Genomic DNA, 71800 nt, shown 5'->3' with positions numbered 1-71800 from the left:
AAAGAAAATTACATCAAATCAGGGGTATATACTTTACAGCTAATCATATAAATAAAGGAGTGATATTTCTTTCCTTTCAATATTTTTTTCCTTCGATTTCTTTCAATTTAAATGATTACGATTACACTACGTTTACATTTTGTTTTGAATTTTTTATATAGGAAAAAAGACAAAAAAAAAATATGAGAGGAGAAGATCAAATGATATATAGTAGTAGGAGGGAAAAGAATCCTAATTCCTACCCTATAAATAAAACAAGACAATTCCAACAACAAAAATACCACGTACCGTAAGTTGCACAAACTAGACGGTCCTGTTCATAAAAATCAAGTAAATGATTTTGTCACATAAATACAAAGGGTGAGCTGTATGTATTTATGATAAACAGGGTCAATCCCTTCTCTTCCAAGGTTTAGATTATTTTTTAATATGTTCTGTTTATACCATATTTAAAGTCTCGTATTTAGATATCGTACAAATACTCGAATGACTTAAATGTAATTATGTGATAAATAAATGAGCAAATATGTAGTAAGTGAGGAGCTCTTATTCTATAAAAGGACCTCTCACCCTCATAATTAAAGGAGGCCAATTCCTAGGCCCTCTCACCCCCTCTCAAATCTCTCACTCACAGAGCTCTCTCTCCCTCAGATAAATACATAATCAGTGTAGACGTAGCCTAAATCTTGGGTGAATCACGATACATCTTGTGTTATTTACATTTCTTGCAGATTCACAGTCGGATTTACGTTGTTCCAAAACTTCTGATTTTGTGCATCAACATGTTCAAAATATCAATACATACGTCATATGTCATTATTCAAATAGAAAAACACTTAAATAAAAAATTTATCTCCACTTATATAATTATAGGCCTATCGTTCCCATGTTAGGGGAACATTAAAAGATCTCTCCAAGGTTTGATTGGGACCGTTAGACGAAATGTGGATAAATTCCTGTAGTGTAGCCACGTATCTTATATTTGATAATAAGCTACACATGTCCTGCAGAGGGCATGTTTGGCAGCACCAGGTGTCAAGTATCTCCTACCTCCCACGTTCAATATGTCTGAGAAACAAGCAACTTCTTCGTTCCTTTGGATTTGTTTCCTTTTCCCACCAGTTAGTAACATGATCAAATCCCCCAGAGTCAGCCACGACTTCACCTAATGCATGCATTTCAGATTCTGCACGGTGACACTTGTCATCGCACGATGGGATATTGTCAAAGCTCACCACCACCTTTGACATAAAACAATCCAATTATAAGTCGAGAAGCAATTTTTCCAACTGCCCACGTATCTATAAATATGCCTCCATCAACTATTTTAGTTCCAAATCATTCATCAAATCAATCTCTCCTCGAACAAAATTGAAGTTGTACGTTGACAACACCCCCTCGAGATTCTATCAGCAACAATTCGATTGTTCTCAAGCTGCCATGGAATGGTGTCCTCAAGCTGCCATGGAAGCTTACTTGCACACTCTTCAGCTGGTAATTTTCTAACACGACTTCATTTATGCAAAATATTTTCTCCTTAGTAAATTGTACCTGTTGGGCGTAAATAATCCCAACAACATATATATTCATAGCGAGTCCCAAAAGAGATGTCATGCACATACTTTTAGGGTTACGTGCAATTTACTAGTAGCTCGACAACATACCTCTCTTAAATCGACCACAGCACTCGTATCCAATTTTTTAATAAAGTTGTTCGTTTTCCTAAATTGTTTTAGTAGTTTAGGGTGCAATGTAAGAGTATGAATATGAATTGAAAGAGCCGAGTAGTATAAATCTTTTGAATGGAATAGTCCTGTTGATAAGCCTAGTGAAATCCTTTTTCTTGTAGGATTATAAGTACAAGTCCTTGTTGTTGAGGGACTTATCTCTGTACTTTATCTTTTAAGGGTCACTTGTAATATGGATTACTTGTTCGAGTTCTATAAGAATTCTAATAGGGGAATGATTAGAACGACCATATATATGTATATGATCATAATCACTGCTCTTGCAATGTCTGCTTCTTTTGTACCAAATACCTATTGTTTGGAAAGCACTTGTGTTTGCTAAAGAGGAGAAGGTTATTAGATCAACCAGCTGCGATGGCTTCGTCTTCCATATCGGGTTCCGCAGGTTAGTGTTTCTGCAAATACATCAGTTTTCCATAAACACGTTTAATGGTAATAATTAGTTTGTTCTTGATTTATGGTGATTCAATTGGCAAACTTGTGATTAGTAATTTAGGTATATATATATATATATTCCTGTTAATCTTACATGTGGTATCAGAGTCTGGTTTACATGTTTATGAATTTAGTCTTGAAATCAAATGGTTCGAAAGCATAATAATAATAATAATAATAATAATAATAATAATAATAAAATTCCTTAAGTTGCGACCCTGAGGATTCGAAGTCGGGTTCTGGTATGTGATCTTCAGATAATGACAAAACATATTTAAACTATTACCATTGGTTTTTCTGCAAAACTATTGGTTGAGGCTGTTTTCCCAATTTGGGGTTTTGATTAGCAACTTCATCGATCAAAACATGTTCTGGGTTTTGTGATTCTCTCAACTCTTAAATCAATTTTTTCAATTTGGATAATTATCTCCGCTGCGCTGTTCCAAATTGAAATCTGCAGGAGGTATGTTTAATAATTCGTATTGTTCTGTTAAGTTTTTTAATAAAAATTAAAATTACGATAACGAAACTCACGAAGAACTAATCCTATTGAAATTATCGAAAGTAATCTGGAGACCGTGAATGATCAATCATGAATGAGACTGCAATTGCTTTATACCTTGCGAAATATATGTATGCATATCTGTCTTAGTGCACGATTTAAAATCTGGGTTTTGTTTGATTTTGTCAAAATTTCAATAACAAAACATGAAGGTCTTAATTGAATGAACATAATTAGCATGCTGATATTTCTGATTAGAGCTTATAATCAAGGCTGTATTTTTCCATATATTCAGAAAAGTTTTGTAGTTTTGGATGGTGGACTTATTGTAGAGGAAATTGTGTTTGATGCTTTGGAAACAGTTTGGCTGTTTTAAGCTTATGATTAGTAAATCGTTTTAAGTCAATGTTATGTTGCCTTCCTATAAGATTGATTTCTGTTTTGGTCTTTATGAAAAGTGGGAGCATATTATGTGATTGACTGTTTAATATCAGTTTATGTTATGAGTCATATTTGCAGTCTGAATGTGTGTGAACTTATAATCAATACTGCATTTTGGTTGTGGTTTATGAATCTCTGTTTCCATGTTTTGAAGTGTAATAGAATGATGGTCATAACGATGGATTCTCAGGTGAGGCTCTGTGATCACTCTTATAAATTGGAGAAGTTCATGTCTGAAACTGATCTCATGTTCAAGTGGAGTTTCTAGGTCGCAACATGTTATTTCACTTAATGCAGTACTGTAAGCATCACAATGATCAAGACTTAATGGATGGAAACTCTAGTAGTGGTATTACAGAACCAAAATGCATGGAATTTATATCAGCTTTAGCAGCTGGAAAGCGAGCAAGATTAATGTTGCAAATCACATCTCAAGGTGTGACACCGCTGACGGTTTCGCTGGCGGTGGCTGCAAAGTAAAGTGGAGGCGACTGATCGTGTGCAGTAACAGCGACGACGATGATCATATGGGGAAGACTGGCAAAACCCAAATTGTGGAAAATGGTCCCCCAGTGACGTCGTTGAATATGTTTATGACATTGATCCTTGTAGAATAGTGAAGCATTTCAAGAATGTTGATTTTTCCAGTTGTTGACTGCAAGGTTGAAGATCACTTGAAACTTTTGAAGGTTATGAAACTCAACCCAAATCGGAGCACAGTGGTAGAAAACAAAAAACCAAAACTAAGGACATCAATTGCATGATCATAAAAGCACAAAACAGTAAATTTGACAGCAATTAATAATTCAAACAAAAAACCACCATGTATACAAGCTAGGATGTCAAAGAGAATTAGAAAACACCTCATTTAGTAATAGGTAAATCAAAGTCAAATTGCAGGTTGAGCAGACCAATAATGGAAACATTTGTACTTAATCATGTCAAGAGAACTTCACAACTTCATAACTTGAAAGCTGTAAAAATATTAATTGCTGATAACAAAACATGACATGAAATGAACTTCATTAATAATGGACGACGACAGAATGTAACAAGATGTACCTCTAATTGAACCGACTTTCTAGCATTTAAAGATTTTTACGCTAAATGTAACTTAATTGAGAATTGGCTAAGGAATATTAACTTCAAATGACAGTTCATTCAGATATAAGTGATTGAAAGTAACAAGATGTACCACTTGTTAATTGTTATCCTTCATCGTATGGCATCCACCTGTAGCAAACCAAAACATGAATACAAATCTAAAACATTATGAGTAGGATGACACGATGCTCATTAAAAACAAAGGATATCAAAAGAAGCGGAAACAAAGAACTTCTTCAAAAAGCCCTAAAAACAAATCAAATTATGACAGTTTAGCTGCTTTTCTTACATTGTCAACAAGCTTTCAGTTGAAAACTCTCTCTAAAATTGGTGTGGACCACCAATAGGCAATTTGGAAACGACTATTTGCACCTAACAACAAGTGATCCGGTCAATATATATTAAAAGGAATATACTATTTCCCACCTTTCTAGTATGAAAATCGCAGCTTAAACCCTTATAGAATAAACAAGAAACTCTGTCAAATAAAACACAGTAGTTAAATTACAACTTAAACTGAAAAAAAAATAAAAATAAAAAAACCCAAAACAGTAGACAGATAGAAATTGAGGTGTGTGTGATGTGTAGAAAATATTGAAATAATATTGTAAAAAAAAAATGTGGGAGAAGTAATTTAAGGTGTGTGAACATAATTTTTTTTTAATTTTTAAATAATTTTTTTCTTTTTATAAGAAAATTATAAAATATGTTTCCCCGTGCTTTTTTCCTTGTTAATAGCATTATGTGCTATAATAAACTTCCTAATATGCTATTAAATGATGTAAAGAGCTATTTAATAACATTTTCAGTGAAAACGCTATGAATAAGTGCAATGGAAGGTAAGTTTTGTTGTAGTGACGGGCAACTGCAAATCCCACAGATACAAGAGATTGCATGTAACATTTGAAAATTAAAAATCTTGTATATATTTTCCTTTTCTTTTTCCTTTATAAAGAAAAGAAACAAAAAGAAATTGGATACTAAGAGCAATTCCACCCCTAAAAAATGCGTTGGCTGGTAGCCCATTTAATCCACTCAAATGAATAGTAAATGACTCTGTTTGTGCCATACTTGACTAATCCCGGAACTAATGAGCACCGATCAACGTTATACCGTTAAGGACCCAGAAGAGTTTCCCTCCAACTAGGAGGCCAATCACAGCGCGACACGTGTCGACATCAGAAGCCAATCATAGCGCAACACGTGTCAACATCAGAAGCCAATCACAACACGACACGTGTCAATGTCAGAATGAAACTAGAAACTCTCTTCTATAAATAGAGATCATTCTCTCACAATATTTCCTAATGTCATTTGTACTAAATCATTCACTAGTATTCACAAAAAGAGAGCTTGAACCTATATACTTGTGTAAACCCTTCACAATTAATGAGAACTCCTCTACTTCGTGTACGTAGCCAATCTGGGTAAACCACGTACATCTTGTGTTTGCTTCCCTGTCCCTATCCATTTACATATTTATCCACACTAGTGACCTGAGCAATCTAGCGAAGGTCACAAACTTAACATTTTCTGTTGTACCAGAGTCCTCACTGATTTTGTGCATCAACATTTGGCGCTGTATGTGGGAATGACACTTATTCTCACTCTCTTCAGCTTTGTTAAGCTGGTTTCCACCATTCATACACTCTCTTTTGACCAGGCATCCCTCTCCAACATGGGGAGCGAAGGAAGCCACAGCACACAGAATGACACCCCTCTTGCACCTAGTGCAAAGCAACGAAAGAAGGAAGGAAAGAAGGTTGCTCTTCAAGCTAAAGTCGATGAGCTAGAATCTCAAAACAACAAGATAGCAATGAAGAATGAGGTCCTCCATGAGCAGTATGAGAAGCTTTTTAAGATGCTCCACGAAACTAGGCGTACTCAAACACGCGAACTCGTTACCCCTGTGGACATCAACCATCATCTGGATGCCTCCCAACAAGGAGGGTCACCTTCCTTCGACATGGGTATCCCCGATGAGTAGCGAGTTAATCATCAAAACATTGATCAACATGAGACTTCTCTCAACCCAGCTGCTTCGACACGAAGCAAGAGAAGTGGAGGAAGACATCTCCTTGCAGAAAGGTTGGAAGGATCGAAAGCCGTTTATTGTGACTGCTGAGACTTCCTAAAGCAACGTCAAGAGAATCCCATCCACATAAGCTCGAAGATCAATGACCCAAGGGTTTCTGAAAGACTCGGTCCCCTCTCATGTCCCAGGCCAGCTACCAATTTGGGGAAGGGGCAACAAGTCCTAGAGAAACATGAAGGTATAGGGGACTCAGAGATGTTTTGATAGACATACCTTGAAAGTCAGTACGGCGAGTCCAGGGAAAAATCACATGCTCCTGATCAAACCTTCCTACTTCCAAGAGGAGATGGAGATTTACGAAAGAAAGCTCTAGTGGTACATGACTCCACTCAGGACCCTCTTGTCCTACAGCTTCTTAAGGAAGTAAACAAGTTGAAGGCCAAACGACAAGCTGAGATACCTGATTGGAACCAACCTAGGCCTGGCCCTCTTACAAGGAGGATCCTCGACACCCCCTCCAAGCAAAGACAAAGCAGAAGCTTAGCTTGCGACTCTATATTGGAAAGGAGGACCCGATTGAACACCTTAACCTCTTCGAGTCCACCATGGCATACCGGATGCATATCGACGAAGAGCGATGTCTTCTCTTCCCCTCTACCCTTTCTGGCGGAGCTCTAAACTAGTATTGCAGTCTTCCACCTGAGACGGTAGACTCATTTGAGGAATTAAGGAAACTGTTTGTTTCTCAACACATTTTCCAGACCGATCGCTTGCATTCTGCAAATGACTTGTACATTATTCGCTAGAAGCCGAACAAGTCACTACGAGAGTATGCCGGTCGCTTCAGCCATGAGTATTCTCACTGCGCTGAGGCAGATGACAAAACCGCCCTCAAGGCCTTCACGGCAGGCCTACGTGATTGTTTCTTCAAGTACATGATCAATGCCAACACTTGGAAGACTTACTCTAAGATGATGGCACAGGCTTACAACCATGCCTTCGTCGAGGCAAGGACATATCAAGGGAAACCCCCCACAGCCACCTCTTATCAGCAAGTAGGGAGTGGAAACCAGATCCAACCAAATGAGAAGACCTCGACCTTCCAAACGGCAGCGGTGCCTCCCCCTGCCTTACTTAATACTTTGCCAAGTCAACAGACATATCAATCTCAGGGTAAAAGGAAAGATTTCCATCCTCACCAATCTCATTTTAGTAAAAGGAGTAAGGCACACTACCGTGATAACCAAGGGTATCACCACGATAATCCCCGACCCCAGGCAGTCAACACAGTGGGTCAAGCACGTGTCAGGACAGCCCCTACCCCGAGGTATGAGGCATACACACCTTTGAACGCCACATGTGTGGCCATTTACCCCAGCATAGCACACCTGATACCGAAGCCAAAGCTGAGGCACCCGGATTACAAGTCCACGAAGAACACGAGCACATTTTGCTGCTACCACGAGTATAACGGTCATGACGGCGAGAAGTGTATCACCTTTCGTGATCATATTGAAGCTTTGGCACGTGAAGGAAAAATTGATCAATTCCTCATTCACCCTCCAAGGGGTAACCGTAACCAACACCATGTGAATGTTATATATTCCATAAGTGGTAGCACAACCATATCTAAATCTTGCAACAGGGCCATGAAAAATAGTGAACGAGCTTTAAGGTCTGGCCACCTAGTGTTTCACGTGGAAGACATCAAAGAAGGCAAGCATCAAAAGCCTAACTGGGATCCAATATGTTTCTACCCTGAGAAAGAAAGAGGTATCATCTACCCTCACAACAACCCATAGATCGTGGAAGCTCACATAGCCAACTTTGAAGTACGACAAATCCTGGTAGACACGGGGGCTTCGATCAATATCATGTTTGCCGAAGCTTTCAGGGTACTTAATGTAGCTGAACACTTGCTCGATCGCTCGATTTCCCTTCTGATAAGCTTCTCCGGTGATATCGTGCAACCTTTGGGGAGCATACACTTACCTTTCACCATTGGTACAGGCCCTTACACAGCTACCATTACCACTAACTTCCTGGTGGTTGATTGCCCAACAACATACAATGTCATCTTGGGACGCACATGCATCAATGATCTCAAAGCCATGGTATCCACACATATGTTGTTGATGAAATTTCCAACCCCCTATGGCAATGGTTACATCAGAGGAGATCAACTTAGTGCACGATCATGTTACAACACTTCGGTCAAGCAACATCACCTGCATGTGCCCAAGGAAACCCTTTCTATACATGACCAAGTCATAAAGACCAGCCCAGACGAAGCCAACTTGGATCTTCACGGTGGCAACAGTCAACCCGATGATCCTCGAGATGACTCTTTCACCCAACAAGCACAACCTGTTGAAGAGTTGAAGAATGTCTCTATCTCAAAAGATTATCTGGATCGCATGGTGAAGATTGGCACCACCTTGTCACCACCCATTCGGTTGGCATTGATCTCTTTTTTGCAAGAGAACACTGAGATCTTCGCCTGGTCATACGAGGACATGCCAGGCATCTCTCCCAATATCATCTGTCATCGCTTAAGTATTGACCCCAAGACCAAGCCAGTGAGACAGAAGCGAAAATCCTATGACGCTGAACGGTACAAGGCAATGAAGGCAGAAGTTGAAAAACTCAAAGGCATAAGCTTCGTCCGCGAAGTCAATTATCCAACGTGGGTAGCAAATGTTGTCCTTGTTAAGAAGAATCCGACCAAGGAAAGTCTCCTGCTCCAAAAGGTCTTGTGGAGCATGTGTGTCGATTACACCGACCTAAACAAAGGATGCCCAAAGGATAGCTTTCCTCTTCCTCTCATAGATAAACTTATAGACTCTATAGCAGGGTGTGAACTCCTAAGCTTCATGGATGCTTACTCAGGATACAACCAAATCCTCATAAACCCTCCGGACCAATAACACACAGCCTTCACTACTGACAGGGGACTATATTGCTATAAAGTCATGCCCTTCGGCCTAAAGAATGCAGGAGCGACTTATCAGAGACTGGTCAATTCAATGTTCGCCGAATAGATTGGGAAGAGCATGGAAGTTTACGTTGATGATATGCTAGTCAAGAGCAAACATGCTTTCACCATTTTGAAGAGGTATCGAATGAGGTTGAACCCCAACAAATGTGACTTCGGCGTAGGCTCTGGCAAATTCTTAGGCTTCATGATAAGCCAACGAGGCATTGAGGCTAATCCTGAGAAGATCAAATCAATTCTCGACATGAAGGAATCGATAACTTCAAAAGACATCCAAAACCTTACTGGCAAGGTGGCAGCCTTAACTAGGTTCATCTCTAAGGCCACAGACAGATGTGCTCATTTCTTCAAAGCACTTATGGGAAGTAAGAAGTACATTAAATGGACTGATGAATGTGATGAGGTATTCAAGAACCTCAAAGACTACATGAGTAAAGCCCATCTGATCTCCAAACTTGAGGTTAGTGACACTCTCATTATCTATCTGTCGGTATTGGCTTCAGCAGTAAGTTACGTTCTCATTTGAAATTATGGTAATGTCGAACGGTCTGTCTACTACGCTAGTAAGGCCTCACAAGATGCGGAGACACGATACTCCAACATTGAGAAATTGGCTCTAGCATTGGTCATGTCTGCTAAAAAACTTCGCCCTTACTTCCAAGCACACTCCATCATCATGCTTACCAATCATCATCTTCGACAGATACTCCAAAGCTTCACTTGCAAAGCTTCACCTACAAAGCTTCACTTGCAAAGCTTCACCTACAAAGCTTCAATGCAGGGTATACAAATACCGCATCCGAACAACCGCCACTTCAACCCATACATGGATTCAATTTGAAGTCTCCAACCAACAGACTCTATTGACCGAAGACTTGAAGGACTACACTATACACCATATATTGGGCCTCAACTAGGCCTCATGAAAATACTTGGGGGACTTAGCCCATTATCTATGTACTGAGAAGCGAGCCCTTATTCTATAAAAGGGATTCCCTCACTTTCATTAGAGAGCACTCATGAAAAATATTTGAGGGACTTAGCTCATCATTTATGTATTGAGGAGCGAGCCCTTATTCTATAAAAGGGACTCCCTCACCATCATTAGAGAGCATCGCTGCCTACTGAGCAACCGCCTCGCCATGAGCATCAACTCTAGCCTATTATTCATGTACTGAGGAGCGAGCCCTTATTTTATAAAAGGGACTTCCTTACCTTCATTAGAGAGCAACGCCGCCAGCTGAGCAACCGCCTCGCTGCGAGCATCACTCTAGCCCATCATTTATGTATTGAGGAGCGAGCCCTTATTCTATAAAAGGGACTCCCTCACCTTCAACGCCACAAGCCGAGCCAACCAAGGCAACATAAGCCACGAGCCGAGTAGCCTCGCATCATATGCTACTTCTAGTTGAGCATCATTTCAGATTGAGCTGCCTCATATCGAACATTAGTTCAAGACAACATCTAGTTACTTCGGCCTACACATGGACTGAATTTCAAGTCTCTAGCCAAAAGACTCTCTTAACTAAAAACTTGGGGGACTACTATTTATACCATATTTAGGGCATCGTATTTAGATCTCGTACAAATACTCGGAGGACTTAAATGTAATTATGTGATAAAGGAATAGGCAAATATGTAATAAGTGATGAGTCCTTATTCTATAAAAGGACCCCTCACCCTCACAATTGGGAGAGGTCAATTCCTAGGCCTTCTCACCCTCTCTCAAAGCTCTCACTCTCAAAGCTCTCTCTCCGTCAAATAAATACATAATTAGTGTGGACGTAACCCAAACCTTGGGGTGAAACACAATACATCTTGTGTTATTTACATTTCTTGCAAATTCACGGTCGGATTTATGTTGTTCCAAGACCTCTGGTTTTGTGCATCAACATCTTCAATTTTGTATGATTTAGTTAACATAGATTGATTTGATGTGTTTTAACTTATATTTGATGTTGCAAACTTTGAGTTTTTGTTGCGTATTTGCATAATTGGTCCAATAGTCTGCTTATTTTCTCTGTTGCATATGTTCGATATTATCTTTTATAGAGAATTACAAAGAAACGACTATAATTGTAATAAAGCTTGATAACGGTGATATTCTTATTGTGTCTTATTCTAGTAGGACACGATGTGATGAATTGAATACTTATATAGGTAAGGGTTTTCTTGAACACTCTTTCTAATTTAGTATAACATTTCTTATTAGTGGTTTTGTAACATTGTTTCTTATTTAATTTAACATTGTTTCCAATTCATTTATTACTTTTCAAATCTGTCAAGTTACTGTATTTATATGTATTATTTTGTCTTTTTAGTATCGGACATTGTTTACAAACTATAATCTATAAATGTCAGAAAGGCCTTAATGTTTGCCAAGTTGGATTTGGTTGATGACATGATAAAAACGAACTTTCCTCCAACATTAAGCATCTTTATACCATAAGAGTTATAGGCAAACAAAAGATCTTTGTCTGGAACTTTATGTGCAATCTTCATAACAGAATCAATAGACTTTAATTCAACAAAGAGAACTAATTGACAATAGTAGCCACCATTCAAAGAAGTCGTTGGATGTCCAAAGAGTGATAATTTTGGACAATTTAAAATTGGTAATAAATGACAAATAAATTTGTAAATGATACTGAGTTTAATTTGCACAAAAAACAAGTAAAATGAGATTACTGAGATTCTCTGATTGATACGAGAGAGATGAGGTTCCGTTCCCTGCAAAGAAAAACCCTCCTCCTTCATCTCCAATATGGAGCTTCCGCTCCCTGCAATTTGGTCTCCAAAGTCAGGCCGAACTTTGCTTACTCGATCTCGCGTGAACCGATTGTTGTACCCGATTGCAAAACCACTCTCTTCCACGCGCATTTTGATTTCGGCGTCGGCGGTGATGAATGGCGTGACCAGGTGCAAAACCACTCTCTTCCACGCACATTTTGATTCCGGCGTCGACGAGGACGAACAGCGTGACCGGGTTCTGCAACGGATAAGAGTTTACTAACCGATTAGGCCCTTGGATCTCCCCGAATAAAAATTTGATTTCAGAATGGCTGTCGGTGTCAACGGTGAGATCACCGTTGAGATGGTGGAGAAGTTGGTTGAGACTTACAGCACTATGTTTGTGGACATTCAGGCTCTGATTCGAGCTTTCGACGGAGTCGACGGGACTGTGAAGCTTGTGGGTTTGAAGGAGATAGGCTTCACCTAGCTCCACAGAGATGAGGGAGAGTGAGAGAGAGAGTCCACGGTGGTGGTGGTGTGTCATCGGTGGTGTGTAGATGGGTGCGTTGGGTGTACTGTTGGGGAGAGAATCCGAGAGTGAAAGAGTGAGAAAGAAGAGTGACCTAAGAGAGTGAGGGAGTGAGAGACCCGAGAGAGACTTGGGAAAGGATTTCTGGGTTTGGGTTTTTCTGGTTTTTTTATTTTTATTTTTTAGGGTAAAAGACTGTTTACTACCCACATGTTTTGTGGTTTTCAACATTTAGTACATCAAGTTTTTTTTCATCTCAGATTCATACCTAAAGTGTAAATTTTGTGACAGTCTCATATATCCGTTAGTCAAACTATTAAATTTGCCGTTAATTATGATGTGGCGCCATGACTGGGCGCCACGTGTCATCCACGTTTTTTTTTCCTTTTCTTCTTCATCCTTCTCCTTCTTCCTTTCTCCTTCCTCCTTCTTCCTTTCTCCTTCCTTCTTCTTCCTTCCCTTTCTTCTCCTTCTTCCTTCTTCTTCCTTCTCCTTCTTCTTCTTCTTCTTCTTCTTCTTCCTCCGAATCTGGGGAAGTTTTTTTTTTTTTTTTTTTTTTTTTTTTTAAGGAAGATGAAGAAGAAGGAAGAAGGAAGAAGGAGAAGAAGGGGAAGGAGGAAGGAGGAAGGAGGAAGGAGAAGAAGAAGGAAGAAAAAAAAAGTTGCAGTCAGAGGAAGAAGAAGAAGAAGAAGAAGGAAGAAGAAGGAGGAAGGAGGAAAGAGGAAAAAGAAGAAAGAAGAAAGAAAAAAAAAACCTTCATCTTCCCCAAATTCGGATGAAGAAAAAGGAAGAAGAAGAAGAAAGGGAAGGAAGAAGAAGGAGAAAAATGAGGAAGAAAAAAAAAAAAAAACCTTCATCTTCCCCAAATTCGGAGGAAGAAGAAGAACTTCCTTCCCCTTCTTCTCCTTCTTCCTTCTCCTTCTCCTTCTTCTTCTTCTTCCTCCGAATCTGGGGAAGTTCTTTTTTTTTTTTTTTGAGGAAGATGAGGAAGATGAGGAAGAAGGAGAAGAAGGGGAAGGAAGAAGGAGGAAGAAAAAAGGAGAAGAAGAAGGAAGAAAAAAAATAAAAGTTGCAGTCGGAGGAAGAAGAAGAAGAAGGAAGAAGAAGGAGGAAGGAGGAAGGAGGAAGAAGAAGAAAGAAGAAAGAAAAAAAAACCTTCATCTTCCCCAGATTCGGATGAAGAAGAAGGAAGAAGAAGAAGAAGGGGAAGGAAGAAGAAGGAGAAGAAGGAGAAGAAGGAGGAAGAAAAAAAAAACTTTCATCTTCCACTGATTCGAAGAAGAAGAAGAAGAAGAAGAAGAAGAAGAAGGAGAAGAAAGGGAAGGAAGAAGGAGGAAGGAAGAAGGAGGAGGAAGAAAAAAAAAGTTGCAGAAGAAGGAAGAAGAAGAAAGAAGAAAAAAAACGTGGATGACAAGTGACACCCAATCATGGCGCCACGTCACAATTAACGGCAGATTTAACAGTTTGACTAACGGATGTATGAGACTGTCCTAAAATTTACACTTTAGGTATGAATCTGAGACGAAAAAAATTTGATGTACTAAATGTTGAAAATTACAAAACATGAGGGTAGTAAACAGTCTTTTACCCTATTATATATATATATATTTTTTTTTTAATAGGGTTAATATTATAATATTTTTAATATATAAAAAATTATTTTTTTTGCCACATGGTAGCCACATCAGCATTTAACAGACTAATAGATGAAAAATCTAACGGACGTATTATTTTGAAATAAAATAGTACGTAAGGTATGAAAGTAAAATGTTTTCAAATATGTTGTATGAAGTTGTAATAGACCTCAAACCTGATGGGTTATTATATAATTTACTCAAAAGAAAATTACATCAAATCAAGGGGCATAAACTTTACAGCTAATCATATAAATAAATAAGTAGAATTCTCTCTCATTTTAATCTCTTTTTCCTTCCATTCCTTCCTATTTAAACAGTTACGTGATAGGATTTTTACTACTCATGTGAACGGGCTTAAATCTCCTATTTTACTTGCAAGAATCACAAGGTTATTGTAGTATAAACGGATTTCGCAAGGTCGTCTCCACAGAGATTATTAAATAATTCGAACTAATCAGATTCCATTTAATTATTGTAAAGTAGAAATTGAAGTGATTGATTTTATAACCTAATTAAAATAAAAACGAAATTAATGAATTAAAATAAACAATCTGCAATATTAGAGCTAGAGAAAAGAAAACAGTTTTGGGAGAATAAAATTAAGAAAGCACTAGGGTTCCACCATCACCTAGCAATCCTATGAATTTTTACCCATTACTTATGATCTATACATGCCACTTTGAAGGTTAGATTTTCCTAATTCATATTCTACTTGGACCCTCCAACATAGAACGTATATCTAACATGCAACCCGTCCGGACGTTCGGATCAAATCTGAACATGAAAGACTCATTATGCTTTATGAAAATCCTTTGAAAAACCATGCAATCCTTAAGACGTGATATTCATCCTAAGTGAAATTACAATTATTAATCACAAGAAGCCAGTGTCAATTTCAGGGAACCTTCCGACCAAAATTGCATCAAATTACTTTTCTAAAGATCCTAATGGTGATCAGGCATTAAGACAATTAGATAGTTTTTATCTCGATGATTAACAATTCAAAATATGCATGCAATCAATCATAAGCAATTAAATAAAAATCACATATTCATGCTAAGGCTCAAGGTTTCGCCCTAGCAAAAGAAATTAGTTCTGCATATTCATAATTGGAATCGTAGAAAATATTATTAAGAAAAGGATTGAAAACACCTTCAAGTAGAAAATCTCCAAAACTCTAGCACTTCTCTCTATCTCCAAAATTGCATAAAAGAAAGCGTTCCCAAAAACTGTAGGTGGCCAAGCAATATATTTGCTAAGCCTCTAACACAAACCCTAGGAAACTAAAATTAATTTAAATCCCCCTAAAACTTAGGAAACATAACCCTAAATTAAATGATAAAATTCGTCTAAAAGCTGAACAGCCACGTTTTGACCCATAAGCTGCTCCAAAACTGGCCAAATATAGCTGGATTTAATGTCTGGAATATTCTGAACACTTTTCCAGAAGACCACGAACCCATCCGAGGTCATCTTGGGCTCCAAAAATGCAATTTAAGCCCAAAAACGTCATTTTCCAACACTGCGCACTGCTTCTTTATTTTATCGCCAGAAAATAACCGCTTGGTGGAAAAATCCCAAATTTTGATACGATCAAGCTAAGTGACTCACGAACGTCCTCCAACTAGAATTACTCCAAAATTCGTCAATTTGATCCTATTTTGCTCCAGAGGAAGTCGAAAGTCCTATATTGAAAATACAATTCAAAGTATCAAAATTCTTCCAATATATTAACAAAAATATACTAAGATTAGGGTAAAATATATAATATAAAATATACTCATCAAATACACCCAAACTTAGCTTTTTGCTTGTCCTCAAGCAAAACAAGACTCAAACAAAAATAAAAACTTAACAAACTAGACAACTAGCTAAAATTAAATGACAAAAATTTTCACCTTCAAAGTTGCAATCCATAGCAAATTTTAAAAACTAGAACATTTTTTCAAAAGTTCCAACCAATCCCACCACAGAGTCTAAACCATTTAGAATCAATTAGAAAAGAATTCACAAACTTCCTTTGGTGTAAAGTGAACCACATAGTTAAGGAGATTCGACTAAAACTCTTACCTCTCGTCCTTCTTTATTTCACACATACTAACTTTAAATATAACTATTTTTCATTTTCTTTTTTTTCTTTTCAATTTTTTTTTTTTAGTAACAGTAGTGGTCGTGCAATGTCGGTTTACTTAAGCTTTTGATCCAACCCATGTAACGAGCTTTAGGTCAATGACTCCCAAACCACTAGGGCTTTAGGGCACTAGGTGTAGAACACCCCTAAGGACTTATTAACCCGAGCTGAAAAGGCTACGAAACCAACTAACCACCCTGCCCCATGCCAAAACTCTACCGTTTGACGCGAGAATCACTGCTGATTAGGCAGGACTGGCCCGGTTACTAGGCAAAACCTCGGGTGAGACAATTATTACTTTATTCACAATAATAACTGACTTTACTTAAAACAAAAATTAAAAATAAACTTAGACTAAAAGCAAGTGTTTCAATCTCACTCCCCACAAACCATGTTGGTGTGATGTGCAAAGTTCAAAGTATAATTCATGAATTAGTGTCTAAGTAACGATAAATAGAAAAAACTCTACTGTGGGATTAATCTTTACCATGTCCATTTGTTCTAACGTTTAAAATAATCTATGGATATTAACTTAAAAAGAATGAAAATTTTTAATGTAAACTGACACAAAAATTAAAAACCTAAAATGTTATTTTCCTACCCCCAAACTTATTTTACACTTTGTCCTCAAGGTGTGGAAAATAAATAGAAACTAAAAAATAAAAAATAAAAAAAATAAAACAAAAAACAAAACTGGAAAAGATAAAACAAAAACGATTAAATAAACTAAAAGACAAAGGAAAACAGAAAAGAAACAAAGAAATTAAAATAAACAAATAATAGAACAAATAGAAAAAAAAGAAAAAGAAGCACCTGGATTCGAACTCAGGACCTAGGGCTGTGTGAAGACGCGCTGACCAACACGGACAGTGTCAAACTTGTGTCAACTTGCGCAACAGCTACTATAGAAACAGATGTAGCAGCTGCATTTGTCATTTGAAAACACGCATAGGATTCCCTGCTTTGAATGGCATGCAGCTGGCATGCAATTTGAAAAGTGGCGTGCAACTGGCATCAGTCTTCTGTCAGTCATCAAACACAGAGCCCAACGGCTCTCTCCCCTCTTAAATTCACACCGTGTCCTAGGGAAACAGAAAATTATATATATATATATATATATATTTTTTTTTTTGAGGCGCACCCGTGTGTCATGCATCAGGAAAGGGAGCTTCATAGGATTCCAAATCAAGGGTTAAGATCAACCCCATGTGCCCATCTTGCTCTTTCTAGAAAATCTTATTTTTATGGTGACAAACTTTGTTAAATTGGAGAATTAAATTTTGATAAAGAGGTTCTGTTTAAGACTTGAGAGTTGTGCGGTTTCTTTCTTGCAGGTCCTGCTCACACCAACTCATCTAGCCATTGTGATGGAGTACGCGGCTGGGTGATAACTTTTCGAGAGAATATGCAGTGCTGGCAGATTTAGTGAGGATGAGGTTAAGTAGTTTCAAAGGCAGAGAAAATTTCATTGTAAATGTTTTTGGCGTAGAGTCTGAAATATGGGATCTCTGAATGTCCCCTGAAATGGAATCCATTTCGATTTTCGTTTCAGATAGGGAAAGTTAGGTCTGAAGCATATTTTTACATAACAGTCGGTCATAATATAACTAAAACTTCCATACTTTTTCGATTTAATTGTTGTTTTGCATCGGGCAAGGTTTTTCTTCCGGCAGTTGATATCAGGAGTTAGTTACTGTCATTTGATGGTATGTAATGTGGCAGTTTTATGCTAATGCGTCGTATACTGTTATTTGTTTCTCTTTTGATATTGGAAGTGTTGGTTGTAGCATACGACTTAGTTTCAATAGCATACGACTTAGTTTCAATAGTATAGACTCAGTTTTTGAATAACACTCTGGTGGTTTTCGATTACAACTTAGTTTTCTAAATGCCAATTACAGCTCTAACGAGGATGGAGAAGCCATCTTGGAATTTGTCCCTGCATTCTTAGTATAGACTCACTTAATTATAAATAACACTTACGTGTGCTTATTTCACTTTATTAATTTTTGCATTCCAATTGGTCTTTATCTATGGCGATAACTGTCTGAGAACGAAACAAAGTAAAATTCCGTTCTTGGCTCTCTTTTTCTTTAATGTAGCATCTGTTTACCTGTTAATGTAAATTTGGGTTATGTTGGATTTTTCAATTTGATTCTTCAATATATTTTTATGGTGACAAACTTTGTTAAATTGGAGAATTAAATTTTTATAAAATAGGACTTGCTATGCCATAATACATTTATGTAAATGTAATTGAAGAGGAATGTATGCATTAGTATACCATTATATGCCATTAGGATGACGTGAAATGGCATTAGATACTATTTAGCTAGATTGTTCTGGGTTCAAGCTTATCCAGTGACTGACTATCACCTTCTTATTACTAATCTCCTTGGAGATTTTATCAAAATAGATAATTTTTCCAAGAAGGCTGACAAAATTATTATGTGTCACCTATCGACAGCCTTATAAATACTAAAATACTGCTTAAATATTCATCACATTAAGTTTCATGGTTATTCAAGAATATCATATTTAGATCACTAGAATTCTTTATATAGGACTGACTGGGCTCCTATTTTAAATGGCAGGTCAATCCCCAATTTTATGCATTTAAGTGGATCACCCTCCTCTTAACACAGGAGTTCAATTTTGCTGACAGCCTTCACACTTGGGATACACTTTCAAGTGATCTGAGGGTCCTTAGGTAGTATTATATCCTTTTGGACTGTCTAGACTGAAGAGTGTTTTCAAGGCATGAAATGAAAAAAATTTGGCTTTTGGTTTTTGCCTCCTGAATTATATGAGCGATTGATTACATTAATATGTGTAGTACATGGTATTTTTAAGCCCGAGAAGGACTAAATTATAAATGTATACAAATTTTCTTATAAGAAAACTTTCTACATGTTTTCTCACGCTTCTTGGTTCATGATTGAATTTTATACTCCTTTCATTCATTAATTTATGAATTGGGTTGTTTTTCTTTTGTGATTTCTGTAGTTTAGTGACTGCACAATTTCATGGTTTTTTACTATTTCAGAAGTAATTGATAGAGTTGGATGTGATTCTACTAAAGAATTCTACTAAAGTTGGATGTGATTCTGCAGATATCCATTTTGTTTTGATTGGGCACCTTCTACCAGACTATATAGGACATAAAAAAAATGATTTGATTCCGCTATTATGCATCTCTTAGATGGACATAAAGAACATCAATTGTTTGTCTCTTACCTTTTTTGGTTTAGCTTCAAGTTATGATTTCTGATACCATAATGAGTTTTTCCTAATGATGCATACGAAGACCTTTGACTCTGTTGGTTCTATGTTTGAAGCCGGAAAAACTCATATGTTGCTTTTTGATTAGTAGTTGTTGATTAGAATTGGCTAATTCTTTTACTAAGAATTTCTTTTTACTCACTTTGTTGGTTCTTCATATAAGTATATAGAAATTGCATCATGAAACTAATTAGAATTAGTCAGCTTATGGGTTTGTTAACATGTTTAAGTAATAGTACTTAAACTCAAAAGATGCTGGAGTATTTGTATTGTTAATAATTTATATCAAACACGGCATTTCATAAGAGTCGAACCTGAGAGCTTTGTGGAAATGAATAAAACTAGATCGTACCATTTTATGTATGTTTGATTTCATTGCCTATAATTAGTGATAATTACATTTTATGCACATTGTAGCTTTCATGCAGTCCCCTACTCAAACATGTGTCAAGACGAATGACAATGGACTGCAGATATCAAACAACGTGACTCACAGAGGTAAGCAGGAGATTTAGGATGGTCAGTTTGTGGATACACCCAATTTAATTTTAGTAATTGTTTGTGAATGAATTCAATTAGAACTCACATTTTTGTTTTCTGTTTTGTAGCTGCCTTGATCATTAGTTGGTGATATTTGGGAGATTGGGTCATCTGGTTGTTTGATTTAAGTGGGATTGAGGTTATCTTTGCCACTTTTTGTGATCTGGGTCTGGGTTATGGTCAAGTTATTGCTATTTGTTCTGGGTATTTGCTGAAATTTATGTTCAATTAGTCTGAGTTCTGTATTTGGTTTGTGTTCGTTCAAATAACCTTATGTGCTTGGAATGTGATTTAGCTGTGGCCCTTTAATTTGATTCCTAATTCGTTATGATTCAGCACTATGTTGATGTTAATGATGAATTTTGGTTTGCAGATGACCCTGAAGTACCTAATGTCCGACACCATGTAACTTTTTGAAAGAACATGTTTTTAAGGAGGTAATAATTTTTTGTGCTATCGGGATTTTGGGCTATTGGGGGGCTAAGGACTAGGGACGTTGGATAGCATCTTAATTTATATGGGATTTGGTTATCTTCCTTCTGTGTTTCTCTTTCAGTTTTACAGCAAGAGAAAGAAAGTATGATAATGAGAGTAAACTATACCCTTTACAAATATTAGTTTCGGTTCTCATGTCCAAGTTTTTCTTTCTACTTTCGATTAAGTTTTGTTTGTATCTTATGTTTTCAAGGAACTTGCACATATTTCAATTACATTGTACTTGAATGTCCTGAACTCAAGTCAATCAGGATTCTTTTTCTTTTGGTTGAAGCCATTGAATTTCATTGTACTTGAATGATATGGATGTGGGGAATACATTTACATAAGGATTAATTTTAACCATTGAATTTTATTTCATTTTTCCTTGGAGCAGTAACAAGATCATCAAATTCTTATATTCGTTATCTATGAGTAAATCCAGATGCATAACAATATTGTTACACTTCTACCTTTATTGGGTTTTTATACAGTTTGTGTGTTTGCTTGGTCTTGCCTTGGAGTTTGATGCACTTTGTGTGATGGATTGTGATATGTTTGAAAATATCTCTAGTGTGATGATTTTGAGTATGATGTGTTTTCCTAATACTGTTTTTCTCCCTCTTTGTAGTCCAGTTGTGCAGAAGACATCTCCATTAACCGGTAACAGATGAAATTGTTTGCTATCAAGGTTTCCGTGCAGAAGAGCGAAAATGCTGCAAGTGGAGGATAGATAACAGCTCAAGACACATGGTATGAGGGTGCAGGTAAACTATAGATATGCATCTGGAAAAAGTAAAAAGTAAAGGAGGGTGGCTGTAGCTTCTCCTTCTCGTCACAATAGAAAATACTTTTGAACTGCATTAAGCTGTTAATAAATTAAGCTTAAGCTATATTTTATTTATCAAGAATGGGTAAACTGTTTTAAATAGAAAAATTAAGTGCTTTGTCAATTTTACAAAGTTTTCTGGTAAATTAGATATATAGTTTAATTCGAAAAGTTGTGTTGACCTTTACTTTTGGTGCGTCCCCTTATTCCAATCTCTATATATCTGCTCAACTCTTGGGTTAATTATTTGCCAGTAGGAATGTTTAATTGCTTGATCAATGATGTTGATTCAATTTGAAGAAGAAATAGGACTTTTGTTCAATAGGGATTTAGACTCGCATATAAGATGTCCCAATTCTTCATTGATTCTTAGGTGCTACGTCTTTTTAGTTGTTTTGTGTGGAAACTATTCATGCCTGTTGCGACTAATACATTCAAGTCCTGCAGCAACGCGCATGCATATTTTCTAGTTCTTTCTATTTTAAGAAAAACTCAAATTTGCCTATTTAAGAAAAATTTAGAAAAATAATAATGCATTCTGAGAATGCAATAATAGTTTGCCTATTGAAAGTGAAAGAAAATTTAAGTTTTTCTTTCTATTTTTAATGTGATGAAATTTGAGTTTTTGTTGAGTATTTGCATAATTGGTCCAATAGTTTGCCTATTTTCTCTGTTGCTTATGTTCGATATTATCTTATGCAGAGAATTACAAAGAAACCATAATTGTAATAAAGCTTGATAATGACGATATTCTTGTTATTTCTGGTTCTAAGAGGACAATATCTGAGGATTTCAATACTTATATAGGTAAGGGTTTTCTTTAACACTTTTTAATTTAATTTAACATTTCTTATTAGTTTTTAACGCTTTTTTTTTTAATTTAACATTTTTTACTATTTATATTATGACTTTCTCAAATCTGTCAACTAGTAATATTTATATCTTTTCAGTATTTGATGTTGTTAACAAGGTGGACTATTTGAAAAGGAAGGTCTTGGTTACAAGAGCCGGGAGTGTTTATTATTTGAAGCATTGTGTTTTTAATATGTTGAAGGCAAATTTTTCTGTAGTCAATAGCTATCTTATGGAGGTACTTGAGCTGTGATGAAACTATAGGTTTTATAGTAATGAGATTTGTGAATGGGATTAGCCATATGTTTTTTCTTTGCTATTTAAAGAAAAGGGGTTCACTTGCGATCAAAAAGTTAGTGGAATTGTCTAGGTTTTATGCTATTGAAGTAGGTGCTATGTACCTAGAAAAGTATGTGAAGTCTAAACTGCGTAAACTTACTTGTATTGATGTCAAAAGTACATTGAACTTGGCTGAATGTGGACTTCTACTTGCTTGCTTGAATGATCCATGCACTGGGGGCCACATAACATGTTAGTTTTATGTGCAATATGATATTATTAAAGTAATCTGATTTTATTTTAATACAAAATAATATTTTATATCCTGTTAAATTAATTTTATCTGATTATATTTTTAATTTTTTAACAGTTAGACTCTTTTACACCTAAAGGGTTTGAACTATTTCAAAACACAGTTCTTTATGTTATAAAGAAGTATTATGGACTTTTGGCACGGAGTTATGAAATATCAATTCTTTTAAGATGCAAGTAGTTGAACCAGAAGATCCATATTTGCTTTATAATGTGGACGTGGAGCTTTTTCAGAGTGTAAAAGAGCCATTTTAAGAATACATACTCTATTACACTTTGAAAAAGCTACACGTCCACATTATGAAGCAAATATGGATCTTCAGGTTCAACTACTTGCATCTTAAAGATGAGAAGAATTGATCTTTCATAATTTCGTGCCAAAAGTCCATAATAATTCTTCATAAGATCAAGAATTGTGTTTTGCAATAGTTCTTCAACCCCTTTAGGTGTAAAGAGTCTAACTGTTAAAAAAAATTAAGAATATAATCAGATAAAATTAATTTAACAGGATATAAAATATTATTTTGTATTAAAATAAAATCAGATTACTTTAATAGTATTGCACATAAAACTAACCTGTTATGTGGCCCCCAGTGCATGGATCATTCAAGCAAGCAAGTAGAAGTTCACGTTCAGCCAAGTTCAAGGTACTTTTGACATCAATACAAGTAAGTTTACACAGTTTAGACTTCACATACTTTTCTAGGTACATGGCACCTAATCCAATAGCATAAAACCTAGACAATTCCACTAACTTTTTGATCGCAAGTGAAACCCTTTTCTTTAAATATCAAAGAAAAAACATATGGCTAATCCCATTCACAAATCTCATTACTATAAAACCTATAGTTTCATCACAGTTCAAGTACCTCCATAAGACAGCTATTGACTACAGAAAAATTTGCCTTCAACAGATTAAAAACACCACGTTTCAAATAATAAACTCCCTGCTCTTGCAACCAAGACCTTACTTTTCAAATAGTCCACCTTGTTAACAACATCAAATACTGAAAAGATATAAATATTACTAGTTGACAGATTTGAGAAAGCCATAATATAAATAGTAAACAATGTTAAATTAAAAAAGAAAAAGCGTTAAAAACTAATAAAAAATGTTAAATTAAAAAGTGTTAAAGAAAACCCTTACCTATATATAAGTATTGAAATCATCAGATATTGTCCTCCTAGAACCAGAAACAACAAGAATATCGCCATTATCAAGCTTTATTACAATTATGGTTGTTTCTTTGTAATTCTCTGCATAAGATAATATCGAACATGAGCAACAGAGAAAATAGGCAAACTATGGGACCAATTATGCAAAAACTCAAATTTCATCACATCAAAAATAGAAGTTAAAAGTCGCACAAAATTGAAGAAATCTACATTCAATCAATTTCATAAATCACTTTGTAAGCTTTTCTATAAACAATTTAAAAATGGTAAGTAAAAAGAGATTACTGAGATGGTGAGGCGGCCTTCTGATAATTGTAAGAGGCAAGGTTTCTGCAAACACTCAATAAAAATGCAAATTTCATAACATCAAGGAATTATGATAGAGAACAATCTACGTCAACTAAAATTAAAAAAATTCTTTCTATCAATTTCATAAATAATTTTGGTGAAGAATGAAGCAGAAACTATGAATAATGATAGAGATTTTGGTGAAAAATGAAGTAGAAACTATGAATAATGATAGAGATTTTGGTGAAGAATGAAGTAGAAACTATGAATAATGATAGAGATCTTGAGAAAATTGGTTTGAGATTTCTGAGGATGGATGGTGGATTATATAAAGGATTCAGAAACGATTAGGTTATAGATAATGCCACATGGCATGCTGTCATTCGTTAAAAATCTGGTGGAAATTTATCCTCAAAGATTGTAAATAGATTGTGACACATGGCACGACGTGATTGGTTAAAAATCTGATCGGAAATCCATCTCTAATAATTGGCTTTTTGGATAATGACACGTGGCGCAACGAGAACAAATAAAAATCTTATCGAAAATCCATCGCCAATAATTGTCTGTTCCGATAATAACACGTGGTGTAACAAGAACGATTACAAATCTTATCAGAAATCCGTCACCAATAATTGTCTTTTCCGATAATGACATGTGGCGCAACGAGAACGATTACAAATTTTATCAGAAATCCGTCATCAATAATTGTCTTTTCCGATAATGACACGTGGCGCAATGAGAACGATTAAAAAATCTTATCGGAAATTCATCACCAATAATTGTCTTTTCTGATAATGACACATGGCACAAGAACAATTAAAAATCTTATCCGAAATTACAAATAAAATTATTTTGTATTATTTTATAAATAAAAAAATAGTAATATTTTATTGCCAATTGCCAGGGCTATTCAAATGTAACAATGGAGATGCAAAAAACGATTACTGTTCATTAGGGCAGTTACTGTTAACTGGGTGGATAGCATAGTGGATAGCCCTAGGGGGCTTCCACCAGGGTGGAGTTGCCCTGAGGGAAATGGAAAGGACTTGAATTTTTTATTTGATGTTTGGATTGAGTGTTGGGCTCTTTTGTGTGCACGACGTTGATTTTATGAAGTCAAAAGTCAATTGAAATTTGTGTGGTTGAGATTTGATTTGGGGGTAGAGTGATGGAGGGAGTGCCATTTGTTTACCACTCCTCTCATTGTATTTGTAACGTGGGAGGTGGAGTGGAGTGATGGAGTTATATGATATGTACATTATTATATGTTAGCTATCTAAATCGGGCGGGTTAGGTTAAGCCAACTCGAACTCAACCTTTACAATTTGGATTGAGGTATAGTTTTGTGTACATGTGAGTTCAATTCAACCGAGTTAGAACTTAACTCGAGGCGGTCTCAAGTTTACCAACTTTATGTAGATCAATCTCATTGATTAGTGCTTACGCAACAAAACCTCACTTAAGCAAAACAATTGAGATCTGTCATATTTTTAGCAGACCAAACCAAAGCTAGTCAATGATCCCACAAAAATAAATATCATTCCTTTTTATGAGACACAAGAAATTAGGAAAGTTTAAGTCCAACAAAATTAGTCTTTACTGGTTAATTGTCCATCTGCAGTTCGACCACCACATCAATTCCAAGCACAAACAAGAGATGGATTGTGGATACACAGTACTAGTAAGCTTCACTAGTACAACTGTTGATGGAATTGCAATCTGAGCATATTCCAAAATAGCAGCAGCAGCAGGCCGGTGTACATACCTTCTCCTTTCTTGTAATCTTCTGATCATATTCAGAAGATTAGCTGCGGTGTAATCTTCTTGCTAAAGGTTTCGGCTCCCTTGTTTTCCGGTCAAACCCTCTCACACAAATGAATCCTGCAAAACATAATTACTAATTTTATCAGCAACTGCATTATTTCGCCGTCTGTAGCAAGGAACCACATACATTCACTCATAAGTGCTACATGCAAATCAATGTTTCACATCATACCTTTCTTAAAGCAGTCCCGGATTTCTTTGGTCAATAAACCTGGTACGGAGAATGTAAGCTAACAAGCAAAATTTTCCAACCACTGTAATCAATTCCAAAACACATACATATACCTATAAATATTCCCGAGACACTGTTTCCACAATATAGCGTTCGTCTCCTCAAATGTTGTATCGATGACACAGGAACATCGATCGGGTTTTCACTTGTTTTATAATCAGCTAGCACCTGTTGTTCATATTATTATTTCATCATACCAGTTTGGATAGTTCAAATAATATACTTCCTAAATAAATGTCAAGTTTAAATGAGAAAAGAAATAGGCTTTACCTCATTAGCTTGAAAGTATGTTCCGTTGAGAGGAAAAGTTCCTCGCATTGCCGTGCGACATGGTATCTGTATGAGGTTAGTTTTTGTTATCTTTTGTAGTTTTGGCATATGAAAAAATGCAGGTTAAAATACATGCCGAGGGTTATGGGTTCTTCCTCACCAAAATTGTTCCTAGAACAGTCTGGGCAGTGTCTTCACCATTGCTGCCCAAAAATTGTCCATTCTCATCAAAGCAAGCGGTTTGACCTTCAGTTGATCCAACAGGATTGGATAGTTTGCCTGAATCAAAAGTTGCACAAACAACACCATCACACCAATGTCGGTTCAAGGACTGCATACTTTTGGAAGATTAAAATACAACCAGACACAACAATTGGCTAATCGCTCTTACCAGATGACCATACAACAAGAAGGTAAGGGCAGGGATCATCAGGTTCTCTTCTCTCTAGCTGCATTTGTTTTCATGGAAAAAAAAAATATCAGTGTCTGGAAGTCAAAGACATCTACATTTATGCCAGTATAATGTTTTAGAGCAAGAATGCTTGAGATATCTAACCCCTTTCAAAATGTGGTGAGCGTCTGGAAGTTCGTAGCTGCAGTTGAATATACTTTTGTCAGTACCTATATGAACTTTTAAAGTTTAAATTACAGTTGTACGTACTAAACAATTTCTTTCGAAGATTAAAATAAGCTCCTAAAAACCTCATTCATATCTCACCCTACGAAAATCAAACTATTTTAGGTTAATAAATGTTGCTTACACTTGATGCTTTGTCCTAAATTGGCTCATGCGCTTCGATCTGGGTGCGCGACTAGTTGGAACTGGAGCACTAGATTTTGACATGACAACTTCTTGAAGCGACTCACTTGTTCGGTTGAAACACTTCTGCTTACTTTGTGCATGATCAGCCTTTACAATTTTACACCCTTTAGGATTGACTTTGATTGTAGGATTCTTATCGTGAACCTTTATGCACAAATCTTCAATGTCCCCTTCACTCCTTGCACTTCATGAAACATATTTGTTACTTGAAATATCATTAACATAGAAGCACCGTATGATTTTAATTTTTTTAGTCAAATATGGGAAGTCTAATATCCCATGTCATGAACGTTGGATAATGAGTTTTGCGATACATTACAATCAAAAGATAGTGTGAAACTATACCTGAAGAGAAGATCAACTTATACGTTGTAGCAAAAATATGTCACATTGCATAGATTCGTAGACTATCGAACAACGTAATACTGCTCAATTGCCAGGTTGATTTCTCTTTCTTTTTACTTTGCAAATTGAATCTAAATGATTCTAATTATGTCCAAAAAATAAGTAGAAGATATACATAATTGAGCAAAGAACGAGAGATGAAACCTTGCAAAGTGTTGGCACTCTTCTCTCATCGGACATGCATTGCAATTTGGTTGATTTTTTCTACAGAAAACCTGTACAAGTACCAACTGAGAATGTGATGATGGAGAAACAAGGAATACGGAAAAATATATATTCTTTTCGTGTAACAGAGGTTGAATGAACAAGATGTATACCTTGCCGCATGTAATCATTTGGCAATGTAATTCATACCTGTCAAAGATTAGTACTCTAATCAACCAGTAATATTTGTCTTAATACATTCTGTAAACTGGAAAGCAACAATTTTATGGCATGGAGATTATATTGAATCGTCAAAAGAAATCTTATAATGTTTGTTCATCTCTTAGAAACAAAAAGCCATACAGTGTTTGTAGGTCAAGGGCAGACAGCCTTGGCCACATATATTTATGTATTGAATTTACCGTCGGGTACCTATGCAGAAAGAATGTTAGATGTTCAAGTACGATCTGAAAGTTCTAGTTTCACATTATTTGAAGGATCCCTCAATCGAAATTCTCTCTCTACATATATGTTATATTTCTGACCTCTTTAGATGATGATGTTGAAGCTTCCAATGCAATGGCTGAATAGGGATCCAACCAAGTCGCATAACTATCCGAGCAACATTAGTATCAACCTAATGCAACAGAAGATATAAAAGAAAATTATCAAGCGGCAGAATGAAGCTCTTGACTTCCGATTCATGCTACTTCAATGTCTTACCGGGAAGGCATGCTGCTTCAGTGCTAAAAGCCGCACACACTCAACGCATTTCAAGCCAATTCCATCTATGCTCAACAGATACTTCCTGCATCATAGGGAAGCCTTAAATGTCCACATTCCTTTGAACATTTAATTATGTAAAATAATATTTGTCTCTTCAATGAGCTTACTTTACTCCTTCCGGGGAGGCATCTCTTAACCATTCGAGATCAATGCTGCCATGATCTCTCTTCAGTATATCAAGGAAACCCTGAAAAGTTGAGTGCAAACATATATTGACATTTTTCAAATGAAATTCATCAACCTAACCTGTTCTCAATCACCACAAGTTTTACCTTGATGCGTTCTGCGAGCTTATTGTTCATTCCTCTTCCCAAAATGCTTTTTGAAATTTCAGTTAGAGGTGCTTCTCTAACAGCTTCCCAGTCTAAAGAGTCCATTGTATCATTACTTCTCTCTTTTGTTGTTCTTCTGGTGTAATAAATGTACTCTAAAAAATCCCAACCAACAATGCTTCTCACATTTTTTTCGTTCCTTGCATAATCACATGCTTGCTCCATTTGAATAGTCGGATATTTTGCAGCAAGTGACATAAAGGCAGAACTGCACACCAACAAGAGGTCCACATTTACCGTTTTCCATAGGACAATATAAGCAGGTCAAGGAGTAATAACATCTTACCTTGATGACTGATCTTTAGCATTTTGAGTTAAAAATGCCCCAACAACCGAGTCCACTACGGAACCTCTCCACGCTGAGAAATGTCTATTTCCTGCAAAAGTTAACATTGTGCTATGAGAAAAGGCTTGGAAAATTAACCAATCAACTTCTAAAAAATTGCATATATATGCTTGGATTCAAAAAATCCATTTGCCACCTTGGACTTGATTCATGCAGGCAATGAAAGAATTTGCTCGTTTACAGAACAGTTTCGTTTCTTCTTCCCACCATTCCTCCTTGTCTTTAATATTGTCTGATACATCTTTGCTCCAATCAATCTGAGGTTGTGCATGCCATCGCAGGGTTGAATCAGAAGGCCCTACTTGATGAACAGATTTATTGCGCTTTCCTAAAATATCTCCATGTGCCTTCTGATCTTGTTTCATGGATTGAGCTTGTGTATCGTTTTGTACTTTTCGAACAGAAACTCTGTTATAACGTCCAACATTGGGCAACTTTTGAGCAGTAGCACACTTGGATGACCTAGTTTCTTTCAATTTTACAGGTTTTGGAGATTTCGTGCGCTTGCCACCAATAAGTATTTCTCCTTTGGATTTATCTTCCATTTGTATTCTGACGCTCTTCGGTTGCTTGTGCCTCAAGTATATGGCATCGTAGCCTCTCTTCTTAGACGTAGATTTATCCTGCGCAGTTGATACATCAGTGACACGACAAGGAGTCGCAGAGCAGTCATCAACATAGCTACTGAAGATGTTATTAGCATCTGCCGCTGGTCCCATTTCTTCAACTTTTGTATTGGAACTGAACCTAAATTAAATTATACAACTATTAGGTACTATTTTAGTTTAGGTAACATTGAAGGATGCAAGGAAAGAGAACGATCGTTGTGAGCAAATTATTCCTTCTTGTTTGACAGACAAGTAAGCCTCATACAACAACAACAACAACAACAACAAAGCCTTTTCCCACTAAGTGGGGTCGGCTATATGAATCCTAGAACGCCATTGCGCTCAGTTTTGTGTCATGCCCTCCGTTAGATCCAAGTACTCTAAGTCTTTTCTTAGAGTCTCTTCCAAAGTTTTCCTAGGTCTTCCTCTACCCCTTCGGCCCTGAACCTCTATCCCGTAGTCACATCTTCGAACCGGAGCGTCAGTCGGCCTTCTTTGCACATGTCCAAATCACCAGAGCCGATTTTCTCTCATCTTTCCTACAATTTCGGCTACTCCTACTTTACCTCGGATATCCTCATTCCCAATCTTATCCTTTCTCGTGTGCCCACACATCCCACGAAGCATCCTCATCTCCGCTACACCCATTTTGTGTACGTGTTGATGCTTCACCACCCAACATTCTCTGCCATACAACATCGCTGACCTTATTGCCGTCCTATAAAATTTTTCCTTGAGCTTCAGTGGCCTACGACGGTCACACAACACGCCGGATGCACTCTTTCCATCCAGCTCGTATTCTATGGTTGAGATCTCCATCTAATTCTCCGTTCTCTTGCAAGATAGATCCTAGGTAACGAAAACGGTCGCTTTTTGTGATCTTCGCTAGATTGCTCCGGTCATTAGTGTGGATAAGTATATAAATGGATAGAGATAGGAAAGCAAACACAAGATGTACGTGGTTCACCCAGATTGGCTACGTCCACGGAATAGAAGAGTTCTCATTAATTGTGAAGGGTTTACACAAGTACATAGGTTCAAGCTCTCCTTTAGTGAGTACGAGTGAATGATTTAGTACAAATGACATTAGGAAATATTGTGGGAGAATGATCTCGTAATCACGAAACTTCTAAGTATCGGAGTGTGGTGTCGTCTTGACTTGCCTTATCTGTCTCATAGGTAGATGTGGCATCTTCTCTGGAAGTACTCTTCCTCCATCCAGGGGTGGTATCTTTAACTGGTGGAGATGCACAAGGTAATGTATCAATTTCACTTGAAGCTTACTTGTAGTTTCAGGCTTGGTCAAGTGCGATACAAACCATGTAGTAGGAGTCCCCCAAGTCGCCGAGCTAGGGGGTCTGCTGAAAGAGGTGACAGACAAGGTAAGCAATCAGAGCTCCGACTGATTGTTCACCTTCTCCCCATCTTGCAGCAGCATGAAGGATAAAGAGAAGAAAAATGAGAAGAGATGATATGAGATACTTTTGCTTTTGAAGAAGTAACTTTCCACAGGCTTATTCTTGAACTGAGCTGGAGGGTTTTCTGGTTTCCTCCAGAGTATAAGGCCGACTGAAGAATTTGAGGGTCAAAACAAGTCCATCAAATCTAGAGTACGTTCCACCCTGCTGATATGGGATACTTTTGCTTTTGACAGAGTAATGGATGTATCGGCACGTGTGCTGTTACGCTTGTCTCCACATGCTTCCTTGTATCCTTCGCACTTGCCCTATCTGTTCCTCAAGCAGATGCGGAATCTTCCCTGGAAACATAAGATGATGAAGATGAGTACTCGAGAGCAATGCCAGGTAAGTAATCAGGTAAGGGGTTCCAGGCAGTCAGTTCCTGGCTGGAAGCTTGATTCCAAGTGCTGACATATTGCTCTCTTTCTCCTTGTCTTGCAGGTAAAAACAAGGCCAAAAGAAAAAATAGGGAAAAAGCATGATATGGGATACTCTTGCTTTTAACCCTGATGATATGAGATATTCTTGCTCTAGTATAGCTTGTTTGCAGAGGTATTATCGGGGGGAAAGAAAGCTGAATATTTCGAAAGGCTTTGTTGGGAGTGCCCTCTCAGATATGATGAAGGGTTGAGCATTTTTGCAGGTCTGCCTGTCCGTTGGGATGGAGGTCGACATATATAGGAGTCTCCCTAACAACAAGTAGTAATGCTATTCCTTTACCCTGCTTGGTCATAGCACGGTAGTGGGAGCTGCCAGTTTCACATGTTTTAACTCTGTCAGAGCACTTTGAAAAAGTGGTCTGTGGTATCTGGCTCTCGAGATTCGGAGAACGATGCCTCTTCGATTTTTGAGAAAGCAATCATGCTGGGGGTCTGACTCTCGAGATTCGAAGAGCAGTGTCTCTTCGATTTTTGAGGAAGTAATCATGTTGGGAGTCTGGCTCTCGAGATTCGGAAGGCGGTGCCTCTTCGATTTTGGAGCAAGCAATCTTGTTGGGAGTGTTGTCTCGAATGTGAGTAAAGGTTGGACATGTTTGCTAGTCTACCTTGCCACGAAGCACAAAGGTTGACACACAGGGACTTTCCAATTATCCAGCAATGGTACTGTTCCTTTACCCTCTCTTCGATTTTGAGAAAGTAGTCATGTTGGGAGTCTGGCTCTCGAGATTCGGAGGACGGTGCCTCTTCGATTTTGGAGCAAGCAATCTTGTTGGGACTGTTTTCTCGAATGTGAGTAAAGGTTGGGCATGTTTGCTAGTCTACCTTGCCACGAAGCACAGAGGTTGACACACAGGGACTTTCCAATTATCCAGCAGTGGTACTGTTCCTTTACCCTTGTGGGTAATAATATGGTAGCTAGACCTTCAAAATTTATGTGTCTAAACTTTGTTAGTGCTGTTTCTTTGCTATTCTTTTACCTTTCTTGGTCAGAGCGATGTAGTGGGAGCTGCAAGCTTCACGTGCTCAACTTTGGCAGAGAACTTTGGCAAAGTGATCTGTGGTACCCATGAGTTATTGTTGCGTGTGGGAAGTGGGTGATTGAACAGTAAGATTCATGTGCTTTCTATTTCACCAGAAGTCTTCGACAGAATGCCCATAATTTCTGCAAAGCTGAGTGTGCGTGTGACAGGTGCTGACAAGGCTAGAAAAGTAGATGCCTCTTCGATTTCTGAGATCGGCCCTCGTGGTATCTGAGCAGCCCAGCTTTTGAGAAAGCGAGCGCCTCTTCGATTGATTCGGAGAACGGTGCCTCACCGATTTTTGAGAAAGCAATCATGCTGGGGGTCTGGCTCTCGAGATTCGGGGAGCAGTCTCTTCAATTTTTGAGAAAGTAATCATGTTGGGAGAGTGGCTCTCGAGATTCGGAGGGCGGTGCCTCTTCGATTTTGGAGCAAGCAATCTTGTTGGGAGTGTTTTCTCGAATGTGAGTAAAGGTTGGGCATGTTTGCTAGTCTACCTTGCCACGAAGCACAGAGGTTGACACACAGGGACTTTCCAATTATCCAGCAATGGTACTGTTCCTTTACCCTCTCTTCGATTTTTAAGAAAGTAGTCATGTTGGGAGTCTGGCTCTTTAGATTCGGAGGACGGTGCCTCTTCGATTTTGGAGCAAGCAATCTTATTGGGAGTGTTTTCTCGAATGTGAGTAAAGGTTGGGCATGTTTGCTAGTCTACCTTGCCACGAAGCACAGAGGTTGACATACATGGACTTTCCAATTATCCAGCAGTGGTACTGTTCCTTTACCCTTGTGGGTAATAATATGGTAGCTAGACCTTCAAAATTTATGGGTCTAAACTTTGTTAGTGCTGTTTCTTTGCTATTCTTTTACCCTTCTTGGTCAGAGCGATGTAGTGGGAGCTGCAAGCTTCACGTGCTCAACTTTGGCAGAGAACTTTGGCAAAGTTATCTGTGGTACCCATGAGCTATTGTTGCGTGTGGGAAGTGGGTGATTGAACAGTAAGATTCATGTGTTTTCTACTTCCCCAGAAGTCTTTGACAGAATGCCCATAATTTCCGCAAAGCTGAGTGTGCGTGTGACAGGTGCTGACAAGGCTGGAAAAGTAGGTGCCTCTTCGATTTCTGAGATCGGCCCTCGTGGTCTCTAGGGAGCCCAGCTTTTGAGAAAGCGAGCGCCTCTTCGATTTCTGAGATCGGCCTTCGTGGTCTTTGAGCAGCCCAACTTTTGAGAAAGCAAACGGCTCATCGATTTCTGAGATCAACCCTCGTGATCTCTAAGCAGCCCAACTTTTGAGAAAGCAAACGCCTCTTCGATTTCTGAGCAGGCGCCTCTTTGATTTCTGAAGCTCCGTCGAGTGCAGATTTTTATAGAGGCTGGCATTAAGTTCCAAAGCACACTTGAATCTCCACCAGTAGAAGCTTCATTCTTGCACTTCTAAGATCTTGATTTGTCCGACCTCTTCTCTCTTCAACACCTTTGAAAATGTCTGGCCCCTCCGACCGTCGTTTTGACTTGAACCTTGTTGAAGAGGCAGCCCCGCCTTCTCCAGACAACATATGGCGCCCATCCTTCGTCTCCTCAACTGGTCCTCTTACCGTTGGGGATTCCGTGATGAAGAATGATATGACCGCTGCGGTGGTGGCCAGGAACCTTCTCACTCCCAAAGATAACAGACTACTTTCCAAACGGTCTGATGAGTTAGCTGTTAAGGATTCGCTGGCTCTCAGTGTTCAGTGTGCAGGTTCTGTGTCTAATATGGCCCAACGCCTATTTGCTCGAACCCGCCAAGTTGAATCATTGGCGGCTGAAGTGATGAGTCTCAAACAGGAGATTAGAGGGCTCAAGCATGAGAATAAACAGTTGCACCGGCTCGCACATGACTATGCTACAAACATGAAGAGGAAGCTTGACCAGATGAAGGAAACTGATGGTCAGGTTTTACTTGATCATCATAGATTTGTGGGTTTGTTCCAAAGGCATTTATTGCCTTCGTCTTCTGGGGCTGTACCGCGTAATGAAGCTCCAAATGATCAACCTCTGATGCCTCCTCCTTCTAGGGTTCTGTCCAGTACTGAGGCTCCAAATGATCCCCCTCCGGTGCCTTCTCTTTCTGGGGCTCTACCGACTGCTGAGACTTCTCCTAAGCAACCTTTGTGAAGGCTCCCTCTTGTGTGTTTATTTTGACTCATGTATATGTACATATTTGTAGCTTATCGGGAATATCAATAAATAAGCTTTCCTTCATTTCAACGTATTGTGTTAAATACACCAAAGCCTTCTTCGCTAAGTTCTTTGAATTTTCTTTTGTTGAAGCTTGTATGTTGAAGCTTTCTGAGTGGAGCATGTAGGTTGGGGTAGTGTTCCCTTAAGTTCCCGAGTGAGGAAAACTTCTTGGTTGGAGACTTGGAAAATCCAAGTCACTGAGTGGGATCGGCTATATGAATCTTAGAACGCCATTGTGCTCGATCCTGTGTCATGTCCTTCGTTAGATCCAAGTACTCTAAGTCTTTTCTTAGAGTCTCTTCCAAAGTTTTCCTAGGTCTTCCTCTACCCCTTCGGCCCTGAACCTCTGTCCCATAGTCGCATCTTCTAATCGGAGCGTCAGTAGGCCTTCTTTGCACATGTCCAAACCACCGTAACCGATTTTCTCTCATCTTTCCTTCAATTTCGGCTACTCCTACTTTACCCCGGATATCCTCATTCCTAATCTTATCCTTTCTCGTGTGCCCACACATCCAACGAAGCATCCTCATCTCCGCTACACCCATTTTGTGTACGTGTTGATGTTTCACCGCCCAACATTCTGTGCCATACAGCATCGCCGGCCTTATTGCCGTCCTATAAAATTTTCCCTTGAGCTTCAGTGGCATACGGCGGTCACACAACACGCCGGATGCACTCTTCCACTTCATCCATCCAGCTTGTATTCTATGGTTGAGATCTCCATCTAATTCTCCGTTCTTTTGCAAGATAGATCCTAGGTAACGAAAACGGTCGCTCTTTGGTATTTCTTGATCTCCGATCCTCACCCCTAACTCGTTTTGGCCTCCATTTGCACTGAACTTGCACTCCATATATTCTGTCTTTGATCGGCTTAGGCGAAGACCTTTAGATTCCAACACTTCTCTCCAAAGGTTAAGCTTTGCATTTACCCCTTCCTGAGTTTCATCTATCAACACTATATCGTCTGCGAAAAGCATACACCAAGGAATATCATCTTGAATATGTCCTGTTAACTCATCCATTACCAACGCAAAAAGGTAAGGACTTAAGGATGAGCCTTGATGTAATCCTACAGTTATGGGAAAGCTTTCGGTTTGTCCTTCATGAGTTCTTACGGCAGTCTTTGCTCCTTCATACATATCCTTTATAGCTTGGATATATGCTACTCGTACTCCTTTCTTCTCTAAAATCCTCCAAAGAATGTCTCTTGGGACCCTATCATACGCTTTTTCCAAATCTATAAAGACCATGTGTAAATCCTTTTTCCCATCTCTATATCTTTCCATCAATCTTCGTAAGAGATAGATTGCCTCCATGGTTGAGCGCCCTGGCATGAACCCGAATTGGTTGTCCGAAACCCGTGTCTCTTGCCTCAATCTATGCTCAATGACTCTCTCCCAGAGCTTCATTGTATGACTCATTAGCTTAATACCCCTATAGTTCATGCAATTTTGTACGTCGCCCTTATTCTTGTAGATAGGCACCAAAGTGCTCGTTCGCCACTCATTTGGCATCTTCTTCGTTTTCAAAATCCTATTGAAAAGGTCAGTGAGCCATGTTATACCTGTCTCTCCCAAAACTTTCCACACTTCGATTGGTATATCGTCTGGGCCTATTGCTTTTCTATGCTTCATCTTCTTCAAAGCTACAACCACTTCTTCCTTCCGGATTCGACGATAAAAGGAGTAGTTTCTACACTCTTCTGAGTTACTCAACTCCCCTAAAGAAGCACTCCTTTCATGTCCTTCATTGAAAAGATTATGAAAATAACCTCTCCATCTGTCTTTAACCGCGTTCTCTGTAGCAAGAACCTTTCCATCCTCATCCTTGATGCACCTCACTTGGTTTAGGTCCCTTGTCTTCTTTTCCCTTGCTCTAGCTAGTTTATAGATATCCAACTCTCCTTCTTTGGTATCTAGTCGTTTATACATATCGTCGTAAGCTGCTAACTTAGCTTCTCTGACAGCAATCCCAAGTACATCTTCTCTTGAAAACAACAACAATGATTTATTTATTTTAAACAAAACAGAGGATTATACGATATTAGCTCTTCGTAGTAGAACAACGTACGACCCTCAAACCCGAAGGTGAATGTTCCTAACACTGCTGTGGCAGCCTACTGCCCTTCCCTCCATTTCTTTAATTAAACTAATAGTAAGCGAAAACAACAACAATTAAACAACAAGATAATTAAAAAAAAACTAACAAATATATTATACAACATATCTTGTTTGTAATCTGCGTACAACAGCAGCGATTCAGCATGCATGCATGAATTAATGACATTTACCTTGTGTTGTAATCTGTGTGCTCCTGGGGTCAAAACTAAACTACTAGCCAGTAATTAATCGGAAAAGGGGGAGATTGGTAGTAATTAAAGTAGTTAATTAATTAATTACCAAGGAGTAGCAGAAGAAGAAGCCACGCTTTGAAAATTCTTTGGCTCCAACTCTGCAGTCTTGTTTTTTATCTCATCATCTCTTTGTTCCAAACGCTTATTAGTCTTAAATCTTCTTCTTGTGAAAACTTTAATATCTCCTGCTGCTGCTGCTGCCGCCATTAACAAAAGGTGATTAACATGCAAGCACAAATTATTACCAAGGAAACAAAACTAACAAAAGGTGATTAAGCAAGAACATGGGCAGCATTACTTGAAGATGAAGGCTTGATTACGGAAGACATGGGAGATAAACTGTGTCATCCACTTGAAAGCTTCGAAGGTTGGGAAACGTTGGGTTGTGCAGGTAGAAATATTAATTAAAGAGGAAGGTGGGAATCGGCGGTGGTGGGGTGGATGATGTGACAATGGGCAGGGCCGTGGTTTGATCGCCACGTTTAAGTACCATTTGACATGTCTTTTCTTCATAATTACCATTATTACAACCCATTTTCTTAATCTTGATGGACCATGGATGGTTTCTTTGTTCTCAAATCTGGACTACGACTCGTTTTTCGTTCGCATTTGGATCGTTGGAGACCAAGTTCGAGTCCAAAAATGCTCTAATTGGTTTTTCGTTCGTTTTTCGTTCGCAGTTGGATCGTTGGAAACCAAGTTCGAGTCCACAAATGCTCTAATTGTTCCTTAGGTTCCTTCATGGCCTAACGCTTCTATACCACCAAACCGAAGCTAGTCAATTCAGCTTAAGAATGATCAACCGGATACTTAAAATCACGTTCACCTCCGATTTATAAAGCGGAACAATGAGACAAGGTTCGCAACAATCAAATCGACAACGCCATATTATTTCGTACAAGATACAATGCTGACCCTAACAACCTGAAAAAACAATATCTAAATCGACGGCTTAAGTAGTTCTGGACTGTATTCCTATGTGGGATTCAAGAAATCAAATCATTCTAAGTAATCTATGATTTACTAGAAGAGCAACTGGCCTCTTTTGACGAGAGATTTCCTTTGAGTAACAAATGGTTCAATTCCGGTTTTACCAAAGAAGACTTAATTTTGTGGAGCTCGTTGTAAAGACCCGCTTGCAGTTGCTGCGGAGAAAGCAGGTCTGGCCTTTCAAAAGCTTTCACTGCTGAGTTTGCTGCACCATTAATCTGTCAGGCAATAAGGGTAAGACGTAGGACAAATTAAAATTTATCATTCTTTCAGCATCAGAGAATTGTTGAATGGAATGGTTTTTCATGTTCAGTAACATAGCAATCAAATATCTAACATTTTCTATATCCCACGGCCTAAGAAGCAGAGACAGAGCTAATCTACATAAGACAGGTCATTTCTACAAAGCTTTGCTGGAAGAATTCGCCATAAGGCAAGCAACTGAATAGAATTTTTACAGTGAACACGAAATACATACAAGGCATATATAAATATATTATTTAAGGACCTAAAATATAACAAATAAACAGATATCATGATTTTAAAACCCAACAAGATCTTGAATATATAGGAACATATGATTAAAACGTACTTATATGTATCTGCAACCTGCCATTTTCTATCCCAACTAGGACAACTGTATCCACATAAAATACGAGAAAGGAAACATATGCAGAAGTCTAGCGACTGCTACTCGGTTTATAATTTAGGTATCATCTGCTTAACACGTATTCTCTTGATGACCACTATCTAACGACTCCAGATAGGTTGAACATCATGTACTTGCTACAGTTTAGGTCTACCACTGCCCAGCCTGCAAACAAGGTGAACTTTATGTTTTTTATCTCGCAAAGCCACACCTTTTTTTTTTCTGCTGAGAAAATTTCTATGGTGAACCTGCTAATGCATGATGATGGGTCGGTGAAACTCAACTTTACAGGATATTTTGTGCTCCTTGGCTCACAAATTCCCTGAATCCAGGGATCAGCCAACTCCTCAGCAGATATCCTTGCATAGAGGAAAGACTCTGGGTTATCCTTGACGTCTAGCAATGTAAATCATTTCTTACAGTGAGATTCTAAAGCCTTTTGGTGTTTGTTGACCAATGGATTTCTAAATTTATCTAAACGGACAACAAACAAACAGTCTATATGTATTTTTATCCAATAAAATCAGCACAGAAGGTTAATGGCTTGCGTGGGAAAACAAGAATCAAATGCACAAACCAAGAACTATTACTAGGTTACTTGCAAGCTAAGTCTCAATGGCAATCAGGGGCAAAGTCTCTAGCTCAATGGAAACAGCAACATGCTATAAAAGCAAATGCTGACAGAATATAAATCACTATTGATTCATTCTGTTGGGTCAGTTTTTGTTCGAGTTTAAAGCATCATTCCGTTCGGTCAAAACTTAAATCATACTTAATCCTTAACCAAAAAATAAAGAATCCTTGATCATACAAAAATACAAGCTTCAGTCCCAAACGTGTCATCCAAATGTTATCATACCGAATGCGAAGCCATCTTAATCAAAGTTTTAGGATAATTATGAGCTGGAAATTCATCATCATACCGAATGCGAAGCCATCTTAATCAAAGTTTTTGCAAGCGGCAGTATGCAAAACCTGAACCAAAGCACAAATAATGGAGGCTTAAACTGAGGACTATAACAAATTTCCAATTTTTGTTTCCAACTGGTGAAAATTAATAACATCCCAATTATATCCCAATTCTTTTTCTTCTTGTTTCTCACTAACCAACCAGTGGGTTTCAAGCTAAAGTATTTCAAAAATAAAAAAACTTACATCCCTCGGCCACCAGCAAGAGCTTCCTCTGATGGGTCTTTCAAGTCATCAATTCTGAAAAATTAATCCTAATTATTTCACGCTTAATTAATTACGTTTAGAGAGAGAGAGAGAGAGAGAGAGAGAGATACTTACACCCAACCGTAACGGCGGTCGAACAAAAGGCGTTTGGAAGGCGAATTTGAGGACGCTGTAACGGAGAGTGAGGAAGCAGCCGAGGACGCCATTATCTCTCTCTCTCTCTCTGAATGTCTCAAGTGAGAAAACAAGAGACGAAGCAGGACAAGTCGTTGGAAATTTGGGCTGAATGTGATATGGGCCTGGCCCATTTCTTGTGGTACTTTTCGTAAATAGAGACAACTACCGCAGTTAATATTTGAATAACAGTTCCACATTACATACCGCCTCAATTTGCCCGCTTCGCTCTCTCTCCCTTGGCTCTCTCTCCCGATTCTCTCTCTCTGGGAGCTCTGGGAATGGCGAACGTGAAAGAAACAGCTCAATTTCCACAAAAATCTATGAATTCAGGTACTTTTCCTTTTCCTTTTCACCGATTCATCAATTCACCCCTCTCATTTTTCCTCGGAAAATTTAGAAACTGAGTTCTTAATTTGAATTAGTCTGAGTTCGATCATTTTCCAGTGGAGCAATTATCTGTTTGATTCAAATTCTGGATAATTTTATTGTTTCGGTTAACTATTTGATTAGAATTTCGATTAGAAAGATTACGATTGATTTGTGCTGGAAATGGTAGAATTAATGGAGTGAAGAAATCTTAAATGTTGGATTGTGATTGCAGGTGGTGGTGGTGGGGTTTGTATGATGAGCAATACATGGAGGGACGAACAACATCCGTCCTTCATCAACTTCGTCTCCGCTTTCCTCGCCGCAAACTCCTTCCGCCTCAACTTTGTCCCAATTACCCCCGTAATTTACTTCAATTTAATCATATGATCTCATGCTAAAAGGACAAAAGAAGTGAAAAGAAACTAATTTTGGTGCATCTGATGGTTGGATTTGCACTGCAGGACTTCATTTTCAACTGTGGGGGTTCATCTGTGGCATTCATTTTCATGACTAGCTTGGATTCCGGTACCATCTCGCAATTCTTCGGCAGGTGAACGAGTTAATTGCTTTCATTTTTCAGTGCCTCTTGTATGCGTGTGTGCACTTGTGTTTTGTGTTTGATGTGATCAATTTTATTATCTGTACAGAGTTCAGAAGCTGAAGCTGCAATTTGCAAATCTATACGTTGTCATCACGCTCCCAACCAAGGAGCAAAACGATTTGTTTGTTCGTTCTTACTTCAAGTGAGCTATGTCAAAACTCGAAAGAAACTTCTGTCCAATTGATTTTTGATATGTCAAAACAACACAAATGGTTTCTCAATCTGTGAAGATTCGGGATGGAACTTGGCAAGCCAACGTTCGTTCAGGTTAAGGACTTGGAAATGGGGTTCGAGAAGATAACGAAAATAGCTCATTCTCGTGGGGGTAATAAAATCTTCTCCAAAGCTCACTTACCATATTCATGAATTGTTTTCCAAGTAATTTGTCTAAGACTCTTAAGCAAACACTAATATTACAGTGTGCAAGCGAGAGGATGCCACAACAAAATTGAAGGCTGAGGTTAGTGTGAATTTTGACCGTATTTATGTAGAATGCTTTTATTTTTAGGAGTTAGGACCTCAAAACATCGCCATTTTGTTCAATTTTGTTGGAGAAGAGGAAGCAAACAGTGCAAACACCAGGCATACTGAGAAAAGTGATCACAGCCATTCCGGGCATCGACAATCATGATGCAAACGCGGTACTTTAACTCATCCTAATGAACGGAATTGAATCGTATAATCATACGTTGGTTTCTTATTCAGGGTATTTTGTTCAGCTTAACCAGGCTATCGGATCAATCGAAGGAATTGCCAAGGCATCAAAGGAGCAGATTATGGAAAACACAGACCTCTCAGCTGACAAGGCACAAGTGCTTTCAAGGTTTTTCAGAGATCCAAAGTTTTACCTCAGTCCTAAGATCAACTGAGAGGAGTAACTCGTTTGTCTCAGTAAATGTCAAAGTACTGCTTTAAACACAATCAGGGTCACGTATTGAAAACCATGATTATTATTATTTCTCTTTTTAGTTCCGTACATAAAAGATTTGAGACGGTTTCAGGAGACAAATAACGTGTTTGCATCTGCTTAAACACTACCGAATGAACGACAATTATATACTCCCAAATCCCTAGCAGGTAATAACTATTCCTCATATCAAGAAGCTACACTTACACTTCTCAGGAGCCACAACAGATCCGCATCTCCAAAAGCTAAACTACTCAGGCTGTGTTACACCATATTTCAATCTTCGGGCTATGGGCTTCCCACCTATGACGGGGCACCAAGGTACGAAGCAAGCCGCAACAGGTCACTGAAGACTCCACCAGCAGTGACTTCAGCACCAGCACCAGGTCCACGTATTATTAGGGGTTGAGCTTTGTATCTAGTTGTTGTGAACGCTATTATATTATCTGCCCCGGAAAGCTGAGCAAATGGATGATCATTCTTGTACGTCTGCAGCTTCACTTCCCCTTTCTGATTGACCATGTCAACCACCCCAACGAATCTCAAGACCTTCAGATATCAAAAAGAAAAGTCAGGAGGGAAGATGAGAATCATTTAAACATATCAGAAACAAAACAAAAAAACAAGAGGGAAAAGTGCTTGTCATCTACTATATGATTATATATCCCTGCCCAGAGAACTCAGAAAATAAAAATATCCACATTTTCTAAACTATTATCGCCAATAAAAATCCATAGCGCATGTCAACATAACGTAAAGAAATAATGCATCATCGAAGGAAACCAGAATGATATGATTCAAATATTTGTAAGAGACGTCCAATGGCCCATGGACAGCTAGTAAGCTTCTAAACAACTACTCGATTAAAATATTGATCAAATATTGCTAGGTTAAGATTGTGGTATCACACAGGAATGCATATGAGAGATACTTACTCCTCCTGCATCCTCAGCTATCTCTCTTTTCTTACTCATCTCTTGATCAAATTGTGGAAGTTTTTGCATGAATTCCTCGGCTGATGCACTATCCTGAAAACATCTCATCCAAAATTCAAATGTTAATGGTGAGCTTTTGCACTTGGTAACGTACATTAGACAATGATTTTACCTTCAACGGTTCCGGCACAAGGCTTTCAACAGGGATGTCAGAGAGCTCCAGCTTAAGACCAGATTCTCTAGCAAGAATTATCACCTGCATTTGATGGTTTTACTTAGGTGGCAAATCGCACACAAAACAAAGAAGCAAAAATCAAGAAAGCTGAGATTGGAGTTTGGGCATGGGGGCCCAAATAAGATGGCATTGATCTTTTATCAACAATGCAAACTATAGGGTCTCATTCAAAATTTGGGGACGTAAAACTGATTAAACAGACCAAACATCATCACATTATAAGCCTACATAACTAAGCGGACAAAAAATAGGACATAGCACCTTTCTGCAAACATCTGTTCCAGATAAGTCATCCCTTGGATCCGGCTCAGTATAACCTGCCTGCTTTGCTTCAGCCACCACCTCACTAAAAGTGCGTCCTCCAGTGAAATTGTTGAAGATATAACTCAGAGTACCACTGCAACATCAAATGATAGAAGCAAGGCTTTTGTTAAAAGTCATATGAGGTGTGCATTTGCAGACATCAAGATTTTACATGTAAACAAAGGAATTACTCCATTAAAAAAGAGAGGAACTACTCTTGTAATATTTCAATTTGCACAGAGAGAAGATATAAATCAAAAGTTCTCCATAAACCTGAAGATGCCCTCAATACGCAATATTTTGTCTCCAGTTTCGAGGAGACCTTGTAATGTATTAATAATTGGCAGACCAGCTCCAACAGTAGCTTCATAGAAGTAATGTGTATATGATTGCCGTTGAAGAGCTCGTAATTTTAAATACTGCATGAAGAAAAGCAAGTCATAATCGATTAAACCCAAAAAAAACACACACATGCACGTACACAAGATATGAACACTATTATTGCATTCTCCGAATGCATTAATATTTTTCTAAATTTTTCTTAAACAGAAATTAAATCAAAGTCAAAGTTAAAAATAAGTAATTTCTCTTTTTCTTGCAAGTCAGTATATGGTAACGCTGCAGGGGGACTCAAGTCAAGCATATCAAACAAAGTAATATGATAAAACTAAGATATGGAGGTCGAAGTGTGAACTCAAAATAAAATCCTTAAAAAAAAACAAATATAGCAGCTGAGCTGAGTATAATTGCTACTAGAAAATTTTGTGGGATTTCAATCAAATTTCACATGGAATCTCCAGAAATCAATAAAAATGCTATTAAACTCCATAAATTTATAAATCCAATCAAATCCTCAATTTCCCAATTGAATACACCCCACATTAAATTTGAAAGACAAATATTGGGATCCTTTATATAAAAGAAAAGAGTCAAATTCATATTAACATTGTATCATTTTGCATAGACATTTCTGGAAATTTTTGTGCACGATTATTAGAATAATTAAACATGTAAATAGCTGGTTTTATCACCACTTTGTTCAGACAAGAAGGTATAACTGAAGTCTCTCCTCGAAATGTAAAAAACCAAGTGTTAGGAATCAAAACTCATCGCTCACATCTCAAAGAGAAACAGTAACAACCAAGAGTCACAAAAAGCAAAAGTGAAAATAATTAAATTGATAAAGAACTGGAAGATATAAAACTTGAACAAAAAAAATTGGTGGAGACCATAAATAAGCATAATCATGGCTTGTTAACCGTGTAAATCGTCAGAAAGAAAAACATATCCCAAATACATGGGTTTTGGATGAAAAACTATTAATGAAAAGCGCACTTGGGTAGATAAACTAAGTAAAGAAATGGTTGATGTTCTTGTTCTTGTTCTTTTCAGTTAATTGGAATTATACGTACTACTGAAACAAGAATTTGCAATTAGATATCCTCAAAGATACAACACTCGAAAGAAATTTGCATGTATAAAAAGACATCTTACTTGATCAAGCGGCCCTGAATTGGCCTTTTTGTTGGGAGTGACTACGTGAATTCCTTTCCGCAACCAGTCATAGTAATGGCTTGCAATACTAGAGTCAGCTGTGCAGTCAACCAAAACAGTATTTGGAATAAAATGATTCCCATGTACATGCTGCACAAACTTTTCCATATCTGCCACAGCTCCTTTCTCTTTTTGAAGTTCTCTCCATCTAGATAAGTCAACACCCCTACAACAATGAAAAATTAAAAAGTAAATTATGGTCCTCAAAGTGAAACTGTAGAATGACAACGATTTAAGAAGTAAATGTATTTAACTAACTACTACCAGCCTATACGAAGCAATGGATGACTTTATTTTTGTAAATTAAATATAAAAGATACAACGGAAAAGGTTGAAATTCAACAAGAATAACAAGGAGAAAAACTTTTAAAACGTATATATAGTAATTGGACTGTAGTAAGGGGCAACTTCTGCTACTAAATGTTGGTCAATTATCAATTCAAAAACATTTCATGAACGACATGTATGAATTAGACCACCACCATTGTCAACTTCAGATTATGCAAAGCATTTGATTAAATAATATTCCATTGAAAGCTTTTTAACTTACGCCTCACTCAAAAGCATTGTCCGTGAGCCAGTGATTCCCATAACACGCAAATCGATGTTAAACTCTTCCTTGAGGGTAGCTGCCTGTAAAGATTTGAGAAATTAAATTTTTTTGAATTGCCCAACCTAATGAAAGAAATTCAAAGTACCTGGTTTTCATCAAAGTTCGGTTAATAAGCAAGCAGCAATATATAACTTATGACGAACATGATTAAAGTTAAGGAGGATATTTCAATTGGTTGGGCCGTAAAACCAAATTTTAACTTGTATGTCGCTGTAAACGAACAACTTGCATGCCCTCAGAATGTTTTTTACCATTCATTGGCTGTGTTTCCTGTGCACAAACTTGATGTGCTTATCTCATCACATAAACAGGAGAAGAATGAATTCAGTACAATTCAACATCTTACTGCTCTCAAATCAAAATCAGACTAGGATGGGTACTCGTATGTAAAAACCCAAAAAGGCCACAATCAAAGCACACAGAACGACAAAATCTGACTAAACGGAGCCCTTCTAAGTTCTAAACTTCTAAGTGCCATGAATAATTTTCACTGACAGATGACCTTACATGTGCTATATTGTACAAAAGCCTGATAATAACAGAAGAAAAAGCAAAATAAAGTACCTGATCCCTTAATTGATCTAGTAATGTGGCACCAATCAGACCAGGTCCGATGATGCCCACCGCTATTGTGGTTCTTGAAAGATAGAATCTAGAATGGACAGCTCTCAGAGCCCTAATACAATCCTCCCGCTTTATCACTACAGTAATATTGTACTCAGTACAACCCTGAGCAATTGCACGCACATTAATGTTTGCCTGCATTTCATAAAACAGTTTAGATCCCTTCGTATTGTAAATAATGGATTATGAGAAACACTTGGAATCAAAGCCTATAGCAGCCCATATTCTAAACCAGTGTACAAACCATGAATTGTTAAATCAAATAAAATAATCCAACTTGTTGCTAAAATTAATAGAATAATAACTAATCCCTTACCTTTGCCAGTGCATTGAAAAGAGTTGCACTAACTCCTGGAGTACTGGCCATTTTTTGGCCAACTGCTGCCAAAATACTACAGTTTGGAATGACTTGAACCTGAGAGGGAAGAGGTGCCAGAAATTGGTATTAAAAAATGAAACAAAGATACATTCAAACATACTTAAAATAAAATAAAAAACAGAGCGCAATCAAAATTTCAGTATGGAAATAAACTAAGAAGGAATAAACTATTCAGTAGTCACGAGGAATAAAACATATCTGAATAACTTTCACATTAAATTCATGTCACCATTTTCAACTCTTCTTATAATTCTTTAGCTGATCCACAAAATATGGGTCCAATAAGGTTTTTCATAAGTAAACAATAAACTAATTGTCAATGTCAGTACATTATCCTTGATCTGCTTAAGTTACGTATCAAGCAACCTGGTCAAGAAAATTAGCCCAATAAAAAGTAAGAACCTGAGAAAGACGCCCAGCATTCAAAGCCTCACGAAATCTAGACTGCAGTAACTCAGAAACAGCATTTACTTCCTTCTCAGGGACAGCAAAGCACACAGAGTGCTCACTACTAGCCTACAGTGAACCATCATTAACAACATTAAGCATCATAGATGCTCTACGCTTTCAGCACCATGAACACAAATTCAGAGGATGACATAACCTGAGATATCATAATAACATTAGCCCCAACATCCTTTACAGCACTGAATATATCACTTGCTGTACCAGGAACACCAGCCATTCCAGTTCTGTGACAAACAAAGGAGAATGTTACAAATGGGGGAAAGTAATCTTTAAATTATAATCCAGCAACACTGTAATGCACAGCTCACCCTTCCACATTGACAAGGGCCAAGTTGTCTATTGTGGCAAATCCTTTGACAAACGACTCCAAACCCTGATCAGTTTCATCCTCAGTAGGGCGACAAATTTTTGTTCCAGGTGCAGCAAGGTTGAAAACGTTCCTTATTATAATTGGAATGTCATATTGCATCACTGGGATGATAGTGCGTGGGTGCAGAACATTTGCCCCAAAATAAGACTGCACATACATGTATATCAAATGTCAGATTTGTAAACGCACCAATCTCAGAAACTTTGATAGAAAGTAGTGAGGTTCACCATTTCCCAGGCTTCTTGATAAGACAGAGTCTTCAGAATCACTGCCTCACTGACTGCAAATGAAGATTTCTTATCTTTAAATTAAATCCCACAGAAACTCGGTAACATTTTTAACTTTCCTAGAATGGCATCAACCAATTATTCTCCCCCCCCCCCCCCCAAAAAAAATGTACACCGGTATTCAAATTTATAGTTAATTAAAAGTTTATGATGTTTTATACTGTTTACTAAATACAAAGACAATACGAACCTTTTCTGGGATCTGCACTATAGACTCCATCAACATCTGTCCAAATTGTGACTTGACCGGCCTTGAATAAGGCACCCATGATTGCTGCAGAGAAGTCACTTCCATCTCTCTTCAAAGTAGTAGGAATATTTTGAGGTGTGCTAGCAATGAAGCCGGCAGCTACAATTGTTTTTGATGGGTTTTTGGAATACCATTTCTCAAGTCTGTCTTCAGATTCCTTTAAATCAGGATCAACTTGATTAGAACTTGTAGGATTTACAATAAGCACTTCCCTTGTATCCATCCAATTGCAATCTAACCCATTCTGCAGAAAGAAATCAAAGAATAATAAAAAGATATTAATATATCAGACAACTAGGAAAAGTGACATTCAGCAAATGCTCTTGAAAATTGAACAAACCACCATTATACCTTTCTAATAACACATGACAACATCTGCGCAGACCATAACTCTCCATGTCCGACAACAAAATCTGTGAACGATTCTGTCGCATGACCAGCTGCCAAAAGTAAGGAAAATAGTCAACCTGATAAGCTCCAAACATTTAAGTTTATCCAAACTTAGAAGAGTGGACATCAGCAAAAATAACAGGTAAATCTAGATTACGTGGCACAACAACTATGACTAGGAAAATAACAAATTCACCATTACAGAAATAGCGGATGATAGGGGCACTAACCCTTTTATGTATTATAATCCATTCTGCCACTTTATTGTAATTAATAGAAAAATAGGAAGAGTTAAAGAAGTCATTAACTCCATTCCACACTACTAAGGATTCAGATAAAAGAATTCGTCTTCTATGAAAGAGAACACTGGCTCGTATTGTTTGTAATATAAACAAATACACAATACTAGTAACAATACTAAACATGACCAGTTTGAATTCTGATGGGAATTGAAATTACACAACAAATTTATTTTTTGTGAAAATCCGTTTGAGAGTTTATACAGATCAGAGAGCCACTAATGTCCTGATGTTTGATGGAAAATTATAAATAAATAGAGAGAGATAAAAATGTAGTACCAATGTATATAGCACGAAGCATCGCTTTCAAGTTACTGATGTCGTGATGCAATTGTGCTAAGAAACTACTAAGATCATCCCCATCAAGTAAATCAAGAGCTGTAGATTTGTGCTTTTCTAAAACGGCATCTAATGCAGATATGTAGGCCTCATCTCGTGATTGAGCCTTGTAGATAAGATCATACATCATGTCCGTTACCTTGGACATTGCCGAGACAACTACCATCTTCCTCTCTGAGTCATCACTAAGAATTATTTTTGCAACATTCTTAATTCTTTCTGAACTCCCCACACAGGTGCCACCAAATTTATGGACGGACCAACAGTCACCTTTAGGAAGCTGAACTTTCTCTGGGTATGCATTTACTGGAGTATCTACTAATAAAGGAAAGGACCTAGAGTTAGATGAAAAGCTAAATATACAAGATCCTGAGGGAAAATTTGTATAGTTTTTGGAGAAGTATGGGAAAGAACCTGTGACTGACGCAAAGATACGGGTTTTGAGTGACCTTTTCCTTTCCAGCCCAGAAACAAAACCCATTCTGCAAAAGGCAACAAACCTCCAAGTCAATTGATAAATAATTTAAGATAACCTAAAGTATCAACAAATATGTTCCACATGGAATAAGGAGTCCTATGTGGATCAATTTCATTATTTGTTTCCTAGTCAAATAAACCTACATTACTATTTTTTTATGAACCCTACACATCACAAACTTGGTAATTTCAGAAGTGAAAAAGGAGGATGATTAAAAAAAGGACTGTTTAATTGAACAATAAAAAGTACATTTCTCAAAGGAAAATCCAAAACTAAGATAGAAAATTGAACATCTTTCTTGAAGGTTGAAAGTAGCTACTTTGATCATGTTAGTTATGATCCGTAAGCAAGAATGTTCAAAGAAAAAAACTAGTTGAAAACGACGGTAACATTAAGAAATGAGCAAATTCATACAGATTGAAGCAGCTCAATACTATTTCTTTCGGGCGCGCTCACATACAAAATCAAAGAAAAACAGAACTAACGAGGAATTAACAAAAAGTACAACTTGACAAAAGAACAAAAATGTCCCGACAGCCCTCGGAAAAATAATTCCAGTTTCCAACAATGAAAAGGACCCATTTTCCGCTGTGCTTTGGCTTCTCGATACAACATTTTTGTAAACCCTTAACCACAACATGAAACTTTAAGGCAAGTTAAACATTTCAATCGGTCCAGGCTAAGTTACACATTTACTACTCGAGTTTTAAGCTCCATTAAAATGGTAAAGTAAAAAACCAAAACTTTATATACACAAAGCTCGTCCATTTTCTCGGGAAACAAACAGAAAAATGGAATCCAGGAAAAACTGAGTACCTGCAAATGGGAGAGCGGTGAGGAGGGAGAAAGAATGTAGAGCATTGAGAGTAGCAGATCTTCCTGGGCTTGGCGTCGTGAGCCAATATGTTGGGGGAGAGCGCGTGGCCGGGATTACTGGAGATCACCCAGGCGAGCGACGCCATGGCTGCTGCCTCCACGAGAAGACGAAGAGAGATTTTGGTTGTGTTGGCGGCTTCACGGAAGCGATGAATGATTAGGTGGGGAGATGGATGGGATTCGAATACCCTGTACCCAATACCGTGTACCAGATTTGTACCGCCTCTAAGATTTGAACACGCGTACAACTATTCAAACACTGTTAAGTTGTTAACTTGCAGCGGGCTTTCTCTTTAATGACCAAGCGCCACACCCAGATCGGAGAATTTGGTTGCCGGGTAGATTCTGGATGGCAGATCAGAAACAGAGGACGGGAGGTAATGAGAGAGATTGAGAGGTGGCGGTGGCTGAAGGTGGTGAAATGGTTGCGTGGTGGCTTGGGAGGGTTTAAAGTTTGTACGCGCGTATAAATATGAGTGGTGGCAGAAACCTGAGTACAAGAGAGGAATGCCATGCGGCGTCTAAAACTGTGGGGAGGGATTATTACCCACTCAGGTTTTAAAACGTGGCTCTCTAAATCAATTTTGCTTTCCTCTTGTTTTTTGGTCTTGTCTTGGAAATGGAATGCTCACAAGTCATAATTAAGCCGATGAATCATATGTTTTTTTTTAATTTTTATTTATAAATAAAATATATTTCTGAGAAAAAGAGAAAACAATCATCAAAGAAACCTTGAATTAAACAATCAAGCAGCAAAGAGCTGCTGAAAAAACAAACAAGCAGCAAAAAGCTGCAGCCACTAGACAAGAAGACAGCAAAGCCAACAACACTGCATCAAAGCAAGAACTAACTATTCATAGACATATTCTATTTTCATAAAATAGACATATTAGCATCGAAATGAGCAATTTTCAAAGAAGTTAACCGAAGTCTTTGAAAAACATGTTGTCATTGACAATAGGAAAACATAAGCAGTGTCCATCATGCTTTAAAAAAAACGTTTTTTAAAGCATGCAAGTGAATCCTCATTTAATGAAATGTTCAAATGGCAAGTACACCCTTACATATGTCATAAAACTACACCATTTGCCCCTACATTTATGTTAAAAGCATGTAAGTGAATCCTCATTTAATGAAATGTTCAAATGGCAAGTACACCCTTACATATGTCATAAAACTACACCATTTGCCCCTACATTTATGTTAAAAGCATGTAAGTGAATCCTCATTTAATGAAATGTTCAAATGGCAAGTACACCCTCACATATGTAATAAAACTACACCATTTGCCCCTACATTTATTATATCACAATCAACATCTTATCCTTTTTAGTCCTTTAACATAGTCACCAAAAAATTTATAAAAAGTTTACCAAACACTCAAACACTGATTTTTTTGTTATAAATTTTAAAAAAAAAAAGGGTTACCGAAGACTCAACAACTTTATCTTATAGCTACTTATTCTCACGACACAACATAAGCAATTTTTTTAAAAAGCACAACAATACCAAACTAACCCTAAATATGTATTAATTAATGGATTTGATTAGTAACTACCATAAAATAAACATACATGTTTAGTTCATATTTGGCTTAAAAAGAAAACCACGAAGCACCAACAACTTTGTTTCGATCAATGAGACTGAGATTCAAAACGGGGACCACTTTCAACACTAAACACTAGATAAGAAGTATTAGAATATCTAAGATATATAAGAAACTAAATTGGAGATAAAAATTATATATGTTAGACATGCGTATGTCTAAAGTATTTGGGATCAATATTTGAAAATTTCTTCGTCAAGTTCCCATTTTCATAAAATCTAGTCTTGCAACTACGTTTTGTGATTTGTTGTAACAACCCGTCCCTAATTTTACGATTTTATTAATTTTAAAAGAGTGACTTGACGAAAATGTCCTAGAGGCAAGAATTTTCACTTTTATTGACTATCGTTTAGAGAGACGCATGACTCATTCTTTTAGTGTATTTGTGTAGTACTCGACAATAAAAATGCGTGGGCATAAGCGGAATCGAATTTGGAGTTACAATAGAGATTTTACAAACTTACGAATGTTAAGGGCAATTTGGTAATTTCATGTTTAGAGATAATTTGTGGCTTGTTTTGTGAGCCATGTGGGGCCCACACCCCACTCTTTCCCTCTCTCGCATGTTTCCCAATCCCCATAAATCCCATTTTTTTCAACTCTCCACTCATTTGCTGCCACCTCATCTCTTTTTCCCTTATTTCACTTTCTCTCATCTTTCAGCTCTGTCTCGTCTCTCTCTCTACAAGTGCAAAGAAACCGCACCATACCACCCTAGCCGTTCCGGCGAGCACCACCACCACGAACCTAGGCTAGTCACGAACCACGCCCGACTGCCATGATTTCCTCTCCTTCATCCATCACCTCTTGCATTTCCTCTCCTTCATCCATCACCTCTTGGTCTTTTCTTTTATATATATATATATATATATATATATATATATATATATATATATAGTGTGTGTGTGTGTGTGTGTGTGTGTATTTGTTCAGTTTCCAGCTACATATTTAATAAAGAATATTTCTACGTGATTGCCATAATTAGTTTAATGTTTAGAAGAAAGGTTGTAATGTGGAGAATTATGAAATTATTTTGAATCATGCGGGATGCACAGGTATGCGTGCTATTATGGGGTGCCGTAATTATATTGGTGGCCATGAATAGTGTTATGTTGACTAGAATTATCGATTTACCATTGTATGATCATATTTACGTATTTGCTCATCGTGTGTTGCACTGGTGTTAGTACTCGCTTGGGCCAGGCCAGGGCCAGTCTTTCATGTGTATGTTCACATCGCACCATATGCTCATTTTGGATCCATTGTAGGTGTCAATCTAGTCCTAGATTGCTATAGGCCATTAGTACTCGTATGTAACGCGCATAGCGCTAATCTTCACGTGATTGTAGTATTAGAGTGTAAATCATTATTACACCTAGTCATGTTCATGTTAGAATACCTTTGCATGAACTCGTATGTCAGCATATGTCGATGAGCACCCGATATTATATGTTCGTTTATATGAGATATTGTGATTACCAGTTGTTATATGTTTTATATGTGAGATGCGATGCAAATTTCCGCCATCTACAGTCTTGACGAAAATGCACTTGCAAAATAATCAACACATTTGATCAAAAACCTAAGCCTTACGCATCCACAAGGTGGGGGTGGTTAGGCTAATGGATCTTTGATGCCTAAGTTAGTTTCTCTGAGAAAAGGAAAGTGTGAAACCCCGTCCCAAAATATGTACATTTTTCATATTAGCAGAATTACGAAAGTACTTTTATGTATTTTTTCATTTTAACGAAATGTGATATGACCATTTTTACCCCTATCATTTACCCAATCTGGATCCCTTTTTTAGATTTCCTCTAAGTTCTCATTCTCTCTCTGCCTACCACGTGTAGACCCCCACCTATTTTCCTTCCTTATTTCTCTTTTCCCCAAGTCAACTCTCACTCTCTCACTCTCAGCTCACTCTCTCTTTCACAGCTCACTTTCTCTCGAACCCTTCTCCTTATCCTCTTCCCGGCAACACCCACATACCCATCCACCAACGACAACGATAACAGCACCACCACCACCATCGTGTGACCTCTTTCTCTCTCTCATTTGTCTCTGTGAAGCACAGAGAGCCCAGGAAACGTCTCCGGCAAGTCCCGCGACTTTCGACCAAAACTCTGACTGACACTGACCACCTCATGGATTGAGACAGGTACAAATCTTTTCCCTTTGTCTCTATCTTCAATTTATTGGGTAGATCGTACATTAAGGCGACATATCGACATCGATCGGAGCTCGGGAGGCTCAAGCCTTTGTTCCTGACGAAAAATAGGTCGACGACCTAAACCAAAAGAGACTCAGGCCCTTGGAGTTGTACCAGCTCGGGCCTTTGGCCCGCTAAACCCTAAACATGACCCTTTAAGCCCAAAACTCAAATCCCTACAGACCGGGTTCTCTAACCCAGAGCCTTCCCTTTAACCCACAACCTAGGGGTTTCAACCCTTTGAACCAACCCAAATCCAATCCCTTAGGCCAGGTTACAAGCCTAAAACCCCAAGGCCTAAACCCTTTGTACCTAGGCCCTTGGGCCGTGCCAACCAAGCTCAAACCCTATAAGACCAAGCCCAGAAACCAAACCCAGGCCTATACCCAAATTCGACCTAACCCAGTTTGATCCCATGAACCCAGGCCTGGCGTAGGCTACGCGTGAGCCTGTATATGGGTGCACGTGAAGGACTATCAACAACTTTTTCGGCCAACTTTCTGGCAACTTTTCTCGACGCATGCGGTAGCGCGTGGGGGTACCCGAGGTCCCATTTTATGTTTTTCAACATCCTGAATCCGTTTATGACATTCATTTTTCGAAATTCAATCGTTTGATTAGAGTTTGATTAATTGGACCCTTTATGTGCTTAGGTGTGATTATTAGTGGCGATTTCGTTCTTTCTTTTTCGTACAACTCTTCGATGACGGAGTATCTATGAGTGGATCCCTTATAAAATGCATGTTTTAATAGTAGAAATGTAAATATGAAAAGCATGATTTAAAGGTTACGTTTTACGAAACATTTTATGAGTAAATTAGATTTACATTTTATGATTATCATGCTTTACTGAGAATATTTTGGAATACCATACTTCATCGAATTTATGTTCTTTGTAGTATATATGATGGATGACTATATACTATTTATGAACATGTTTTTACACTCTTTGTAATATATATGATGGATGACTATATACTATGAAGATGATTTAAGATATATGTATTTATGCTAGAAAGATTATATTCAATGCTTTTGTGCGTATCTAGTGGTCAATATTCTACCTACGGGTGATGATATTGAGATATGGCTACGGTAGGGTGTGGGTTGGATACTCTACGGCCAGGTGTGGGATGGATGTTGATTTATGGCTATGGCCAAGTTTGGGATGGTTATTGATATATGGCTACGGCCAGCTGTGGGTTGGATACTGGGATATGGCTACGGTCGGGCATGGGTTGGTGGCTTCAGCCTTAAGTTACTGTTATATGATACCACTAGTATGCACACTATATATGATATATGCTTTATGAAAGGTTTTATGGCATGCTAGGGTTTTCGGAAAAACCTATTATATATTATGCTATTGATGTTTTCATAAAACTTTGGGGGTTAGTACGATATTGAATAACTATTCCAGTATTATATATATATATATGTATATATATATATATATATATATATATATATATATATTAACTTGGTCCCCTCATGTTTGTTTTGTGCCCCCTTAGGACATAGGAACGAGGCATACGATCCGAGCTACGAGGCATTCCCCTACCAGTGACATCGTGTCATCCTTTTTGCTTTGACATCATTGTAATAGCACATTCCGCTTGTATTCTGAATTAGATGTATGTTCTGAACATGTCATGCATTATCACTATGTTTTCATTGTTGGTAGTTGAATATTATTATATTATTAGTTTGTATTTAATTATTACATTGTGTAGTTATGAGTGAAATTTATATGCATGTTTCACATGTTCTCAGCACATGCATTCATTAAATGGTTTTCGTCATCCTCGGGTGTCAGCTAGCATGTGACCATCCTGATGTCCCTCAGATATCGGGATCAGGGCGTGTCATAAAGTGTTTAGGGTTTTTTAGGGTAACAAAAGCTTCCGAAATTTGGTAAAATATGGGGTATATATGGGGGAGAGGGCCAATCATAGTGTTAGGGTTTTACCCTACATATGGCGGCATCCTATTGGCCAATGTTTATGGAGAAACATTCTCAAGATATTAAATAGGAAATAATATCTTGAGATAATGGAGTAATTATCCCTAATTGATTTAAATTGGGATTACTTACTTGATTGAAGTCAATCTTCAATTGGGAATGTATTAAAGATAGGATTTGGGTAATTAATCTTTGTCTTTAATGCTTTGATTTTTCCTTGCCAATGGCAGGTGAACTGTGGGCAGTCGTATTCAGCTGCTGAGACCTTCAGGAGTGTGAGTTGCGTGTGGGAGTATCTGAGGAGCCTGCCCATTTATTGAGGGCAATCTTGTCTTTCTTGAGCAAAAGTCCACGTGTCGCCTCTAGAATTTTTGGGATTATTTTAGACTCTACACGAGATATCGTGATTCATCGTATTTATGAAATATTGATGTTACGGTGTAACATCCCACATCGCCCAGGGGAGTGATCCTTAACTGCATATTCCTATCTCTACCTAGCACGAGGCCTTTTGGGAGCTCACTGGTTTCGGGTTCCGTAGGAACTTCGAAGTTAAGCGAGAAGGAGGCCAGAGCACTCTCAGGATGGGTGACCCACTAGGAAGTTGCTCGTGAGTTCCTAAAAACAAAACCGTGAGGGAATGGTAAGCCCAAAGTGGACAATATCGTGTTACGATGATAGAATGGGCCCGGGATGTGGAGGACCCGGGCCGGGATGTGACATACGGTAAGTGCCTTCATACTATATGTAGTATATATAATTGAAAACTATACTTATTTTACAGCGAGGGGTTATTATGTTTTCGAAAAGGTTTTTACAAGGCTTTATTTTTAGGCCCACTCACCCTTATTTTTCGCCCCTCCAGGTTTTAAGAATACAATTAAAATTTATGTATTCTTCAAGTCTTTATAAAATATTATTGAACAAATAAAAAATAACTATTTTAAATTAATTAATTTTGTATTTAAATGACTAAATGTCACATCCCAGCCTGAGGCGGACCACTTCCCGGACCCGTTCCATCACTGTAGCACGATATTGTCCGCTTTGGGCCCCGACCACGCCCTCATGGTTTTGTTTCTGGGAACTCACGAGCAACTTCCCAGTGGGTCACCCATCATGGGATTGCTCTCACGCGTTACTCGCTTAACTTCGGAGTTCCGATGAAGTCGAAGTCAGTGAGCTCCCAAAAGGCCTCGTGCTAGGTAGGGATGGGAATATACATTTAAGGATCACTCCCCTGTACGATGTGGGATGTTACACTAAATTTTTCAAAGTATTTTCTTAATAAAGTTGTTGAATAATACACTACTGTTGTAGTCTTAATTAGGTTAGGAATGTGATTGTATAAATCCTATTAATATTCCATGATATATTTTAGATAGTGTCCTAATTTAGTTGTAATACGTAAAAGGTAAGGAATTTACCAAAGCGTAAGGAATTTACTTTCCCACTACTACAAATAAAGGCATTGTCCTCAGAATTCACCAAATTCTCTCTACTTCATGCTGCACCTCTCTCTCCCTTACTCCCCAATTCTCTCTACTTCATGTTGCACCTCTCTCTCCCTTGTTGTATAATGTCCAGTTATAAGCACCTCTCTCTCCCTTGCTCTATAATGTCCAGTTAAACAAGCTTATAACACGTACATATTTTCACGTACTATACCCATTACATATTTTGCGAATGTCCAGTTACACAAGCTTATAACACGTACATATTTTCACGTACTATACCCATTACATATTTTGCGAAGTATGATAAGAGTTGATTTATGTAATACGGAAAGGAGAAAAAAGGGTGGTTAACCGAAAGTGAGAAAAAGAATGGTCAAGTATAATGCAATGAGTATGGAGAATATGACACAATATTAACCTTCATATGCATTTAATAGTCAAGATTAAAATTCAAAGAATTCCTAAAAATTTATCAAAACCAATGATAGAAGACTCACAAACTCTATTAAAATTCACTTGAAACTCATATGAAATTTATAAAAATCAATTAAACTCCTTCAAACTTCAAAGATATATAAATCAATGAAATTCTTTTAAATCTCAATTGAATAACCTTCTTAAAAAACAATACTAATATGCAATTATTTAATGACATAAATCATAAAACTGTCAAAACAATTTTATATAACTTTAAATTTGAAACCAACGGAAAAGATTTTAAAAATCTTTTAAATGTTAACTGAAAAGTTTAAGCGTCACTTAATATTATGGTCTGATGGTATTCCTCTTCACTTGAAAGTGAGAGGTCTTAGGTTCGAATCTCGTAGATGGCGAATTTGATACCAAATTAGACTACCCATTGTATAGCTTTGTCAAACTCCCCCTCCCTTTAGTATAAAAATATCGATATACTCACAAAAAAAAATTGAAAAAGTTTAAGCAGTATTAGGAGAGAAGTCGTAGTTCCCGTGGTTTTACAATACTTTTAATGTTATCCTTATGATGAAAAAGTTGTTAACTAAATTCTTGTAGTGAGTTTTGTTAGCAATTAAGGTCCAAATCTAACCTTCCATTAGTCTCCCGTTAAATAAAACTATGTGAGTCTCATATACCATATGGAGAGACTAACTTCATCTTTTTCAAACCAAAAACATCTGTTGTCAGATACTAGGGTTGAGAACTAATAGGCACATACAGGCAGGAAATGTTTAAGCTTTGAAAAAGAAAGAAGTAATAGCTCCAGGTCCAACACCAAAACTAAAAGCCAGACAAGGGAATCAAACTTGAAGGTTGCGCATAGTTTAATTGCATGTATATATAACAAGGGGTTGGTGGAGTAAACGACGCAACCATTAATTGGAGTTGGAGGCAGTAGTTGCTTGATTCTGTTGCAGCGAGATCCATTCGCCAGTTGATGGAGGAGAAGAAAGAGGTCCTCATTCATATTTCCGCAGGATCCATAGCCAACCAGCCTCACCCTTCAACGTCGTTCAAGTTTTAAACCTATTTTTCTTCAGGTCAATTCCAATTTCTGTTGAAGCCTAGTATCTAACGACATATGTTTCTGGTTTCTTGATTCGGTTTGAAAAGAAGAATTTAGAGACATTATACCTATACTAAAACCCAAACCAGCGTTTACTGTTCACGGACAGTGAGCGGACTAAAATGCCCCTCAATTTGTTTGTTAAGTCAAATTTTTGCCATCTTTTCCACAGTGAAAGGACTGCCTTGCCCTCGAAGGCCGCGTGTTGATACTTTCCTGCTTCCCTTTTTTTTTTTCTATATTGTTGTAGCTATCTACTAAAGCAGTTCCCGCTCACTGTTCATCATGTGAGAGGGCTATTGTTCATCCTGTGTATCTTCTTTTAAATTCTGACTCCCTCTTCAATTCCGGCGTTTTTTCCTTACCTAATCCACACCTGGCAGCAAATGGTACCTGCCTTTCCATCAAAAAATAATTAAAAAACCATAACTGATCCACATCTGGCAGCAGTGATGCATGCCTTTCCACCAAAAAAATAATTAAAAAACCAAAAATCTGGAACATGCGGATAAAAATGGATAGAAAAGGGGAAAAAGGAAGAGAGAGAAACAAAAGCTGAGCATGGATTGTGAGACCATCTCAAGGGCTAAAAGTCAAATTACCCCCCAAATTACCCTCCCAAACACTCTTCAACCTATGCTAAAATTTTAGGCTAAATGCCAAATGCTATTTCTGGGCCAAATACCCCCCAGCTTTCCCCCGGGCTAAATGCGAAATGTTTATCGGAATTTAAATTTTTTTAGATTAAAATGTTCATAAAATTAATTTACAATAATCTACATATTTATTTATTTTTTTAAATTGATTTAAGAAAAAAATTTAGGCTAATTTCATTCTTTAATAATTCCGGGCTAAAATTTTAGGGTAGAAGGGTTAAAGCAGAAAAGATGTTTCTGGGCTAAAAGCTAAATTTTTCGGGCTAAAAAATTTGGCTTTTAGCCCAAGGTTGGAGATGGTATGAGAAAGGGTGTCTATCATCAGAAAAAAATAATTAAAAAACACAACATCATGGCATCTGGAACAGTTCCCCACCACTGTTCATCACGTCTTTCCTTTCTTCCGCACATCGTTCCTCGCAATTCCTCTAATTTTTGCCCACGCGTTCATCGCTCTGCACACCTCCTCTTCAATCATCCTGTCCACGCGTCGATCATCGTCGAAGGGCTCTGCTTCGACTCCTTCTCGACTTTTCCTCTGACTCTCCTTCACTTTGCGGTCTTCTCTCATCTCTCACTCTTTCGCATGCTTTCTTTCTCTACCCAAGAAGCCTTCCATCCATTTCGATCTCTCCCACAAACCCTTATGTTGCTAAAGCTTGCCTTCCCTCGCTCTCCGATCTCGATTTCTCTCTCACTTTCCTGCTGAAAAAGACCAACCCAGTAGAAATTTCTCCAGTTCTCTCTCTCTCAAAAACTACAAATCACAGCGGCCAAACTCCAAAAAAAAAAAATAAATAAATGGAATTCGAAAAGCCATTTGCTTTTCCTTGGATTTGGGTTTTCCTTCGATTTCTACACTGTCCAAAACTCGCGTCGTGGATCAAGCTAGGGTTTTCTCTGAGCCGCGATTGTTGCTCTGTCCTCCGCCGTCTGTCACTGTAAGTCCTTTTTTTTTCCCAGAATTTTCAATGCATCGTTTTCTCTTCGTGTCTAACTTTTGTGTGTCTCTGTTATAAAATGTTGACGCCGAATCTTTGTTGCTGAAAAATTGCGGCTGCAAGTTTTTTCAGATTTTCCAATTTCGTTGCCAAAAAAAAAAAAAAAAAAACTCCGACGACCAGCGTTTTGTGGTGAGTTTTCCAGTTTTGTCTATGCTCTTTTTTCTAATTTTGGATTTGCAAATGAGTATTCTTTTTTCTTTGTTCCTTCGTGACTTGCATGCTGCTATATAATTTGGTTCTGTTTTTGTTTGTTCTCAGAGTTTGGTGTGTGGGAATCTGTTAGTGCTTCATTTTTGCTCTGTACCAATAATTGTTTTCTTCTTTCTTATGGTTGTGAATATATATATATGTGAACATATAATACCTTCGTTTGGAGTGAATTGAAAAGCTTACTACGATAAAATTATATTTTGTGGCACTTGAATATTAGCCCATGGTATAATCAGTTTCTACTCAAAGTCTAGAAATCAAAGGACCCCAAATTTGCCAGAAAACGAGTAGAGGTTGGTTGTCCTGCAATCTAACCTCAATCTAACCTCAATCTAACCTCAATAATTATGGTTTTAACTTTATAAATTCTGGATTTTTTTAGTTAATTGTTTGGACTTTGAATTGGCAGATGAGGTTATATTAAGTTTTGAACTTTGATTTTTGTTTTGTGTGATTGCAGAGCAAGGAGAATGACCCCAGTTAGCTCCAACCTTACGGTAAACTTTTCTTTTTGTTTAGAGTTATGAGAATTCTTATAGAAAAAAATTAGAAAAACTCAAATTATAATTTTTGGTTTAAATATGTTTTTAATTTGGTCCACCATGTTATGTTTGTTAACCTATAAGAGTCAAATTCAGTTTCGAACTCTTACTAAAAATGGAACTTGGTGCCTCCTCAGCCTTCAAATTTTAAGTAACCCCATGTTTTTTACATTACTGCGTTCGTTTTCTCTACTAATTATTGTTATATGAATTGTATTCTTCTATTAAAAATGATTAATTAGACTGTCCAAAAAAATAAAAAATAAAAAACCTCAGGCATTGCAGGTTTGGGATGATAGTTTAAAATCAATATGCTCATTAGCCAGTCTGAGAACCTAATTTGGGAAGTGGGTTTTAAAGTTTCAATAGTTTCGTTATGTGTAATTTTCTTGCTTTGCCTACTAAGAATCTAATAACCAAATGCTTAGTTATTTTCTCCAAATGGTTTTTGATTTGTTGTAGGTAAACGAGAGCTACTCTACTGTTTACGCAGCAGGGAAAGGGAAGGGAAGTAAAAATTATAAGGAAATGCATATAAGTTACAAGCTTTTAATTAAAAATAGAAATGGAGTGACAACAAACAAAATATAGGTAAAACTGACCACTACATTCTTTCCATTTAAATATAAATCAATTGATTAAGTTTGTGTCTATACAAGTTTAAAATGAAGTTATGTGTCGATTTTAAAAGAACTATGCATGCTGGATTTTTATAGAAGTGTCATGAAAGTTTTATACCAAACTTTTTACAGGGATTAAGTTCATTTAAGTATGGGTTGTTTTGTATTTGAAATCTGAAAGGAGAAACAGAAATTACAAGAAGAAGAGGAAGATTGCGTTCCGATCATGGCCTTCTCTTCCTGCCATTTATCCAAATCCTGACAAGTTAGTTACTCAACCTTCACTTCTCATCCATCTCCTTTTTTTTTTCCTTTTTTTTATATTGTTTGGCTTCTGAGATTTGAGAAAATTAGGACATTTAAAGATTTTGATTTCATTTTAAATTTTCTTAAATTTATTGATTATTAGATGACATAGTTTGTGATAAACTGTAATTGATTTGAGTGATTATTATTAATTTTATTTTTTCATGGTTAGAGCGGCATCGCGATGAAATGGGTATGAATTAACATATTTTGTGCGTTTGAATCCTCAATGAAGTTGTTTACTACAGTAATTGTGTTTGTTTGATAATAGGGATCTTATTGAAAAGCAAGGAAGAAGAATTGAATTAGATTATTGCGGGGCTCAGGAAAAACTATGCTTCTTTACAAGAGAAATTTACGAAATAAGAGTTGGATAAGATGGTAAGTAGATGGGTTTGATATTCAATGTGGCTGGCTCCATGTGCAATTGTTCTTGCTATTTAGGCAATTTCCTGGAACATTGAGTAGAAAAACAAATTAGAATTTTGTTGGTTTTTTCTTTTATGAAGTGTAAGCGTTAATGCATTTCATCCTAATATGCAACTTATATTAGTATCGCATTTTGAAAGGTTAGCATCTCAAGTGAACCAAATTTACCATTTTCCATTTAAATGAATTTTAAGATAACCTCCGGTCCATGTTTGTTTAACAATTTTTTATAATTCATTATATAGTTTTCAAAAAGGTCGTGCATAATTCTTGCTGAACTTGGTTTGGGTTTCTTTTGTTTACGGATGGAGTGAGTTAATCACAGTTCTATCCGGTTAGTCATGTTCCCATTGTTGCATGACTTTTTGAACAGAAAACAAGGTTTATTATTTCAATTTCCACATCTACTTTTGATTTGGTAGATGTTGATTAATCTCATCTGTACCTGTTAATATTTTGTGGTATATATGATTTATTTGACTTCCCAATTCTATATAATTAGTACCACTGAAATACATTTGGCATACGTTAATTCTGCCTTTCTACAATTTCTCATTGCTGCTTAAGTGGAACAAAATTAACTCAAACATTGCTTACGAAGAGAAAGAAGTTGCATAATCTTTCATGAAATTTTCAATCCCGCAACAACGCGCGGGCACAAATATCTAGTATTTATCTAGAAGGGCAAATTTTGTCACTAAAAAGTATTTAAACTAATAGGTGAAAAATATATTAGCCTAATTGTTTTTTTATACAACGATTTATATACATGAAGAGGGAGGAGGAATAAATTGGTTGTGTACTCGTTACTTGTAAGATTCAAACATAAGATTTTTCATTTTCAAGTGAAGAGGAATACATGTGGAAACTACTATTAAGCAATTATGCTCTCATAAGGTCCTCATTTTTGCGAAATGCATATTAACCACAAGATTATATTAGTTTATATCCAAATACATAAAATATTTGGCAACTTAATAAAGCAAAACCAACTTAAAATCCACGAACCATTCGAAAACTTAGTTTCTTGTTTTGCTTTATTAAGTTGCCAAATATTTTAAGCCTTTGGATATAAACTAATATGATCTTGTAGTTAATATGTATTTAATCCTCATAGGTTCTCAAATAAGGACTTACGAGCGCATGACTATACCATTAAGTGGAAAATTTCCCTAATTGTTAAGAAAAATATAACTCGTAGGGATGGCAATTCAAACCGTTAACCCCGATAACCGTGGATAACCAATCAAATGGAGTGGATTTGGGTATGAAAATTTAGGTATATTATGGATATGGGGAAAAACCATGAACTTTAATCGGTTATGATTTTGGATATGGTTATAGGGGTCTCCAATCCATATCCGTTCCCAAATTCGAACCGAATAATATATATAATATATAATATAATAGTATTATGTAATATATATATATATATATATTTGAGTGACGCTATACCATTATTACCATATTCATTATTCACCGCATAATATATTTAGTACATAATAAATAGTATTCATCAAACCCTATACTATATTCCTTATGCATCAAACCCTATATTATGTTCATTATGCACTAAACATAATGCTTATGGGAGATATCAACGGCTCACATGATCAATGTTTTATTCAATACTCTTATTTTTTTAATTCATTGTTATGTTTTTTTATTATTAGACCTGGTTATTTAATGATGAAATTAGTATCTACTAAATTATTGTGCGCCAATTGGATGAATATAATTTTTTTTTTTTGACGAAGATGGATATAACAGTTAACTGATGAGAAATCCGTTATCCGGTGGGTATGGTTATGAATAATCTCCAATGATTAATTTGCAATTATGGATATAGTTAATTTTCGTGGTTATAGGGATGAATATAGCATTTCCGTCCTCAAACCGAACCGTTGCCATCCCTACTCGTTTTCCAAAAAATAAATTAAAAAAAACAAATTATATCTTGGTATTACTCATTAAATAAGTTATTTTCTAGTATTAAGACTACAACATATCTACTCAAATGGATGTAGGACTTGGGTCACAATAGACCAACTATACTAATATGGTCATTTTCATTGAAGGTGGAACCTAAAACCTCACTTACAAGTGAAAGAGAGTAATGAATACTATTGGACTATAGACTAAAGGCGTGTTTGTTTGCCCTCATTAAGGTTCATTGGACTAGATTGGCTTAGCTAAGCGTACTAATCCGTGTTTGGTGAGAGCACGGACTAACTTAAATGAGATTATGTCGAACTTGCCCCAACTAAGGGCTTTGCTAAGTCGTCTTAGGCAGACACCCCCAAAAAGCATGGGATTACTAATCTCATCTCCAACGTTTGCATATGTCATGCCTAGATCTAGAGATACGTTCAAGATCGACATGTGACGACACCACATACATGTCCATCTTTCATGCCTCAGCTCCGGGACATGACCAAAACACAGTCAATGGTTTAACAACGCATTAACTTTCCTTTTCATATCATGGCTACATCTAACCTCTGTGTTAGACTACCTATGTACCCCAAGACGGGATCAAGCCATTCGTAGTTCACAGCTCATTAGACTCCCACATTTATCATAATATGTTATAGCAGAAAATCATAGATTTCTAGAATCACTCAATGGAACTCAATTTAACTTCCAGACTACCTAAAGCAATTATTTCACTATTAGGATGTCATTTCGCCATCCTAATACATCACAGTGTTTTCCAACATTATTCCCCTATTACATCAACTTAATGAGTTTAATGACTCAAAGATGAATAATATAACTACGTTAATCAATCAACCACATCAAGTATTAATTCACAAAATTTAATAAAGTCAATCACCTTATTTCATTACTTGAATCCCAAGCAATGTTGTAGTCCTTAATTTACCAACAAAAATGTTTACTATGAGCAATTTCTATTCACACTAATCTAGGGTTTCACACGATCTCAATATAATCGACCAAGAGCTAGGATTCTAGACCACTCAATAGAATCCAACTTGAGACGGTCGCCCATCGGGGGATTTATCAATCACTCCATACACACTTAAGTAGTCAGTGATCACCTATCATGGATATACCAAACACGATCACCCCTAAATACATATAGTCCTTTATCGTGGATATATCAAGTAGGATCGTAGCCTATAACACTAGGTAGTGATCACCCATCGTGTAACAAACATGATCACTCCTAGTATGCTTATGGTCCTCTATCGCAAATATACAAACCAGAAGCATAGGCATAGTCTAATAGTGTAGGCAGTGATCATATGTCGCAGATATACCAAGCAGGACAAAAACCTATAACACTAGGTAGTGATCACTCATCATAGATATACCAAGTATGATCACTCATAGTATGCGTATGGTCACACGTCGCGGATATACTAACCAGAACCATATGCATAGTCTAATAGCTTAGGCAGTGATCACTCATCGCAGATATACCAAGCATAATCAGTCCTAGCATGTGCATGGTCCACCATTGTGGATATACCAAGCAGAACCATATGCACAGTCTAATAGCGTAAATAATGATCACCCATCGAGGATATACCAAGCATGATCAGCCTTGAAATGCGTATGGTCCCATCGCAGATATACCAAGTAGGACCATCCATGTACCACTACTACATGATGTAGTCACATTATCACACATAATGTATCAATTCAACATGAAATTATACACAAGATCAATTACACAAGATAGACGAATATCTAAACACATATACATATAGAATATGGTTCTAGGCTTTCATACTAGCAATCACATCGATCATTCATACTAGCAATCACATCGATCAATCATATCACCTAGGAGTTTAATAATCATATACTTCTAGGTTTCATATGCCTCTTAGGACACAAAATCCACTGTCGGTCAAAGGTCAACGGTATGGTAAACAACCCTACGTAATTTGAACCAAAAAATTCGACTACCAGATTTATGATCTATAACTTCTTAAGACTTTTATTATGGTTGTAGAACAACATATTAAAATTTTGTGATGGTCGAATCTTTGCCAATTGCAAATTTAAGTGGCGGACTATCATGAAAATGTATTTAAATAAACAAGTTTGAAGAAATGGTGTAACGACTCGTCCCTAAAAATTATGATTTTTATAATTTTAAAATAAGAAGTTACAAAAATGCCCTTCAAGGTAAAGACGATGACTTTTATTGACCGCCTTGTCGTGTCACGTAAGAATCACGTTCTTGATGTATCTGGATAGTACTCATCCTTACGAATGCATGGAAGCGAATGAAACGTAAATTGGAGTTATAACGAATGAGTTATTAACCAACGAAGTTAAGGACAAAATTGTCAATTGATTATTTTCTGGAATGCTCCAAATTTTTGGAGCAAAATTTGGAAAGCCACGTGTGTGGCCGAGATTAAAAGGGAAGAAAAGATGGGTGGTGAAGATGAAAGATAAAAGGGATGAATGAGGATGGACGCTGCCCAATCAGGAAAGAAGAGAAGAGAGACTGACCAATTAGAAGGAAGAGAAGGGAGAGAAAGGAGGGAAGGAAATTATGAAGTTCGAAGCCATTGGCTTCGACGGCAACTCGTGAGTCTTTAGGCGGTGATCTGCCATTTCTGAATGCAATCTCATCGATCCCCACCATCAAACAACTCCCCTTAAGCTTAGGAATAATGCCCAATCATTGTTTGAGGCGTCAGAGCAAGTATGGAGGACGAATCAAAGCACACCCTTTATGGGGGTTCCGGCGGGTTTTAGTGAAATTGGGGCTTTTCCCGACCAAATTGGCCTTAGTCACATGTATAAAAGTTCCTCCACTCATTGAGATATTCATTCCTGTAAAATTTGAGAATTTTTGGAGTTGTTCAATTTTCCAGCGAGTAAGGGCGGCCGACCGCCACGAGCGGCGGCCCGTGGGGGAAAATCCCAAGGTCCCTCCTTAGGTTCCTCGACGTGCTGAATCTGAATCCGCCATCCGTCTTCCAAAATTACAACATTTTAGTAAAGTTTTGCAAAAAGGTCCTTAATTATGTTTAGGCGCGTTGATGGGAAGCGAGGTTATCTTCGGTAGTTCGAGCGGCTTCTGAGGCAATGGAAAACTTGTGAGTGGACCCCTTCATAACTTATATATATTTTTTATAAAATATTAGCCTAGCATGCATTACATATTCATGATTATGTTTTATATATTATTTTAAGAGCTTCTATATTTATGGTTTGCAAAATAATTATGATTATTGAAACTATATATTTCTAAAGATACGAAATATTGGGTCTTTGCTTATGAAATGCCATAGATTTATGGTTGTAAATTAAGTGGATTTATGGATATGATTTATATAACGGTTCCCGAATATAAGTTATGAATTATGGGACTTTCATATATGGAATTCCATGGATTTACAAATGTAAATTATTATGATTTTATGATGCTTTGATGCTTTGAGCATTTGAACTCCAAGATTTAATATGAATTTTTGAGACATGTTTTTAGTACTTACCTAGTGGGTTATCATATGGCGCATCCGCACACCACGGGTATTATGTCTATGGCCATATGTTACAACCACCCCCATATTTCCATTTTATTTCTATTTTCCCCTAGAACATTTTTAAATCTAGCAATTTAATCCTAACCCTTGATCTAGATTCCATATTGTTCCTAAACTGCCACATGGTAGGTTCTTAACTCTCTTCTCTTTCCCCTCTGCCCAAGTCTTCCCTCTCAGATCTCTCTTTCATGGGAACTCTTCTCTCTCCCTTCACTCCCTGCACCGTGACTTGCCAAGCATCCTGCATGCAGCTCTAGTGTAGACCATCTTCATCATCATCTCCTTTGCACCATATATATCTCTCTCTCTCTGCCGCAGTGAGGTCTAGGAACTCAAAGAAAGGACCTTCGACAGATCTCTCCATTTTTTCCGGCTAGGTAAGTTTGTTTACCTTTTTAAATTACCATTGTTGTTGTGGGATGTTGTGGGTTGAAAGTTATGTTGTTTTTCCAAGGTTTGAGGACAGGAACAGCACGGGGGAAATTCACTCGCATTTTTTTTTACGGAACCGTGACTTTCGAGGATTCTTTCCAAGCTTCCATGGTCGTTCACGGCGAAGCTAGGGTATGAAAAATACTCCACTCTCTTCCCTCTTCATTTTAGTATTTGGTTTTGGTAGTAGTTTGCACGTTCACCGTCGACCGGAGCTACTACAGCTCCGGTGTTCTTCTTCAACTGCACCCAAACCACCTAAGCCATCAGGCTTTCTCAAACACCATGGGCCTTAGCCCATTCTTGGACCAGCCCTATTCCTTTTTTGTTAGTTAGCCTACGGGCCGTACCTTGTTTTGGGCTTAGTGTTTGTGTGTGGGTGTGGGCCGTACCTTGTTTTGGGCTTAGTGTTTGTGTGTGGGTGTGTTGGGCTATGCGAGTGTGTGGTGTGTGTGTGTTCGTGTGAGTGTGTGGTGTGTGTGTGTCCGTGTGAGTGTGTGGGTGTGTGTTGTGCGTGTGAGTGAGTGTGTGTGTAGTGCCGTGTGTGTGAGTGTGTTGCATGTGTAGTACCGTGTGTGTGGGTGTGTGTTCTGAGATCGCATACGTAAAAAATCATAAAAAACAAACATTCAGAGATTACGTAATGGAACAAAACTTTTCGACGGTTATAAATGAAAAATCACAATTTAACGGTGATTTTATCTCTGATTTTGATGATTTTTTTATAGATACACTCCTCGACCCTATAAGAATGTAATGAATAAATTTGATCTTTAATTTAAAGTATTTACACTAGTGGATACTAGAAAAACTTATTTTATACTTAATAGAAGTATAATATTAACTCTAAGTGTTTGTTTAATATATCGTTTTGACGCAATATGCATTCTACGAAACTTTTTTCAACGATCCAACCGTCAAACTTATTTGTACACATTCCAAGATCGCATACGTAAAAAATAGTAAAAAAAAAAAACGTTCAGAGATTACGTAATGGAACAAAAGTTTTCGACGGTTATAAACGAAAAATCACAATTTAACGGTTATTTTATCTCTGATTTTGATGATTTTTTACAGATAGACTCCTCGACCTATAAGAATGTAATGAATAAATTTGATCTTTAATTTAAAGTATTTACACTAGTGGATACCACAAAAACTTATTTTATACTTAATAGAAGTATAATATTAACTCTAAGTGTTTGTTTAATCTACTGTTTTGACGCAATATGCATTCTACAAAACTTTTTTCAATGATCCAACCGTCAAACTTATTTGTACACATTCCGAGATCGCATACGTAAAAAATCATAAAAAACAAACATTCAAAGATTACGGAATGGAACAAAAGTTTTCGACGATTATAAACGAAAAATCACAATTTAACGGTTATTTTAGCTCCAATTTTGATGATTTTTTTACAGATACACTCCTCGACCCTATAAGAATGTAATGAATAAATTTGATCTTTAATTTAAAGTATTTACACTAGTGGATACCACAAAAACTTATTTTATACTTAATAAAAGTATAATATTAACTCCAAGTGTTTGTTTAATCTATCGTTTTGACGCAATATGGATTCTACAAAAAAAGTTTCAACGATCCAACCGTCAAACTTATTTGTACACATTCCAAGATCGCATATGTAAAAAATCGTAAAAAACAAACATTCAGAGATTACGTAATGGAACAAAAGTTTTCGAGGATTATAAACGAAAAATCACAATTTAACGGTTATTTTAGCTCCGATTTTGATGATTTTTTACATATACACTCCTCGACCCTATAAGAATGTAATGAATAAATTTGATCTTTAATTTAAAGTATTTACACTAGTGGATACCACAAAAACTTATTTTATACTTAATAGAAGTATAATATTAACTAAGTGTTTGTTTAATATACCGTTTTGACGCAATATGCATTCTACGAAACTTTTTTCAATGATCCAACCGTCAAACTTATTTGTACACATTCCGAGATTGCAAACTTAAAAAATCGTAAAAAACAAACATTCAGAGATTACGTAACGGAACAAAAGTTTTCGACGGTTATAAACAAAAAATTACAATTTAACGGTTATTTTAGCTTCGATTTTGATGATTTTGTACATATACACTCTTCGACCCTATAAGAATGTAATGAATAAATTTGATCATTAATTTAAAGCATTTACATTTTTTTATATATGAGTGATTGTATATATATATTTTTACATTTTTTACACTTCTACAATAATTATTATTAATTTTATTAATTTTGCCCTCAAATAAAAAACATTATTCATGAGGGTTTGAAAGATTTTAAAAATCTAAACGATAATATAAGTGTAACAATTATCTATTTGTAAAGGAATAATGATAAATCACAAGTGTTTATATATTCTTTCACATTTTTCATACTTGTATGTATGTCTTCTTAATT

The 71800-nt window shown here is 37.2% G+C and overlaps 4 protein-coding genes and 2 long non-coding RNA genes across 34 annotated transcripts; 4 read left to right on the top strand and 2 right to left on the bottom strand.

Annotated features, from left to right (window-relative positions):
* Window positions 1–1304: 1304 nt before the first annotated feature.
* Window positions 1305–3773, top strand: LOC126621540 (uncharacterized). The gene is made up of 2 exons (XR_007623079.1): window positions 1305–2133; window positions 3317–3773. It is a non-coding gene; the product is annotated as an uncharacterized LOC126621540 (long non-coding RNA).
* A 13652-nt stretch (window positions 3774–17425) lies between these two features.
* Window positions 17426–27357, top strand: LOC126621534 (uncharacterized). Of its 19 annotated transcripts, none has more exons than XR_007623043.1 (6): window positions 17550–17996; window positions 18885–19000; window positions 19990–20549; window positions 21218–21353; window positions 22118–22222; window positions 23453–23621. It is a non-coding gene; the product is annotated as an uncharacterized LOC126621534 (long non-coding RNA). The 19 variants fall into 19 exon arrangements; XR_007623042.1 differs by having other exon boundaries at window positions 22366–23621; XR_007623034.1 differs by lacking the exons at window positions 22118–22222; window positions 23453–23621 and having other exon boundaries at window positions 17553–17996; window positions 19990–20070; window positions 20181–20316; window positions 20486–20549; window positions 21218–21602.
* LOC126621505 (DEMETER-like protein 2) lies at window positions 25727–40662 on the bottom strand. Of its 10 annotated transcripts, XM_050290018.1 has the most exons (22): window positions 40520–40662; window positions 40385–40438; window positions 40153–40204; window positions 37889–38798; window positions 37637–37787; window positions 29624–30234; window positions 29428–29518; window positions 29082–29349; window positions 28917–28996; window positions 28747–28831; window positions 28569–28660; window positions 28387–28455; window positions 28197–28233; window positions 28024–28094; window positions 27413–27658; window positions 27208–27244; window positions 27043–27100; window positions 26812–26930; window positions 26652–26717; window positions 26435–26549; window positions 26322–26360; window positions 25727–26206 (listed from the first exon to the last, which is right to left on the bottom strand). In XM_050290018.1, the coding sequence occupies exons 4-22, from the start codon at window positions 37917–37919 to the stop codon at window positions 26130–26132; spliced, it is 2343 nt and encodes a 780-aa protein (XP_050145975.1). In that variant the 5' UTR covers window positions 37920–38798; window positions 40153–40204; window positions 40385–40438; window positions 40520–40662; the 3' UTR covers window positions 25727–26129. The 10 variants fall into 10 exon arrangements, with proteins under 10 accessions (XP_050145975.1, XP_050145968.1, XP_050145971.1 ...); XM_050290011.1 differs by having other exon boundaries at window positions 28024–28233; window positions 40089–40204; XM_050290014.1 differs by having other exon boundaries at window positions 28024–28233; window positions 37889–38785; window positions 40089–40204.
* Window positions 33960–35258, top strand: LOC126621523 (uncharacterized). Its single transcript, XM_050290044.1, has one exon. The coding sequence runs from the start codon at window positions 34497–34499 to the stop codon at window positions 35169–35171; it is 675 nt and encodes a 224-aa protein (XP_050146001.1). The 5' UTR covers window positions 33960–34496; the 3' UTR covers window positions 35172–35258.
* A 105-nt stretch (window positions 40663–40767) lies between the features above and the next one.
* LOC126621518 (protein PARTING DANCERS-like) lies at window positions 40768–42508 on the top strand. The gene is made up of 8 exons (XM_050290036.1): window positions 40768–40912; window positions 41184–41311; window positions 41413–41501; window positions 41599–41694; window positions 41783–41877; window positions 41972–42012; window positions 42110–42193; window positions 42272–42508. Exons 1-8 carry the CDS (start codon window positions 40861–40863, stop codon window positions 42419–42421), a joined length of 735 nt encoding a protein of 244 aa, XP_050145993.1. The 5' UTR covers window positions 40768–40860; the 3' UTR covers window positions 42422–42508.
* LOC126621502 (bifunctional aspartokinase/homoserine dehydrogenase 1, chloroplastic-like) lies at window positions 42485–51346 on the bottom strand. Of its 2 annotated transcripts, none has more exons than XM_050290007.1 (18): window positions 50800–51346; window positions 49920–49987; window positions 49446–49823; window positions 48829–48917; window positions 48418–48721; window positions 48168–48220; window positions 47879–48087; window positions 47707–47794; window positions 47505–47618; window positions 47040–47138; window positions 46664–46858; window positions 46037–46119; window positions 45427–45652; window positions 44206–44351; window positions 43891–44026; window positions 43567–43650; window positions 43395–43487; window positions 42485–43008 (listed from the first exon to the last, which is right to left on the bottom strand). In XM_050290007.1, exons 1-18 carry the CDS (start codon window positions 50943–50945, stop codon window positions 42763–42765), a joined length of 2757 nt encoding a protein of 918 aa, XP_050145964.1. In that variant the 5' UTR covers window positions 50946–51346; the 3' UTR covers window positions 42485–42762. The 2 variants fall into 2 exon arrangements, with proteins under 2 accessions (XP_050145964.1, XP_050145965.1); XM_050290008.1 differs by having other exon boundaries at window positions 49446–49820.
* Window positions 51347–71800: the final 20454 nt, after the last annotated feature.

The sequence above is a fragment of the Malus sylvestris genome, chromosome 5 (genome assembly GCF_916048215.2).
Source record: "Malus sylvestris chromosome 5, drMalSylv7.2, whole genome shotgun sequence".
In the NCBI taxonomy this organism is placed as follows: domain Eukaryota; kingdom Viridiplantae; phylum Streptophyta; class Magnoliopsida; order Rosales; family Rosaceae; genus Malus; species Malus sylvestris.
This window is presented reverse-complemented; position numbering and strand designations above follow the sequence as displayed.

Coding starts and splice junctions, on each gene's coding strand:
- LOC126621523 (XM_050290044.1), top strand. CDS start 34,497: ATGTCTGGCCCCTCCGACCGTCGTTTTGACTTGAACCTTGTTGAAGAG.
- LOC126621505 (XM_050290011.1), bottom strand. CDS start 37,919: ATGTCTTCCGTAATCAAGCCTTCATCTTCAA. Junction 30,235..37,636: donor TCTTCTTCTGCTACTCCTTG/GTAATTAATTAA, acceptor AATTTAATTTAG/GTTCAGTTCCAATACAAAAG. Junction 28,997..29,081: donor AGCTCGCAGAACGCATCAAG/GTAAAACTTGTG, acceptor TCAACTTTTCAG/GGTTTCCTTGATATACTGAA.
- LOC126621518 (XM_050290036.1), top strand. CDS start 40,861: ATGGCGAACGTGAAAGAAACAGCTCAATTTCCACAAAAATCTATGAAT. Junction 41,502..41,598: donor ATCTCGCAATTCTTCGGCAG/GTGAACGAGTTA, acceptor TTATCTGTACAG/AGTTCAGAAGCTGAAGCTGC. Junction 42,013..42,109: donor CAACAAAATTGAAGGCTGAG/GTTAGTGTGAAT, acceptor TTGTTGGAGAAG/AGGAAGCAAACAGTGCAAAC.
- LOC126621502 (XM_050290007.1), bottom strand. CDS start 50,945: ATGGCGTCGCTCGCCTGGGTGATCTCCAGTAATCCCGGCCACGCGCTC. Junction 49,988..50,799: donor CACCGCTCTCCCATTTGCAG/GTACTCAGTTTT, acceptor TGCCTTTTGCAG/AATGGGTTTTGTTTCTGGGC. Junction 48,088..48,167: donor ATCAAGAAGCCTGGGAAATG/GTGAACCTCACT, acceptor ATGTATGTGCAG/TCTTATTTTGGGGCAAATGT.